At 41.9% G+C, this 51,867-nt stretch overlaps 2 protein-coding genes across 2 annotated transcripts; both read left to right on the forward strand.

Moving 5' to 3' along the window:
• Positions 1-2,166: 2,166 nt before the first annotated feature.
• Positions 2,167-16,002, forward strand: LOC134100436 (myosin heavy chain, fast skeletal muscle-like). Its single transcript, XM_062553629.1, has 40 exons — positions 2,167-2,193; positions 2,367-2,414; positions 2,806-3,021; positions 3,129-3,272; positions 3,360-3,516; positions 3,629-3,656; positions 3,792-3,918; positions 4,004-4,096; positions 4,425-4,488; positions 4,579-4,677; positions 4,759-4,862; positions 4,945-5,083; positions 5,341-5,459; positions 5,649-5,798; positions 5,879-6,049; positions 6,136-6,436; positions 6,533-6,597; positions 6,685-6,772; positions 6,869-6,986; positions 7,077-7,200; positions 7,317-7,453; positions 9,067-9,322; positions 9,441-9,683; positions 9,766-9,942; positions 10,036-10,181; positions 10,274-10,364; positions 10,446-10,835; positions 10,931-11,176; positions 11,266-11,462; positions 11,570-11,753; positions 12,996-13,161; positions 13,264-13,388; positions 13,477-13,785; positions 13,902-14,105; positions 14,193-14,318; positions 14,416-14,586; positions 14,681-14,785; positions 15,218-15,313; positions 15,646-15,777; positions 15,869-16,002. The coding sequence occupies exons 3-40, from the start codon at positions 2,818-2,820 to the stop codon at positions 15,887-15,889; spliced, it is 5,817 nt and encodes a 1,938-aa protein (XP_062409613.1). The 5' UTR covers positions 2,167-2,193; positions 2,367-2,414; positions 2,806-2,817; the 3' UTR covers positions 15,890-16,002.
• Positions 16,003-20,410: 4,408 nt separating this feature from the next.
• LOC134101244 (uncharacterized) lies at positions 20,411-21,747 on the forward strand. The gene is given in 2 exon segments (XM_062554841.1): positions 20,411-20,978; positions 20,981-21,747. Coding segments are annotated over 2 exon segments (1,335 nt in total).
• Positions 21,748-51,867: the final 30,120 nt, after the last annotated feature.

A 51,867-nucleotide genomic window follows, 5' to 3' on the forward strand; every position in this document is an offset into this window, starting at 1 on the left:
TTTGGAGAGGGTCACTTTCCAAATGTAGCTGAAATTGGGTGATTTGACACGGAATGACCCATCATGAACATGAGGCTTGTGCCCTCCTTCATTTGAAAATCTTGAACTTAGAAATAGCCACAAAAAATTGGTGAATAAGAACAAAGCCTGCTTGTGATGCCAGATATCGCAAAGCCATTGAAGTTCACTTGTGGTTGCCAAGGAGGGCACCATTTAGTCAAATAGACCATTTCAATACCCAGCCTAATATATGTTTTTAATTGGGTAAAATTGCAATTGAGTTTTTTTAATCTAAGTTGAGTACAGTATATACTATTTTAACATCAGGAATTCATCCATTCTATGTCCTCTTTAAAGATTGTTTCTGAAGCTCATTTGCTGCGCCGTCTTGGCACTGCAGCCTATGCAGTGCGGTCACAGCCCCTTTTCCACAGTTTCTCAAATATTAATAAAGTAGCACTCACAAAAACTGCTCAGTAATATCAGCAGTGGTCTTTTGACACAGATTTAACGTTACCTAGAGCGGCTGTAATGAAAACAAGAAGGCTTGAATTTGACCTCTCATTTGTCTCTGTGTGAGCGCCTAGGCCTCTATGCTAGGGCAAATTGTAGATCCTATTCTTCAGGGGTTCCATGTTGGTGGAATGAGTTACAATTTGTCCATTGATAGAATGTGACGTTTATTTTTGCTATTGTCCTTAAATTTAGCCTTACCATGCCATAGTTATTGTTATTATATGATTGATTGAATGACTTATTTAATTGCTATTCTCATATGCATTGTTTTATTTCTCATTAGGTTAGTGCTTAAAATGATTGTTTTGCAGTTTTATTGATAATATTGCTATTCTCCCTATTTTGTAATTGTTCACTGTTAATTTAATTTAATTTGTATTGTTATTTATTTGTATGTCGCTTTGGACAAAGGCGTCTGCTAAATAACTATAACCATAACCATAACCATAACCATAACCATATGCGTGCTGTGAGGAGCAGGAAAGAAAACTAGAGAATGAGATGGAGTTTCATTGTAGCACTTGCAATCAAGTGGAATGGATTTTACATGGATGTCTGAGATGTTACGAACAGTTTTAAAAAATAAACGAATAAATTACTAAACCTATTGACCGCCGCTTCGCTGCATGCCAGTCATAATAACACTTGGTTAGATTTTATTTTTGCAATGTAAGCTGAATCAGTTTAGAACACTCTGGGAAGCCGGGCTCAATGTTAACTTTTAAAAGGCATGAGGTTTTGGTTGCCAAAGCCAACCAAATCTTGTTGACGCTTGTAAAATGTGGTGGCCAAGGGAGAACTGAGCAGCAAATGTCGAGCCCTGCTGGGAAGATACAATTATCCTTCAAACTGAATGAAACATAATACACAGTCTCCTAATAAATATGACAACATGGTGTTTAAACAATGGAGATGGAGGCTGGTTTCTTATTCTTTGTGATACCTAATTTTAAGTTTAATTTCAATGTTGTCCATCTTGCACTTTTGGTGGTGCAGTCTGCCCAGGCATCTAGGGAGCTTAGAAGAAATCTGTCATCGAACACCAGTAATAAAATTGCTGTGCTCTTCACTTTTGGAATATTGCCCTAAAAGTTACTATTTCAGTCACTGTCAAAACACAACTAGGGATACATGCCAGTTATATGTGGTGGGTGGTGATGCAGAACATTAATATTTGATGGATATGTAAATCACATGCAATTTATTTCAGCAAACCTACAAATCATCGGGAAATCAAATTTAGCAAACTGATTTCCAATCACCAAAAACTTACGCAAAGCTGTTAAACACATGTAAACACAGAGAAGAGAGTCCTTGGTCATAATATGATAGGATAGACATTACACTATAATTGAGATATATGATAACAATTGCATTTATAGAACATTGGCATCAAAGTTTATGACAACTAAACTATTCTGTTGATAGTGAAAGCATATTCATGGGCACCGTTGCCAAATGTGTCACTTCCACACTTCTTCCATTTTATTCTGCTCAGTTAAAAATAACCAGATTTTTTATCATAATGAGCATCTCCAGATATCAAATGTTTCCAAACACATCAATCAAGCACATCTTGCCTTATTAGAACTCTGCTTCGTTGACAGAAAAAGGCCAATAAAAGGACCTGCTAGGAGGGAGGGGGCTGCAGATGAGGCCAGGGGGTTCCAGTGCACAGTAAGTCTTTCACAGACACTGACACGGAAAGAAGGTGCTCTTATCAGAGAATGTGTCATGGCAAAATGCACTTCTTCATCTCTAACGCAACTAATACGCTTAACATTACATTATATTTATTGATATACTAAAATACTTGTCTTTATTTATTTTATTTTTTTAATCATTTTCAGATACTCATAACAACTGTATCAATATTCATCTTCTTTTGGGAGGAAAAGGTAAGGTAGGCTACATCTGATTTACAATGGACCTGACTTATCTGAACAGCTAAATGATTAAAACAAGCTGTTTGCATTCTAGTCTTTAAGGGGTATTTACTGATTACTGCTATGGCATAGGTGTAGCTCCTTTCAAGGTCTTATCTATATAGACATATTTAATCTTTGCAGACAGTGTCTGATATGCCTACACCATAATGGCAATAATGGCTATTGATAACGTCCATCTGGAGGTCTGGCAAACAACTGTGGTTTTGTCCCCTAATAACTGTCACCTGCTATTTGTCTACTTTATTTGCAGTGTGTCTGTACATGTCTGATTGTGTTCAGTTGTGTGATTGAAGTATTTTATGTTGAAACTGACTGTTCTTCATGTTTATGATTAATGCAGTAACCAGCAACCATGGGGGACGGTGAAATGGCCGCGTTCGGCAAAGCCGCCATCTACCTTCGTAAGCCTGAGAGGGAGAGAATTGAGGCCCAAAATGCGCCCTTTGATGCAAAGAGTGCTTGCTATGTGGTTGACAAAGAGGAGTTGTACCTCAAGGGTACCCTTAAAAAGAAGGAAGGTGGCAAAGCCACTGTTGAAACGCTTGAACCCAAGGAGGTACTTTAGAAAGGATATTAAAATTACTCTAGTGATAAAATGAAATTTGAATAGAAAGTTTCTTGTATACATCTCTTTATTAAAGCTGTTTTCTACATTGGTTTTAGGAAAGGACAGTGAAGGAAGATGAAGTCTTCCCCATGAATCCTCCCAAGTTCGACAAGATTGAGGACATGGCCATGATGACCCACCTCAACGAAGCTGCTGTCCTGTATAACCTCAAAGAGCGTTATGCAGCATGGATGATCTACGTAAGCATTACACTTTTGATACAATTTTAGAAAATAAAACAGAAATGGAAAAGCCAGAAAACCATCTTCTTTATTTTTTCATTCTAGACCTACTCTGGACTTTTCTGTGTCACTGTGAACCCCTACAAGTGGCTCCCAGTATACGATCAAGAGGTGGTGACTGCCTACAGAGGCAAGAAGCGTGTGGAGGCCCCACCCCACATCTTCTCTGTCTCTGACAACGCCTATCAGTTCATGCTCCAAGGTACTGTATATTTCCAGTTTTAAAACCAACAGTGAATCATATGAATACATTATATATTTGAATCATTCATGTAAAATGAACTGTTCATGTAAATCTCTGTTTTGCCCCACAGACAGGGAGAATCAGTCTATCCTGATCACGTAAGTGTCAATGCATCCTGTACACAACATTTTACAGTTTTAATAGAGCAATAAATTAGATCTTTAAATCTAGAGGCAGTCTCTTCTATAATGGTACACTTTTAGAACAATTGCAATATCTTCTGTTTAATACAGTGGAGAATCTGGTGCTGGCAAGACTGTGAACACCAAACGTGTCATCCAGTACTTTGCAACAATTGCAGTGTCTGGTGGTGGGAAGAAGGCAGCAGAAGCTCCAGCAGCCACCGCTGGAAAAATAAAGGCAGGGACCCCTTGCATATTTATTGGCTAGTTGGCATACAACAGCAGTCATGAACTTCAATAACAATATATCTATGGACTTCCAGGGATCTCTTGAAGACCAGATTATTGCAGCCAACCCACTGTTGGAGTCTTATGGTAACGCCAAGACTGTGAGGAATGACAACTCTTCACGTTTTGTAAGTTTAGTCTTTAATTTAAATTTTTACCTCTGTTTTGTCATTTTTAGATAGCACCAACTTTGTTTTCTTTTATTTTGAACTAAAACACGTATTAGTGTGTATATATATATACTGTATTTACATCCTCTAGTTTCTAATTAAACATCTATATTATCATATTTTTTGTTTTTTGTAATAGTAAAAGCAGTATTTATTGTTACACTTAGGTCTATTAATATTTTTATATTTATTGCATACTTGAATATTTTTCTTCACTTGTAACCTGCTTTGTTTAAAAGCTTCAATTACATGAATGAATGTAGTTTCAAAATGTAATCTCAAACAGGGTAAATTCATCAGAATTCACTTTGGCACATCTGGAAAACTGGCTAGTGCTGATATTGAAACTTGTAAGTAAAACTAATGTTTTGTGTTTAAAGAAATGAGCATGAATGCCTTAAATGTATCAAATGAAATTGCATCCTTCCCTGCCTACAAAGACCTGCTGGAGAAGTCTAGAGTGACATTCCAGCTTCCTGATGAGAGAGGCTACCACATCTTCTACCAGATGATGACCAACCACAAGCCTGAGCTGATAGGTATGGTTAATATTTTCAAACAACATTCAAAGATCAGTACATGTAATTATGAATTTCTAAATTCACTTTTCACCCATACAGAGATGTCCCTCATCACAACCAACCCCTATGACTTCCCAATGTGCAGTCAGGGTCAGATTACTGTGGCCAGCATTGATGACAAAGAGGAGCTGGATGCCACAGACGTAAGTCGTTCAATAATGTGTTTTAACCCCTTAGATTTCCTGAAAAGCTTTAAAATAATCAAATAATAATTTATCATTCCAGGATGCGATTGATATCTTGGGTTTCACTGGAGAGGAGAAAATTACCATTTACAAGCTGACTGGTGCTGTGCTCCATCATGGCAACATGAAATTCAAGCAGAAGCAGCGCGAGGAGCAGGCTGAGCCTGATGGCACTGAGGGTAAGTTACACTAATGGACCAGTCACTTCTAGTAATAACTAAAGGGTACTCTACTCTTATTTATTTATCCATTCACTCATTCATTTTTGACTGATTCTCAAGCAGAACCATTGTCACTGCTACTGTACACCATGCCTGAGGGTACAGTACAGTAGGTTACTGTATAACACTCTACTGAATCAGTCAGTGGAGTATGATATAATTGGCCGCTATTCATTCCAAACCACCAACATGCTACACTGTTGCACTGTTTTTAGATGCTGACAAAGTCGCTTACCTCCTGGGTCTGAACTCCGCTGACATGCTGAAGGCTTTGTGCTACCCAAGAGTGAAAGTCGGAAATGAGTTTGTCACCAAGGGTCAGACTGTGCAGCAGGTACAATTTTATTCACTTAAAAGTTTACTACGGTAAACATCACAAACCACTTGACGGTGTCTTGACAGAATTAAGTGAATAATTGCAATTGTAATTAATTGCAATGAAATGGCCTGCTTTTATCGAATAAGCATTACACTTGATTATCTCTGAACATCGCATGATCTTTGCTTTAATATTCTGTTTCAGGTCCATAACTCAGTGTCGGCCTTGTCCAAGTCCATCTATGAGAGAATGTTCTTGTGGATGGTTATACGTATCAACCAGATGTTGGACACTAAAAAGTCAAGGCAGTTCTTCATTGGTGTGCTGGATATCGCTGGCTTTGAGATTTTTGATGTGAGAACAAAACTTTCACCAACATTATTAATTTCTTATAATTTCTTTCACGAATAATATACAAAAATCCCCCAACACAGTTCAACAGCATGGAGCAGCTGTGCATCAACTTCACCAATGAGAAACTGCAACAGTTCTTCAACCACCACATGTTCGTTCTGGAGCAAGAGGAGTACAAGAAAGAGGGCATTGAATGGGAGTTCATTGACTTCGGCATGGACTTAGCTGCTTGCATTGAGCTCATTGAGAAGGTCACTTTCAATCAGTCAAATGAGTCAAGCAAGTTTCTGTTGTTTTATAGTACCCACTTTTAAAACTAAGCTAATTTTTCCAACAGCCTATGGGAATCTTCGCCATCCTTGAAGAGGAGTGCATGTTCCCCAAAGCCTCTGACGTCACTTTTAAAAACAAGCTGTATGACCAGCATCTTGGCAAAACTAAGGCCTTTGAGAAGCCCAAGCCCAAAAAAGGCAAGGCTGAGGCCCACTTCTCTCTGGTTCACTATGCCGGCACTGTGGACTACAATGTTGGTGGGTGGCTGGACAAGAACAAGGATCCACTGAATGATTCTGTTGTGCAGCTGTACCAGAAGTCGGGAGTAAAACTCCTGCCTGTCTTGTACCCACCTGTTGTTGAGGGTAACAAAACACACTACACAAAGCAAATATAAAAATATCCCAAATATACATTTTCATGTAACTCAATTACTGAATTATTCATTTGTATGTCACCAGAGCCTGGTGGTGGTAAGAAGAAGAAGAAGGGTGGCTCAATGCAGACTGTGTCATCGCAGTTCAGGGTAAGTATACTAAACCAATAATAAGAAAAAAACAATCATCCTAAAGAAAGGTGAGGGAATGTTTTGATTGCATTTGTATCTCAACAGGAGAACTTGGGCAAGCTAATGACCAACTTGAGGAGCACCCATCCTCACTTTGTGCGTTGTCTGATTCCAAATGAAATTAAGAAACCAGGTGAGAGTGTTTGGTAATGAATGAAGATACAGTATATGCATTATTCATCTATTACATTGAGAATATGAGATCTCATGACCTCTATCTAACATGCAGGTTATATGCAGAACTTCCTGGTTATCCATCAGCTCAGGTGCAATGGTGTGCTGGAGGGTATCAGAATTTGCAGAAAGGGTTTCCCAAGCAGAATCCTCTACGGTGACTTCAAGCAGAGGTGAACCGAGAAAGCCAATGAAGTATTACACATATTCATTACTGCATTTAGAGCGGGAACATATAATGGACATTTATTTATTTTCTTCAGATACAAAGTGCTGAATGCCAGTGTCATCCCTGAGGGTCAGTTCATTGACAACAAGAAGGCTGCTGAGAAGCTCTTGGGATCCATTGATGTTGATCACACACAGTACAAGTTTGGACACACAAAGGTTTCATGCAATCTATTGTCTGTTTCCCATGAGTACAACCTTGAGCACAGCTTTTTCTGCGTCAATGCTTAAATTCAACTCTTGTATTCATGCTTATATTTTCCTTTTTCCCTCAGGTGTTCTTCAAAGCTGGTCTGCTGGGTACCCTTGAGGAGATGCGAGATGAGAAACTGGCAACCTTGGTCACAATGACTCAGGCTCTCTGCCGTGCATACCTGATGAGGAGGGAGTTTGTGAAGATGATGGAAAGGAGGTAAATTTGTATATCAAAAGAAGTCAGAAGTCTGAAAGACTGTTATAGTATGATTAGTATTAATTATAGTCCATCTCGGTATCTCTCTCAATTGGTAGGGATGTAACAGTATTGTCAAATTCACGATAATGCAATAGCAAAAGTGTCTTGATATTTTCATGGACGTGACGGTATCAAATGATAGGTCTTCTGGGCAGAAAACTGTTTTGTTTCAGCAGGGAACGGAAAATGAGAATTACAGAGACCATCCCCCTATGCGTGCCTATTATCATTTGCTATCTGCCTGCCAGTTGCCTCTACAGATCTAGTACAACAAGAATGGTAGATGCCAGTGTTCGCGAGACAATACAGAGCATTAATAGAAGAGTTTCAAGTGTCAAGTGTCCCATGCTATTTCGACATCTGATGCGCTTATTAGACCTTTTATAAAAGTTAAGCCAATGACGGGATCTGTCCATTTTCATCATGTACAGGCTACACACACACACACACACACACACACACACACACACACACACACACACACACATACACACACACACACATACACACACAAACACGAGTATCAATTCACAGAGGTGTCAGACAAAGGACAATTGGTTCATGGCCTATAGAGAAAATCGTAGTCAGACTGAAACATAGTAGCCAAAAAAAGGAAAAGCTGTGAAGGAGGACACATTTAAAGGTATACTATGTAGGATTGGCGATTTCATCGCCAGTTTCGCTTTCACTTTTCATTTTCGCTCGTTTTATGCTTGCATATTTCTCTGCAGAGCTTCCCCTACAGCTTTAGCGTGTATATTTGACAAAACTCCTCAATCGGTCAGTCTGCCGTGCCTTTTCATGAGACTTTACATGACACTTCCTGGAGTAGAGCATGGGTGCGTGCCCGGTGTCTCCTGAAGTTGCAAGTGTGGTTTTACCGCTACAGACCACTAGAGCGGCCAAAAAAAACACTGTTCAACCGGTAATGACTCATTTAATCATATATAATAGTATGGAACGAATTGATTAACTGAAAAACGTTGCATAGTATACCTTTAAGGTAATATATATTGATTTTGATTTTAATGAACATGACCTGAAATAGGTCTATCAAATGACATCAATAAGCATTTTATTTAGACTGAGGAAAGAAACCAATAGTTTCACTTCATGTTCATGCATATCGGACATGACATGTAATGGTCAATTTTTGCATATTAATATCAACATTATAACTTAGCATTCATGTTATCATCTAATGACCTATTAAGACCTTGCGCCAAATCTGACTTGGCTTTCATATTAATATTGGTCGTCTATTACCCGCCACAGTACCAGACTTCGGTGATATGGTGATAATATTGTTATCTCAGCAGTATTGCAATAAATATCTTAATGTGGACTTGTTATCGGGGTATTATCATATTGTGAGAATTTGATATGGTTACATCCCTACTTTCTATACAATTCATGTAATCATAATTCTACAACCAATATTCAATGATACATTTCACCACTCTTCTTGCATAGGGAGCCTATCTTCACCATTCAATATATGCTCATTCATGAATGTCAAGACTTGGCCTTGATTTAAAGATACAGTACATTTCACCACCTTTCATTTGTAGGGAGGCTATCTACACCATCCAGTACAATATTCGGTCATTCATGAATGTCAAGACTTGGCCTTGGATGAAGGTTTACTACAAGATCAAACCTTTGCTGAAGAGTGCTGAAACTGAGAAGGAGCTGGCCAACTTGAAGGAGAACTATGAAAAAATCAAAGTGGACTTTGCAAAGGCAACAGCGAAGAAGAAGGAGCTAGAGGAGAAAATGGTTTCCCTGGTGCAAGAAAGGAATGACCTGGCACTGCAAGTGGCATCTGTATGTGTCTACTGTACCATTTCACAATCATATATTCACAATCATACCACTACCTAGTATCAGCACTGTGTTTTCAATACAAATTAGATGTCATGTCTTCATCTTATATTTACAATAGGGAAGTGAAGGTCTCAATGATGCTGAGGAGAGGTGTGAGGGTCTTATCAAAAGTAAGATTCAGCTCGAGGCCAAGCTCAAAGAGACAACCGAGAGACTGGAGGATGAGGAGGAAATCAATGCTGAGCTGACTGCCAAGAAGAGGAAACTGGAGGATGAGTGCTCTGAGCTCAAGAAGGACATTGATGATCTGGAGTTGACCTTGGCCAAAGTGGAGAAAGAGAAACATGCCACTGAGAACAAGGTTAGTAATTATAAAGGGCCAACCAATGTAATCTGTAAGAAATAAAGTTTCACTGTTAACTCATGTAAAATCTTCTATGCAGGTCAAGAACCTGACTGAAGAGATGGCCTCTCAGGATGAGTCCATTGCTAAGCTGACAAAGGAGAAGAAAGCCCTTCAAGAGGCCCATCAGCAGACTCTTGATGATCTTCAAGCAGAGGAAGACAAAGTCAACACTCTGACCAAGTCCAAGACTAAGCTTGAACAGCAAGTGGATGATGTAAGTACAAAACACAACATTTGACAGCTCACTTCTCAACTCACTTCAATTTGACCATTTACCATGCACTCACCTCACACTTCTAATTGGCAGCTTGAAGGTTCCCTGGAGCAAGAAAAGAAGCTCCGTATGGACCTTGAGAGAGCCAAGAGAAAGCTTGAAGGTGACCTGAAGCTGGCTCAGGAGTCCATCATGGATCTGGAGAATGACAAGCAGCAGTCTGAAGAGAAGATAAAGAAGTAAATGCATTATCTATTACAACATATCACTGTTCAATTTCCATATATGCAGCCAACTTCAGAAATGATTCCTCCTTTCCTTTTTTAATCAGGAAAGACTTTGAAATAAGTCAACTTCTGAGTAAGGTTGAAGATGAACAATCACTTGGTGCTCAGCTGCAGAAAAAGATCAAGGAGCTTCAGGTTTAATTATTCTCCACCAACTCAAACTCTGAACATTTTTGCCGTTTTCTGTCTTACTAATATAATATTTTTTTGCAAAAGGCCCGCATTGAGGAACTGGAGGAAGAGATTGAGTCTGAGCGTGCAGCTCGCGCCAAGGTTGAGAAGCAGAGAGCGGATCTCTCCAGGGAACTTGAAGAGATTAGTGAAAGGCTTGAGGAAGCTGGTGGAGCCACTGCTGCTCAAATTGAGATGAACAAAAAGCGTGAGGCAGAGTTCCAGAAGTTGCGTCGTGACCTTGAAGAGTCCACCCTGCAGCATGAGGCCACTGCATCAGCTCTCCGCAAGAAGCAGGCTGACAGTGTGGCTGAGCTGGGAGAGCAGATTGACAACCTCCAACGTGTCAAGCAGAAGCTTGAGAAGGAGAAGAGTGAATACAAGATGGAGATTGATGATCTCTCCAGCAACATGGAGGCTGTTGCTAAATCTAAGGTTGGTGAGATGTTTACCTTTATGTTATTTGTAAACAAGTCAACTAACAATAATTTCATTAACTTTTTGCTACAAACGCACATTATCATAAACAGACAAATCTGGAGAAGATGTGCCGCACCCTTGAAGACCAATTCAGTGAAATCAAGGCCAAGAGTGATGAGGGTGTCCGACAGGTCAATGACCTCAGCGCTCAGAGAGCAAGACTTCAGACTGAAAATGGTGAGCTTGCCCGCCAGGTGGAGGAGAAAGATGCTCTTGTGTCTCAGCTGACCAGAAGCAAGCAGGCCTTCACTCAGCAAGTTGAGGAGCTGAAGAGACTGAATGAAGAGGAAGTCAAGGTACTGATATCTATGCATGAAATTAAGAAATTGGATTACATAAATTACATGAAATGCTTTAATGAACACCCTTAATTGTTAACAAAAAGGCCAAGAATGCCCTGGCCCATGCTGTTCAGTCAGCTCGCCACGACTGTGACCTTCTAAGGGAGCAGTTTGAGGAGGAGCAGGAAGCAAAGGCTGAGCTTCAACGTGGCATGTCCAAGGCCAACAGCGAGGTTGCTCAGTGGAGGAGCAAGTATGAAACTGATGCCATCCAGCGCACTGAGGAGCTTGAGGAGTCCAAGTATGTGCTAAAGATGCAAAGACACAGTTTTGGATGTGGATTTTGTCCACTATAACATTCTTAAAAAATGTCATGTTTTCTGTTCAATCTGATGCTTTTTACTTCAGAAAAAAGCTAGCCCAGCGTCTTCAAGAGGCTGAGGAGCAAATCGAGGCTACCAACTCAAAATGTGCCTCTCTAGATAAGACCAAGCAGAGACTCCAGGGTGAGGTTGAGGATCTCATGATCGATGTAGAGAGAGCCAATGCTCTTGCTGCCAACCTTGACAAGAAGCAAAGAAACTTTGACAAGGTAATACTTCCAAAACATCATTGACATGTGGAATGCAGTGATGCGCGGGTACGTGTCTGAACGACCCGCCCCGCCCCGCCGTTTACAACTAACCCGACCGCAACTCGGACCGCAAAAAATAATTATTGAAATACTGGACCTGACCCGCTTCCCAACCCGCTTATTGTAAAATGTAGTCTAACTTAGTCGTAGCGTCATTGAGCTACGCAAAACTGGTATCTCATATGCATGTAAAACAATAATATATATTGCGTAATTATATATAGCCTATAATTGCTCAGAACTTGGGAAACATGCATTTAGTCTACCTTTTTTTTGTTCCGTGTCAGCATTCATCCAAAAATTAGGCTATTTGACTCAACATTGAACAATTAGCCTAAGGATTTTCCTATACAAATTCTGTTTCAGCCGTTCCTCACATGAATGCTTTGAAGCTCTCCCAAGCATGAAATGCAGGCATAGAATATTATTAAGAAACTCTTTATTAACGTCTTCATCAATAGACCAAAACAAAAAACAAAACCCATAGAGCCCGATTGAGTGCGTCATTGCTCCGCGATTAAATTGCAGCGAGATGAAACCTTTATTGCACGAAAGAGCAGACGTGGGGCTTTCCAACGAGCCACTTTTTAAGTTGTGCAAGGATGCTCATATTGTAGGCTATGCCTTGATGACATTAAATTAAGAAGTATTTCCTGATTTGGGAAACGTTTAGTTTATTTTTCTTTCCATTATACCATTCGATCTTGCTGCAAATGATCAGACTTGAGAAGCACGCATTGCATCGGCAACTTTGCTGCTCAGTAGCCGAATATTCTGTCGAGGAGGACAGCAGTTAGAGAAAAAAGCTGCAGATCATAGACAGAGAAAGCATATGCTATGAGAACAGAACACAACTGCATGTCAAGTGTAGCCGAGGGTCTGTCTACGCAGAAACAACAAGTGCATTTCTACATGTTCGTGACAAAATGTGGGGGATAGACTTGCGTTTCAGTGGGAATGCTGCAAATTATGTCTTTCTCTTCTAAAGACAATTATGTACGATATAAATGACAAAAAATTAACGGCATATTTTTTTTTACCGACCCGACCAAACATAACCCGAATATCATTAAAAATATTTTTCTTGACCCATAACCGCGGGTGACCGCGGTCGCCCGCTCGATTTGGATCAGCCCGCGCATCACTGGTGGAATGTATGTAAATTAGTATAAACCTCAAAACAAAAACTGTTTCTAAAAGGTCCTTGCAGAATGGAAGCAGAAGTATGAGGAGGGTCAGGCTGAGCTGGAGGGTGCCCAGAAAGAGGCACGTTCTCTCAGCACTGAGCTGTTTAAGATGAAGAACTCCTATGAAGAGTCTCTAGACCACCTTGAGACCCTGAAGAGGGAGAGCAAGAATTTGCAACGTGAGTCAGAATTACCCAATACATATTCCACACATTATATCCAAAATATATTCTTAAACGTCCATATAATATGTTTAATGTAACATAATTGCATATTTGCAGAGGAGATCTCTGACCTGACTGAGCAGCTTGGTGAGACTGGAAAGAGCATCCACGAGCTGGAGAAGGCCAAGAAGACTGTTGAGACTGAGAAGTCAGAGATCCAAACAGCCCTGGAAGAGGCCGAGGTAGAAATTCAGAAAGGCTTTCTTACACAGTGAGAAATATAAATGATGATGTTATATATATTTTATACTTCTACGATATCTTGTTTAGGGAACTCTTGAGCATGAGGAGTCCAAGATTCTTCGTGTCCAACTTGAACTCAACCAGATTAAGGGTGAGGTTGACAGGAAACTTGCAGAGAAGGATGAGGAGATGGAGCAGATTAAGAGGAACGCCCAGAGGATTACTGAATCCATGCAGAGCACTCTGGACTCTGAGGTCAGGAGTAGAAATGATGCCCTGAGGATCAAAAAGAAGATGGAGGGAGACCTCAATGAAATGGAGATTCAACTAAGCCATGCTAATCGCCAGGCAACTGAGTCCCAGAAACAACTGAGAAATGTGCAGGGTCAACTCAAGGTCAGTTATGCAATAAATTAGAACAAGGATCCTGTATGATCCTACCATACCATAATTACTGCATGTTTAATGGTGTAGCATGATGCATATTTTGTTCTTCCATGTTATTTCATTAGGATGCCCAACTGCATCTTGATGATGCTGTCAGAGGACAGGATGACATGAAGGAGCAGGTTGCCATGGTGGAGCGCAGGAACACCTTGATGATCGCTGAGATTGAGGAGCTCAGAGCTGCCCTGGAGCAGACAGAGAGAAGCCGCAAAGTGGCTGAACAGGAGCTTGTTGATGCCAGTGAGCGTGTTGGCCTCCTACACTCCCAGGTAGAGAGAGGAGTGTTCCAAAATGAATGAATTGAACATGTACACCTTTCAGTTCATAACTAACATGATTTGATTTGTGAATTTTAGAACACAAGTCTGATTAACACCAAGAAGAAGCTTGAGGGTGACTTGGTTCAGGTTCAAGGTGAGGTTGATGATATTGTCCAAGAGGCTAGAAATGCAGAGGACAAGGCCAAGAAATCCATCACTGATGTGAGCAATTATTTGTCTTGAATTTTAATACTGTATATTTTAAGCTAAATACTGTATGTTGCTTGTGTGATCTAAAACACAATTTCCCATTAATCAGGCTGCCATGATGGCAGAGGAGTTGAAGAAGGAGCAGGACACCAGTTCTCATCTGGAGAGGATGAAGAAAAACCTGGAGGTCACTGTGAAGGATCTCCAGCACCGCCTGGATGAGGCTGAGAATCTGGCGATGAAGGGTGGCAAGAAACAACTTCAGAAACTGGAGTCCAGAGTAAGTGAATACATTTGGGAGTGAAGAAAACTTTTCAGAATATAATGAATATGATTAAGATATTGTCTAAAATTAAAGTCTTGCTTATGTAAAGGTTCGTGAGCTGGAAAGTGAGGTTGAGACTGAACAACGACGTGGTGTTGATGCTGTCAAGGGAGTCCGCAAATACGAGAGGAGAGTGAAGGAGCTTACCTATCAGGTACAGTGTTTGTTTAACTACTATTTAACATTAACAAGGGGGACTATGCAAGTTTTTTTAAGCATAATTTACCTCAACTGAACAGCTTTGGAGTCATTGGAATGGTTATATTTGGTCTCTTTTCGGGTTGAATGGTGACCGTTTCACTTCCACCTAGTGTCTGTAAGCAGAAAAAAACACTTGCAACTTTGGGTCAGCGGGCTGGTACACTGACTAACAGAAAGTCTCACAGCCTCGTGATCATGCTTTTTAAAAAGGTAGACTAAATGAATGAGTATTGTTTTAAAATATACACACTAAAGCTGTAGGGGAAGGTCTGCAGAGAAACCTGCAAGCGTAAAACGAGAAAACAGCGAAGAAATCGCCAAACCTGCATGGGTCCTCTTTAAACTCAGGGAGGACAGTGATTGACAGTTTGTTTTTCCTTTTCAGACTGAGGAGGACAAGAAAAATGTCCACAGATTGCAGGACCTAGTTGACAAGCTGCAGCTGAAGGTCAAAGCCTACAAGAGACAGGCTGAGGAAGCTGTAAGTAGTTTCATGTGTTGCTTATGTGGTCATATGTCTTGCCTTTTGAATTAATAAAAATTATGATTTAATTTGAAAGCACTGCATGGACTAAAATCAATATAGGATAAACAACTTTTTGGTTCATCCTACCACCATCAGTTGAAATATATGCAACAGAAGGATGAACACGGAATATTTGTATCTCTTATTCCTTTCAGTCCAGTGTTATCAAAGTGAACTTAAAAAAAAGCTACCACCTAGACCCTAAAATAATCTTCATAGACACAAAACTATATTGGTTTGCTTCAAAACAGAAGCCTCTGCACTCAAACGTGTTTTCTCATTGTTAGGAGGAGCAATCCAACTCCCACCTGTCAAAGTTCAGGAAGGTTCAGCATGAACTGGAGGAGGCTGAGGAACGTGCTGACATTGCTGAATCCCAGGTCAACAAGCTGAGAGCCAAGAGCCGTGATTCTGGAAAGGTAAATTTAATTTACCATATCTCAATTAATTATAAGATTTATCATGTGTTCATATTTCATTTCAATCCATTTCTTAATTTCTCTTCCTTAGGCCAAGGAAGCTGCAGAGTAAATCCTGAGAAATCTTCCATCTAGTCACTCATCTGATTCTGGATTAATATCCTGTTTATTGAGGCTTTTCTGTAACTACAAGTTACAACATAATAAAAGTATTTTCAGAATATATGACTTGACTACATTGTTTTTTAATCAGAATCAGAACTAATTGTGATAGGAATTTGTAAGATGTTTCAACCTCCCTGTTTGCATATAAAATCCCTTTTAAGATGTCCTGGGGCCTCATGTACAAAGCTTGCGTACGCACAAAAATGCTGCGTACGCTAACTCTCACGCTCACGTCCGGATGTACAAACACTGACTTGAACATAAGGATGTGCGGTCCTCCACTCAAGCTTCATGTCTGGCGTACGCACATTTCCCGTGTGTATTAGTGCCCTATATTGTGTATCGTCAGTTGGCGACACATAGAGGCAATGCAGTGCAACAACATTAGTTGATTGCGAATCAAGGCCTTTATTTGCACAGCATATTGTGAAATGTAAGCTATTAAAAATAGCACTTCGAAGTAGGCATATGTTTCTAGATAATTGGCCATGCAACATGCGTTAAAAGTACCAAACTATGCAACAGCCTATATCTGCAATTAAAACTGTAGTCTTATCAGAGGATATCAAGAATTAGGTATCCTAATGTGAAACGTATAGAGATAGTGCCTATATTTAGTTCCATACATGATTATTCACTTGCTTATCAAACATTTCAGATTTCGAAGAGCTTTCCTTCCTCGAAATCTGCGATGAATGGGGTCTGCTTCACGCCTATGTCCATGTCTAAAACATTTTCCGGGTGTTTTCACATATTTCCGACAGTTTTCAGTCAAACAATTAAAATACAAATGGGACAACATGATCCGCGTGAATAGCTTAGTGCGAATTGAAGCAATTTCACTGACTGACTGCATAGGCTACTTTGACTTTCCTCGAGTAGGCCTAAGCATTCACATTATTGTTGTCACACTTGTGCAAAATATAGGAATATGATCCAGAAATCGTCGTGGCAAAGCCTGGATAAACTTCTACTATGGGTGCGCGATGCGTGTTCTTACTCGGACACAAGTGATTTAATGACCTTTTAATTATTGCAGTGATTTTGTAATGCTTGAGATGCCCACCAAACCGCGTTATGTGAATCTTGTCACTTGCAGACTGACCAATGAATCTGCCACGGTCTCTGACCCTTGTAGCCACTGCCACGCTCTGCCTCTACTGTTTTTTTTTGTTATTAATTACAGATGATAAAGACGTAGGCTACTGTGTCTTTACCATGTTGTCTGATAAGAGCACTTCTACCTCGCAATCGCTGGTAATACACTTTTAAAACTTTTTCGATTTGATTATATAAATTATTACATTTTGTAGCAGGTTCAAGAACGGATGGATCCACAAATAATTTTTTACTCTTATTAATATTGTGGGATAAGCCATTTTGCCTCTGGGGCCTCATTTATAAGGGTTTGCGTAGATTCCACCCTAAAACATTGCATACGCACAAACCTTGGAATTTGCGTACGCACAAAAATATTCTGATTTATAAAACCATGCGGCGCACAAGTTTACGCAGGCGGCTGTTTATAAATACCAACTTGAGTTGAATTGTGTATGCGTGCACGAGCACCACACTCCTCCCATTGTCATCCTATAATATCCCATAAAAGGTTCATGCAAAACGATTCATGAATATTCTAACATTTATACCGATCATTTTATTGGCTATCGTTGTAATGATAGAGACGTCACATCAATCTGAAGAAGGAAGTGAAAGTTTGCTGACAGCGATATCACATTAGACAAGAGGAGCTGAATTCTTTCTATGCCAGGTTTGAGACACCCACCAGGTCAGAGGTACTGTTAGAGCAAGACTGCTGCCCTTTTCAGGTATCTGTGACAGATGTGTGTAAATCTGTCAGAAGAGTGAATGCACACAGCTCCAGGACCAGACAACATCCCAGGGCGTGTTCTTAAGGCCTGCGCTTCTGAACTGGCAGAGGTATTCACCGACATCTTCAACCTCTCACTGCTACAGTCTGTAGTCCCCACATGCTTCAAGAGGGCCACCATCATCCCAGTCCCTAAGAAATCATCAGTGAGCTGTTTAAATGACTACCGCCCTGTCGCTCTGACCTCTGTTGTGATGAAGTGCTTTGAGAGGTTAGTCAAAGACCACATCACATCCTGTCTATCTACTGCATTAGATCCACTTCAGTTTGCCTATAGGTCTAACAGGTCTACAGATGATGCGGTAGCTTTGGCCTTGAACACTGCTCTCTCTCACTTGGATCAGAACAACACGTATGTACGGATGCTCTTTATCGACTTCAGCTCCGCCTTCAACACCATAATACCATCTAGGCTCATCATGAAACTGCAAGACCTGAACATCAGTCCCTCCATGTGCAGCTGGATACTAAATTTCCTAACAGGCAGGCCACAGGCAGTACGGCTAGGTAACATCACCTCCTCCAGTCTAACACTCAGCACTGGTGCTCCACAGGGTTGTGTGTTAAGCCCTCTGTTGTATTCACTGTACACATATGACTGTGCAGCCACTGACAGCTCCAACACCATCATTAAGTTTGCCGATGACACCACCATAATCGGCTGCATCAAGAATGGTGATGAGTGTGCCTACAGAGCAGAGGTGGCAGCAATGACATCTTGGTGTCAGGATAACAGTCTGCTGCTCAATGTAACAAAGACCAAGGAGCTGATAGTGGATTACAGGCGGCTGCAGGGAGAAGAACACGCACCCATTCACATCGGGAGTGCAGCAGTGGAGAGAGTCAAAAGCTTCAGATTCCTGGGCATCAGTGAGGATCTGAGCTGGACACACCATATAGGTGTGATCACAAAGACAGCAAGACAGCGGCTCTTCTTTCTGCGACATCTGCGGAAATTTGGCATGGACCACAAAGATACTGACCAACTTTTACCGCTGTACAAAGAGAGCATTCTAATTACATGGTATGGTAACAGCACTGCCCAGGATCGAAAAGCGCTACAAAGAGTCATCAGATCAGCACAGCGTATTACAAGGACTGAGTTACCATCCATCCAGGACCTCTACAGTCAGCGCTGCAGAAGAAAGGCCATGCGTATAGTTTCTGACCCCAGTCATCCCAGCCACCATCTCTTCACCCTCCTACCTTCAGGCCGACGATACAAGAGTCTAAGGACCCGCACCAGCAGATACAAGGACAGTTTCTACCCTCAAGCCATCAGGATGCTGAACCGTCCTGGGAAACCCCCTTAAGATGGCACTTTTCTTCTTATTTATTTTTTTTGTTCTTTTCTAATTTATTTCTGGACACTTGAGCACAATGAATCTCATTACTTATACTGTAAATTCTTTTATGAGTATATGACAATAAACTTGAATTGAAAAATTGAATTGACAAGTGTAGCCTACCTATATGGAAAAAGTATAGCCTTCCGAGTGATATAATTCTGTATTAAAATAACTTAATAACCGTATCCTACGTTTTGCCATGTATTTGGGCTCATCATATAGGCTACTGTGCACCATAGCACCAACGTGCAAAATATTAAAACAAATATGCTTATAATAATGCGTGGACAGTATTTTATGTCAGATGGGTTTCTGGTTGTCTCGAAATACCTTGCAGTCTAACAACCTGTGGCCCAAATGAGAGAAAGGACGTAAGGTTAGTATAGCGATGCTTGCACGGTATGCGTTAATAGAATACAAATTGTAAGAGACTTAGGGGAAATGTTTTATGGCCTCTTATTATTATAGGCGCCATTTGGTTCACGAAAGCAATATCTCTGTACACATCCGTGGGTGTCAATGTCAACCGAAATCAACAGAAAATAATTTGCATTAATTCGAATGAATTTCGCATTCATTCGAATGAATTTCGCATTAAGGTAGCCTACACTATGACCATGAACTCTATTACCTCCTTCAAGGAGGTTATGTTTTTATCGGGGTTTGTTATGTTTGCCTGTTTGTTTGCAAGGTAACTCATAAAGTTATGGATGGAATTTTCAGGAAAGGTCTTAATGACCCTAGGAAGAAACTGTTATATTTTGGGAGTGATCTGAATCACCGTCTGATCCAGGCCGTTATGTTTTCTCTTGGTGAAGATCTGAGTAGACTACTTTTCTAGTTTAGACTAGCAGTGCAAGTAGCAGCGCACTGTTGGGAGAGGCATGATTTAGGCTATATTACTATCATTAAGGGACATCAGTAACAATATTACTAAACGTGATTTAGGCTACTGAAAACGTTTGCAGTTTAGTGTAGATTTACAGTGTAGGCCTATTTGTCGGCAGCCTTGGCTACAAACGTCATAGCCTGTGATGTGAATGAATGATAGTGATCACGAAGGTAGTAACATAATGAAATGTTGAAGTGTCAACCTTTTTATTGACACCAATTGACACCAATTAACTCACCGCGCCTCCCGCTCCAAGAGTATTTAAGCCGGCCTTCTTTTCTCTTATGCCACACGCCCCGGCGTTCGCAAAAGTCATCCCTCCTCCCCCCAGGTTTCATGATCAGTCCATTCAGCAAACCCCCATTCCCAGTTTTCAGGATAAACCCCATAGGCATCGCTACACGCAAATACTCTGGGAAAAAGAGACTCATCATCGACCTGTCAGCTCCACACAACAGCAGCACACCGAGCATTAACAGCTTGATCCCCGTCGAGGAGTACTCGCTACAATATCATTCGGTTGACGACGCCATCACCTTGATCAAAAAGGCAGGTAGACACTGCTGGTTAGCCAAAGCCGACATCACCTCAGCCTTCAAGGTTATGCCCATCCATCCGGAATTCTGGCACCTCTTCGGAGTCAAGTGGCAAAAGAAGTTTTATTTCGCAGTCCGCCTCACATTCGGCTGTCACAGCAGTCCCAAAATATTCGACACGCTTTCAGAAGCGCTATGCTGGATTCTCCAGAATAATTACCAGCTCACATTCCTTGTGCTCCTACTGGATGATTTTCTCGTCATCATCCCCCAATCCTATCCACCGGCCCTAGGCATTTCCACGCTAACCGAGGCATTCCAAAAGCTAGGAGTTCCACTCTCCGAAGAGAAAACATGCAGTCCCGATTCTAGACATTACCAAAAGAAAAAAAAGACTGAATCTCTTCCCTGCTGAACAGCTTTTTAACTTCTCAATCCCACACCAAACAAGAAGTCCTCTCCCTCCTAGGCCACCTCAATTTCGCCATGCGAATCATTCCCCAGGGCCGCCCCTTCATCTCGCATCTTCTCAACATCACCTCATCAGCTCCGTCTCTCTCAGACATCATAGCGCTCAACGCCCAGTCTTTGCCCGATCTCAAACTATGTAAAATGTTTTTAGAGGAATGGAATGGTCTGTGTATGTTTTACGACGAATGCCTTTTATCCCCAGAAGACCTCCAGTTATACATCGACGCAGCCCCTTCAATAGGCTTTGGAGGTTTCTACAAAGGGCGCTGGTTCGCATCCTCGTGGCCACAACAGTTCACAGAGATAACTGCTGAAAAAGAGTCTTCAGCCTTGTTCGAGCTCTACCCCGTGGTCATCGCGTCCCTCCTCTGGGGGAAGGAGTGGACATCCAAAAGCGTGCTAATTCACAGCGACAATGAAGCAGTAGTTAACGCCATCAATAACTCACGCTCAAAATCCCCTGCGCTTTCTCCTCCGATTAGGCGTTTGATCTGGACAGCAGCCAGCTACCAGTTCTTAATAAGAGCAGATCACGTCCGAGGCTGCCACAACCAAATTGCTGACTCACTCTCTCGTCTCGATTTTCAGAGAATCAGAAGTTTGGTTCCAGAGGCGGACCAGTACCCTACTCCACTCCCCAGCTTTTCGGAGACAATCTTCCTGTAAACCACCCCCTCAGCTATCTCCAGCCCATCACGACCGACCTAGCCCTCCGAGCTCTCGCACCCAGGACTATGCAGTCCTACTGGACTGCCTGATCCTGCTTCAAACAGTTCCACGCAATCCACTCATTAACATTTCCCAGTTTTGACAATTGTTATCTTCTCATTTATCACTTACGCACACACATCACTCTAGATCAGAGTCTCCTCTATTAGAGTATACTTAGCTGGCATTCACTTCTTCTATAAACTCATTTACGGCTCCGAATGCCCTTCCTTCTCCGACATCAGGTTAGGCATGCTACTTAAAGGTATCCGTAGGCAGCAGCCAGTCCCTCAAGACTTCCCATTACCTCTAGCATTCTCGCCGCCTGCCTCGCTAAACTTCGCAAAGGGGTCATATCACAACACTCCGACTTCACCCTCTCCGTTATGTTTTTACTGCCTTTTTTTGGGCTGCTGAGATGTAGTGAGTTTACGTGCCCCTCGGCACACTTCATTCCCGATATCCACCCATGCATTGCAGACCTCGAGCAGTTAGACCGAGACACCATTCGGTTTACTATCAAACAGAGTAAAACCGACCAGTTTCGGAAAGGACACCCCATATTAATTTTCAACCATTCCTCGGATCTTTAGCCTTTCCATTACCTATCTAACTACATCTCATATCGATCTCAAGCACCGGCTACTAGCCCGCTTTTCATTTCAGACGAAGGGGTACCCATCACCCGTAAATTAATAAATAATAATAATACAAAAATACATAAAAATAAAACAAAAGGGGGTTCACCTTGATTGTGAGCTTATTACATTAATCTTATATAAATATATATTATAAGTATATGCTTAACCCATATATAGAATAACAGGTGTCCATCTCCTAAGGAATAGGGGTAATTTTAGCTGTAGGATGGCAGTCATGTTCTCCATCATTTGGATTTGATTACACCTCCACCGTAGGAGGCTCAGGCTGCATCCAACACATTGTAATCATTTTCCTTGCGATCATTAGTAGGACATGCAGAATATAACACTGGTCTTTTGTAAAGTTTTGTTCTGTTGTTTTTTCCAGCAAAATGAATACAGGGTCAAATGGTATGTCCATGTGAAGTATCTTCTCCAGTTCTTCCTTAATGTCTCTCCAGTATGGCTGTATCTTGGGACAATCCCAAAATATGTGGGTATGGTCTCCTACCCTCCCACAGTTTCTCCAACATTCATTATTACCCCTATTGTTAAACATACTAATCTGAAGTGGGGTCCTAAAGAATCTCACCTTTACCTTCCAATCAAACTCTTTCCATAATTGACTTCCCACCCCTTTATGACATTCAGTACATATATCCTCCCATATATCATTTTCAATTATTGTATTAAGTTCCATCTCCCATTGTCCTTTTATGTGTAAAGTGTTGTCTGACATATCTGATGTTAGTTTTTTGTATATTTGAGACACTTGGTGCTTTGTTATTATGCGGTGTTCCAGTATATGTGTGAAATGTGTTTCAATACAACTGGGGTCTCTCCTGAGTAGGTCCCAGTCTGCATGTTTTGTTATGTAGTTCCTAATTTGAAGATATCTATAAAAGTCACTTTGGGGCAGATCAAATTTATCCTTAATTTGTGAGAAAGTCTTGACAACCTGTCCATCTAGAAGCTGGTTGATTATTCGTAGGCCTTTCTCAGCCCATCTTCTAAAGACTATGTCCACTAAAGATGGGAGAAATTCTAAATTACCTACAATGGGCATGGCCCTTGACAAAGCTGCCCTTCCTCTTAGGTGTCTTTGGATCGTATTCCAAATCTTGAGGGTGTATTTTGTGTATATGTTCTTAACTTTGATTTTCTTTTGTGATTGTTGGCTGAGGAAGGGCAAAATATCTAGTGCTATTCCTGGTAGACAATTCTGCTCAATGGACACCCAACCCATTTCACCTCTGGCTATCCATGCTACTATTGTTCTGAGCTGGGCTGCCCAATAATACACCTTTAAATTAGGTAGACCCAGACCACCTTTTTCCTTAGATGACATCAATATTTTCAGCCTGACTCTTGGTCTCTTATTTTGCCAGATGAATTTTGATATACGTTTTTCAAGCACTTTAAATGTGGACTGGGGAACTATAATGGGTAACGACTGAAATAAGAACAGGAGCCTAGGCAAAACATTCATTCTCACAGATTCAACCCTACCAAATAGTGACAAAGGTAACATTTCCCATCTACTTATGTCTATATTGATTTCTTTTATCAATTTAGTGTAGTTTGCGTTATATAATTGTGAAGGTTTCGGTGTTAGGAAAATCCCCAGGTATCTAAATCCCCGCTGCGACCTCCTAAAAGAGACTAGGTTATCTAGTTGTGAGGGCCAGTTACCTACTATCATCATGGCTTCAGATTTATCTGTATTAACTTTGTTACCTGACACAATACTATAAGCATTAAGGCTATTCATGAGTGCTGGGATAGAGGTAATAGGATTTTCTATAAATAATATTATATCATCAGCAAACAATGAAATCTTATGCTGAACATTTCCTTCATCCCTTATACCCTGAATATGTGGATTGGTTCTTATTAGCTCCGCCAGTGGTTCAATACTTAGCGCGAAGAGAGAGGGGGACAGAGAGTCTCCCTGTCGCGTTCCCCGTCCCAGTGGGAAAAAATGTGAGCAGTGTCCATTGACTCTCACTCTAGATATGGGTTTTTTTATAAAACATTTTTATCCACTTAATGAATGTTTCATTAAAGCCCATGTTTCTGAGGGTCTGTTGGAGGAAGAAAAGGTCCACTCGGTCAAATGCCTTTTCGGCATCTAGGCTCAGGAGCATTGATGAAACATCTCTACTGGCTGCAACTGCTTGCAAATTAAGTACCCTTCTAACATTGTCCATTCCCTGTCTATTATTAATAAATCCTGTCTGATCTAGTTTCACAAGTTTATGTATATATTTTTGTATTCTCTTTGCAATTATTGAGGTTAGAATTTTTAGATCTACGCATAACAAACTAATTGGGCGGTATGACATACTGTACATTGTGTAGGATCTTTATTTACTTTATGAATTACACTGATTACTGCTTCTGACCATGAGTGCGGTGGGTCTCCCTCTCTCAAGGCATAGTTATAGACTCTGTTCAATAATGGTATTCATTTATCTACAAATGTTTTATAGTATTCCCCTGGGAATCCATCTGTCCCTGGCGATTTGTTATTTTTAAGCTTAAGAATGCTCTCTTTAATTTCCTCATCTGTAATTGGAGATGATATTGCATCAGATTCTGATGGTGTTAATGCATTTAATTTAATCAACTTAAGAACATTTTCAACGTTTTCTTCTTTATGGGGGTCCCTCTCTTCTTCATATAACTTTTTATAGTAGGTAGCAAATGCCTCCGCAATCTCGTTAGGCTGTGTTAAAGTCCTACCTTGGCGTGGGCATGATATCTTATGTACAGTTCTATTAGATTGTTCTTTCCGCAGTTGAAAAGCCAGCAAGCGGCTGGCTCTATTTCCCATTTCGTAATATTTCCTGTTCAGAAATCGTAATGCTCCTTCAGTTTTAAAAGTTAACAGGTCATCTAATTTGTTTCTAGTTTCTTTTAATAATCCTAAAACCTGTGGGTTGTTTGTCTGTTTATGTTCTGACTCCAATATCTTAATTTCTTTCTCCAGTTTGTTTTGTTCTGACTGCCTTTGTTTTTTCAGCCTTGAGGAAATAGCAATGATTTTACCCCTCATCACTGCTTTAGCTCCCTCCCATAAGATAGAGGGGGATACAGATCCATTGTCATTTAATGCCATATAATCTATCAGCTCTTTCTGTATTTCTTCTTTAGTGAGCTCATTACTCAACAAAGAAACATTCAATCTCCAGTACTTAAACTGTTTACAAGGTCCCATGCTTATCTTTAGAGTCACAGGTGCATGATCTGAGATTGTGATGGGTTCTATGTTGCAGTCACTGGTCCTGTAAAGTTCTGTTCCAGATATCAAAAACATGTCTAATCTAGAGTAACTTCCATGTACCTGAGACATGAAAGTGAAATCTTTCTCTCTAGGATGTAGATATCTCCATATGTCAACTAAACCCAACTCATGCATCATTGCTTGTAGAGTAGTAGATTTTTTAGACACTGAACCCACCGTTACTGGGAGCCTATCCATATTTGGTTTCAGGACACAGTTAAAGTCTCCTCCTATTAAAATAATACCCTCTGCTTTATCTGCTACTAATGTTCCAATATTTTTGAAAAAATCTCTGCTGTCTTCATTTGGAGCATATACATTTAATAAAGTTATTTTTGTACCACCAATAGTCCCTTTCACCATCACATATCTCCCTTCCTTGTCTGTAATTGTCTGTATGTGGCTAAAGTAGACTGATTTATTAACCAGAATGGCCACCCCCCTTTTCCTACTACTCTCAAAGGAAGAACTGAATACCTGGTCCACCCATTCTCTTTTTAATTTCAAGTGTTCTTTTGCTGACATATGAGTCTCCTGTATCATTGCTATTGAGCAGTGTAATTTTTTAAGTTGGCTTATTATCTTTTTTCTTTTGATTGGACTGCCTAGACCTTTAATATTGTAACTAACACAAATTAAACCATCCATGTCTTATGTGAAATTCTGAATTTCCACCCCAACACTCTCACCTTCAAAGGTACATACATGGAACAATAATGTAAGCATACTTTTTGCCCAACATTGAACTCAAGGTGAAAGAAGAAACATAAGTATAAAATAGAACAGTTAAAGAAAACATAACAATAATAAACCATAGATTTCCAAATACCCAACTGATTTCCTATAAGCCCATAGAGTTGTTTAGTCCCCAGACTATTAAGAAAACCAGCCCCCGCTGTAACCTGGGCGAAGGATGGTGACCACTCCTTCGTGGGAATCACACAATGTGTGTCGGCGCTGTTGGTGTCCACCTCGTGGATCTGTCGCTGCGCCCGTAAGCAGAGTTCCATCCAATATTGTAGAGAATAGTCATTATCCTAACCGTTTCGCTGTAACATTTCCTCTAATAGAAAACTTGGCATGTGCTTAAAAGTTCATTGATCTTTGGCAAAGAAGGCATGCATATCCGCGCGTGTCAGCATCGTTGAAGTTCCTTCACTTCTCCCCTCTGCGCTTTTCCAAGTAGGCCTACCATACCTGGCCATCTCCCCTTCCATCTTTTCACGCTCGTCTATCTTGGGGTGAATATCCACCTCTCGAAGTGTTGGAAGGGCTTCTGTGATCGTCGCGAAAGTCTTTTCACCAGAATCTAAACATATCTTTAGCTGTGCTGGGTAGATGCATTTGGCTTTGATATCTTTCTGTTTTAAACTCTTGATCACTTTTCTCACCTCCGTTCTTTTCTTTTGCAAGTCTGGGGAGTAGTCATGATCGAGTTAGATCTGCTCTTCGTTGTAGACAATTTTCTGTTGTTTCCATGCTTGTCTGAGAATGGCGTCCTTCACAGAGTAATCCACGAATCTTACTATGATGGACCTGGGAGGGTCGGTGGGGTTTTTTGGCTTGGCTGTGAGCGCTCGGTGTGCTCTCTCAATTTGCAAGTTTGCATCAGGCCTGGGGTCAAGTACTGATTTCAACAGCTCCTTTACAAATTCCTTCGTGTCTGCACCCTCGCTTCCCTCAGGCACTCGATATATCCGTAGGTTATTGCGTCTAAGTCTATTTTGCAAATCTTCGCATCGAGCCATTAGATCTACATCTTTGCGCAACAGGTATCTCAATGCCCTCTCATACCTCATCCCATTGTCCTCCACCTCGCCAACGCGATCCTCCACTTCTGTTGTTCGTGTGTTTAAGTTTTTTACTTCACCCTTTAGCTCTTCCATAGATGATTTTATTTCGGCAAGCGAGGCCTTGATTTGTTCTTGCCCCTCGCGGTTTTCGGCTCGCATCTTTTCCAGCTCAGCCATTACTCGTGACTCGTGGTCCATGTTGGGCCCAACAACTTGACCTTGCGTCGTATTTCTACTCTCTTCCTTCGGGCTTTCGCTTTTTTTCGATCCTTTGCCTCTAGATGATGTTGCCATCCTGTCAATGTAGTTGTTTTTGCCAAGTTTTCATCGATTTGTTAGGATTTTTAATGGTCAGATAGACGGAGCTCCGCTGTTAGCTTATACCCTGCACATGACGTCACCGGAAATCCAGATTTGCATTTTTTGTTTGCAGTTTGTACAAAGTAGAGTGAAACCAAGGCAGATTGCAGTATCTACATAATGTTGTCACTTGCCATTACTGCATTCTGCCTTGGTTTCACTTGCCCTTACTCAAATTATGTTTATGAATGTGACTCCAGTATATGTTTAGACATAAGATTGGAAAAGGGGGTCACACTTGTATAATGCAAATGATTATGTTAACTATGTCATTGAATATGTTGTACAAACAAGAAGAGTGAAATGGTAAACTTTTAAGAAATCATCGTCCACATCATAGTTTGATGCTGTGTGGGGTTATGGACTTGGCAGTTTTGCATGGAATTGCCCATACAGTATACATATAGACAGTATATAAAGATACACGTGAACAACTCATACTTAATTCAACACAAGGTCTACAGACCTTAGAGGTGTACATTTCATTTCCATACATCAAAGCGTTCGCCCGTGGCAATTCGACGGCGAAGCCTCCAAACAGGAAGTGAGGTCAAATCTCGGAAACGCTTTGAGGTATCAAGACCATATTTGGCGAGATGATTTTGGACACCATCCAAAGTAGCCTCAGTAAATTTGTTGTAATTTGGCCTCTAGGGGGCGCCACAATTAGCAAAAATGCATTTTGGCTCATATCTCTTTACGTCTTTGGGATGACATCTACATTTTTACATTTGAGGTGCTCTGGGCCATACCACTGATGAACCTAGGCAACCCGTCAGGTCAGTGTAAGAATTCGGCAATCGCGGGCAACGCCTCCAAACTCGAAGCAGCTTCGCGTCTTGGCCAAACTTTGGCGCACTGGGCATTGTCGCGGCGCGTCGGAGCAAACACACTTTGCACTTTCCCACCGGGAAGTGCATTCTAGTCTTAGTTGTCCTTTAACATTGATGTTGTAATACTAAGGCCGCGTTCAGACTGCAGACGAATCTGATTCAAATCTGATTCCTTCTCATATCCGATTTTTAGGGCTGACTGTTCACACTGCCCTTAGCAAGTGTCCAAATCGGATATGGCTCTGTTCAGACTGGGTCACATTAGTAACAGATCTGACAGGTTGCTGTAGCAACGAAAACAAACATTTCTGCCATCAGGAGGAAATACTTGCTAATTTGGTGTGATTATAGGACAATACAACTAGGTGAGTGTTCATTGAATGCATGCGTACGTGTGCGCATTTGCGCGACAGAAACCGAAACTAATCAGTGGCAAGCTCCGCTTCAAACTGTTGGAAGGCTATTTAATTATTTAACGGCATTTTAATAGAACAATATGTGGATTCTTGCAACTTCCATAGAAACAGAGCAGAGACTGTATAATGCTCTATTTAGCATTGAGTATTGTTAAGTCACGTTTAATATAACATGGTCAAAAGACATAGCCGTAAGGTTGCTCCACAACTCGAAATAGGTGGGCGGTCGCGCACGTAAAGTCACGTCACGGACAGTCAAATCCGATCTGAGTGTTGGGAGCTGTTCAGACTGAGACGCATCTGTCCATGTCCGATACGAATGTGATATGAAACTACCTCCTGGATGTGGTTTGCAACCGTTTCGCAAAAATCGGATTTCATGTGACCGGTCACTGTTCAGACTTCAAAAGTGACATCCGATACAAATCTGAATGGGCTAAAAATCGGATTTTGGCTGGCAGTCTGAACGCAGCCTAAGTACGTCTGAATGTCTACTTTCCATGCCACCTGTATTACACAGTGACGATGAAATTACATGAATACTTCATATACAGTGGGCGTTGGTTGACATTGGCCGCTTTCACGTGAGATTCTCATGAGAATCACAAGTAAATCACGTGTATTTTATTTATTTTTCCCAAGTGAAGCTGCAATGTCCCAAACAACCACCAGGTGGCACTTGTGAGCAGGGTTAGGAATGTCGGCATTTACCACTAGCCAAACAGTCCCAAATTGAATTCAATCCCGAAGCAAGCTGAACATCTTTTCCGCTTTTAATAGCCTAGTCTCACGACAAAACTTGTTATTGTTTATGAAGGTGTCTTCTGTTAGCCTATTTTATGAAGAGGCATCTGGCTGTTTCGTTTAGGTTTGTTTTGCTGTCACTAATGGTTTCATGAGGTAGGCCTAACCACTAAAAGCATAAGCCTATGTCTAAGCACAACTGTGTTCTCGTTTTTGGGTCAATTCATACATTTTATTTCAAATGTGTGGATAGGCCGATGGTACGCTTGTTTTTATGCTGGCAACAAAACAAAATGGTTCACGAATGTTATTCTTGATTCTAAATGCGGGAAACAATTAAAAAATAAAATGTCCCATTTTCCGACGCACAACAAACCTCCTGCCTATAGAGAGCCGAAGTCCCGCCCTTCTATTTCCGGTCTATGGGACCTATTTCACGATTTTTTATGCACGGGAGTCAATGGAGAGATAATTATTTTTTGGTCCCGTTCGAGTTGGACCGTGCATTTCACATATGATGTGTGGGAATTTAAAAGATAATTTTTCACATTAATAAAGTTCTGTTTTTCGTTAGACTTTAAAAGTTATGTAAGTTTTGTGCGAATCCGTTCAGTGGACTACATCTCTCGTCTCAGACGATGCACGTCACCAACTAGCAAACGAGAGGCTGGCTAGTTAGCTAGCTATTATGCTAGTTAACGGTTACATCTTGCTGCCAGCTAAGTCACTTAACAGTAGTGTTTGTACAGTCTATGAATGAAATACAGCTTATCTGATGTGTTTAATCCTCTGACTCATGATATTTTCATCGGCAAGGGGGAAGCTCAAATAAGACCTGTTGCTGGCGCCCGTGGCTGTAAATTGGTCTAACGTCACTAACGCGACTGATGTGTATGTAGTCGTTGGAAACACGATCTTTCACAATGTTGTAATTCACTAGCTACGACATACTTTTCAAATGTCTTTACATGAAAAATTGTCATTAAAATTGACAAACATCATATGGGTAATTCAAGGCACAAGACAATCGGACCAGAAAATAATTTATATTTCTCCATTGACTGCCATTAAAAAAAAATCCAAAGATAGGTCCCATGGAGGCAAACGGAAGGGGCGGGACTTCGGCTCTCTATAGCCTATATGTGACCTTCCACGGCGAAATCAGTCACAATGTCCACATTTTCAAAATCAAAGTTATTACGTTTTCAGGAAGGAGCATAATCAACCTTCAAAACGATACCTATATCTAATTAATTGAACGTCATATTACTGAAATATAAACATTCAAAGGAGTTGAGTTCATCCTGTCATGCCAATAGAAAAACGGAGAAATCTGCCTCTGAAGTTAACCGTCGGCTCAACACTCACGAACGCTTTGTAAAGTCGCCGCTATTACACGTTTTACGGTACTTGTATCAACGACATAGCACGCGGATGGCTTGGTGGTTGTCAATGAGTGCGTTTACCGTAAATATTGGAATAGAGGGGCAAAAAAACGAGACGCCTAACTTCCTGCTTCCTCTAACTTTCTCACCTCAACAAACTCACGTTTTTAGACTACAAAAGGTCAGTTTTTCGGCGAAATGTATTCACGACCGTACAGTGTAGACCTCCCACTGTTTCAAAACACTTACAAAAAAAAATCCACGATTTTAGCACAAGTGACATAAATGGCCATTTTTCTCAGAAACGCCTGTTGCGACAAGCGACTGGTTTTGCCGTGGAACGTCACATATAGGCTATGTTTATTTGAAATGTAAGCTGGCTGTTGTCAAATTTGTAAAATAAGATAGGCCTACTGGAGAAACTATGGTTTATGCTCTCTTATGTTCTTTCCAAACCGAATGCGAAGGAGGGAGAATGAATTACGAACTGAACGGTTTTGATCAGGCGGGAAACAATTAGCCTAAATATAAAAGGTCCCATTTTCCGAAGCACTACAAACATCTTGCCTATTTAAATATTCTATTATTTGGGCCTATTATAAAAGTTGGGACTTTTTCGTTAGAAAACAATTTCATTTGAATTATGGACTGACTTTGAATGAAGTTTGATCGGACTTTCAGTTCACAGAAGAAAGTTTCAAGACGCTAAGAAACACGTTTGCCCCGTGGCATTAACGGTGGCTTAATTTATTTCAAAAGGATATGACATGAATCCGGTTGTTTGCCGTTACTTGTCTTTTTTGACCTATAATGATTATAGGGGATGCATCTCATATATCACTGCATTGCGGTGTAGGCCTAATATTGACAGGTTTGAAAATCGTAACATTAGGCCTATTTTCAATCAATACATGTTTTTTCTTCGTTTTGTCTTCTCCTATATTTTGTTCGGCAAATTTGACAACTGTCAGCTTAAATGTCAAATCATATTTCCTTCCCTTTGTCGCCCTAGTAGGCTAGGCTATTGAGAGAAACGCAGAGAAACGAGAGAAATTGAAAATAAACACAGAGAGTTTGTAAATAGGCTAGGCTACATGTTTGCATGGGTAGGCCTAATGGACAATTTCAAGAATTCTGGTGAGATGCCGTGTTGCTTGGATGCTCATGAGCGATGACGAGTGGATGAGCGATTTTTAAAATCAGCCATACGATCAGTCAGAGGGTCGGATTCGGATATCTGTGTGTGCAGATTTTTCTGTCCGAACCCAATACAGTTAAAATGTCATTCTCTTGATGGTTTCTCATACTTAGGCTATGACAATACGTTTGTTTGTGTGGATCATCTGTCAGACAGTGAGAGGGAGTAGTCAGAGAAAGGAGATGGAGCTATAGCTCTCTATACGAGTATTGTGAAAGCTAATACTGACCCATTTTGAGCATAAGTCACAAATTATTATTGTTATTACATTGCATGTAAATGCAATGTACTGTTATCCCTGTTCTTCTTATCTTTATTATTCTGCTTCCGACCAAAATCAACGATCAAAGGCTCCAAAACCACTGAACCGTTTGACGTCATTCAAGCACTCCTACAAAGATCTTGAAACGGAGATTTGTTCTATTATTTTTCACATTTGTGAACTTTATACTTTTTGAGATATTTACGATAAAAAAGTTTAAAATTCCCATAGAGTTTACATTGAGACCCTTTGGCGGCAAAGATTAATTGTTACGTCAGTGCTCAGCTGTCAGTAATCAAGGATCTCTGATCCAAAGCCACCACCACCTCTGCGCTAAACTAAACCAGGCTAAACGTGAATGTTACGTTACGTCTACTCATTCAGCTGTAACAGCTGTGAAAACAGTCTAGCCTACCATGCCACGGCTGACCTGGACGTTATCGTCTTGTCTCCTGTTAGGCTACTCCTTACTTGATTTGTTTCGTTACAGTAGCCTAACCGGTTTGCTCTCGGTAACGTTATCAACAGCTAAAGACTGTATTTAGCTACGACAACCAAACTTGCTCCAGGCTAACGTTTAACGTCAGGGTAGGCTGCAAGGCGAACACGGCTTACACAATACAAGGGCTTTTAGCCATCTATGTGTAGCCTAGGCCTACATAAAATATCCTACTCTAAGCTAACGTTACATTTGCTGGATGTCCTACCTGTTGCTGCATCATCGTTGATTGGCGTTGTTTGTTTGTTAGCAAGCTAGTCGTTTCAGCTATAGGGACTTGCCAGCCAGGCAATCATTTAAAGCTTTCGGTATCATTCACAAATTAAAAACCTTTGTTAACAGCTTATTGTACATTCCTATTAGGACAATCACACACCTGGACTTCGAAGAACTAGCTCATCCTGTAATATAGCCTACATAAAATATTCTACTGTAAGCTAACGTTACATTTACTAGATATCCTACCTGTTGCTGCATCATCGTTGATTGGCGTTGTTTGAGATTGTATTCCGTATTGCCTGGCCCTATGGTCTACTTTTAACCTGCATTAGTGAAGGCTGTAAGCTATCCTACCAGTCGTTTCACTGTAGGCTACTAAAGTGTCAGCTCTTGCAACTCGTTTGAAGTTGGCAACTTCAATGTCAGTCTTTTAAATTCTAATAAATGAAGAGTTATTTTCCATAATAGCCTATATCCACAATTTTGATGCATTTTCATAAATCACTTTTTAAATGTGACTTTTCAGTGGAATTGTAATTGGGTTATTGTTATTTATCTCTTCTGTGTAGCCTAGTTGTCTTTTTAATTATAGGCCTAATACAATGTTTTACACAGTCAGCAACCTTTTTGCATTTGCATGCAATGGTAATTCCTTCCATGGAATTACATTTTCTAGTTGCATACTGCTCTGTTCTAAATATTTTTTGTTACACACTGCCCTACAAAATACTGTACCAGAGTCGTCACTATGATAGACATCTCATATACCCACAACCAGTCCCCACTCTGATAATCCAATAACCCAACATTACACTAATAAGTCTGCGTTCCATACAGCCCAGTTTTGTAACAAACACAGCATCCACTATTACAGTATTGCACATGTAGTTCAAAAAGAGACCAATAGTTAATTTTGCACACTGCCCTATTTTAAGCACTACATCAATAAGTAAGAAGTAATGCATACACAATAGTCACCAATAATTGTTATTGCACACTGCCCTATTGTAAATAATTTACTGTATATTGCACACTGCCCTATTGTAAATCATTTATATTGCACACTGCCTTACGTTTTGCATTTCAGAATAGCAATACTTTCCCAGTGTGTCATACCACAACAGATTCTGAAGACTGGCACTGAGTGGGAAATACTCTTTGAAATGGATGAGCACACATTCTACAGACATCTCCGCATTACCCACTCCCAGTTTGATTATCTGTCTTACCTCCTGAAGCAACTGGGCCTAAATGATGAGCAGAAAGGAGGCCCTGCTGTGATCCCTCTAAGGCAAAAGCTGACACTGTTCTTATGGTACATGGGCAATCAGAACAGTTTTCGGGAGGTATCCGACAAATGTAACATGTCGCAATCATCTGCACATCGATGCATTGTTGAAATTCTCACAGCATTTTGCAACACAGTGCCCTCTTTTGTTTGCTGGCCAACCTTATGTGAAAAGACAGCCTCCTCTGCCGCTTTCAGCACAAAGTGTGGCATACAGGGCATTATCGGGGCCATCGATGGATGCCACATAAAGATCCAGCGACCAAACGACAGAGGAGGGGACTACCTGAACCGCAAAAATTACTATTCGGTTGTTCTGCAGGGGATCGTGAATGAGACGGGGAGGTTTGTTGACATATTTGTGGGTGCACCTGGCAAGGTGCATGACGCAAGGATTTTGAGGAAGTCAACGTTTTTTGAAAACTGGCAAGAAAAGATGGGGGGGTTCATGTTGCTAGGGGATAGTGCCTACATTGGACAAGCATACCCCTTCATCATGACCCCGAAGAGGGACAATGGAGCACTCACCATACAGGACCAACTGAACAACTCCAGGATAAGCCGAGGCCGAGTGGTGGTAGAGCAGGTGTAGCCGGAACGGCTGTCAATTCCAGCTACGCTGCGTTGTGTTCTGGTGCGGATACTGAAGACACACGAAAGATTCCTTTCTGGCTCTTTATTTCTTGAAGAAATAGAAACAAGGGCACGGATGCAGTTTGCCTTCATATAAAAACAGTAGCCTCCCTCAGTCGAAGGTAAATACAGACTGACTTGAATTGCATTCAAAGATCATAAAACAAAATACAATAAAGAATTACTATGTAAAACAAATGTTTGCATTACATTGCATGTTATTTTTGGGAAATATCTCTTATTTCTAACCTGTTCACATATACAACCTACAGTACATGTAACTACATGTAGATGGGCTACACCACAATTATCATATTATCTAACATAATGCATGTAAATGATCATAACATTTGCTAACACGGTAATGGGAGTACATACCTTGAAGAAATAGAAACAAGGGCACGGATGCAGTTTGCCTTCATATAAAAACAGTAGCCTAACACAAAAAAGAGAGAAACTGAAGCATATAGGCTATCCTGCATGAAGACAACATGGCGAACGCTAACAACACACGCACACACATCATACAACGTGGTTAGCTAGTTAGCTATTCCAAAACGTCTCATCATCACTTCAAAAATACATTTAGGAACACAAAACCACTCATCCCGTATGCCCTTACAATACTACTCATGAATAAATCATATGGTACACTTAAACTGGCATTAAAACATATCAATTAAGTTTTAGTGAACACATCGCGTTTGATACATACCTCCCTCAGTCGAAGGTAAATACAGACTGAAGGCTGAACGCGATTGATGCAATACACTCCCTACACTATTCCCACAGAGGGCGCTATTGCACAAGATAATAATAATCCCAATACCAAAGCTAATTTCGTAGCAGAACAAATTAAGGATTTTGGAGAAATGAAACATATTGACCTCAGCCAAACACAATTGAAAACAAAAAACTTACAGAATATTTTATATCTGTTACATTCACCCCACTTTAATTTCACCAAAATCCTGAACACAGAGGGTACATTAACTAGAAATTAATCATCAATACAAAACATGTTCACATTCACATGGTCCAAAATAACCCCAGGAATCTAATTCCTCACACAGCATATCAAGCTACTTACAAAGTAAGTTCAAAGAAAAACAGTAGTTGATCAGGCTACTATCTCTTTTAGTGAATATGGTGCCTTTTACACCACATCAACTCATGGCACTCTTTCCCCTCCAATATGAACACCTTATCAGAATGTATAAACTAAATAAAAAACACTACACTCAGGTCTCTAATTTATCACTCTGTCTAAAACAGGCTGAGTAAAGACAGTGATCTTCGATTAGCCCCTTCTACAATACCCTTTGGAAAAGGTTTTTGCATCATGTTCTCTATAAGCCGGTTGACTGTTTTCACAACTCTGCCTGTACGTGTCCTAACTGTGTGTGTCCCTGGCCCTAAATCTAGTACTGGTGTCTGACGATCAATCACTACAGTAGGTGAGGTGTCATTAGAGGGCCCTGTCTCGCCTAATGCAGGAACACTTAAAATATCAGCGTCTACATCAGTTATGTGTGACTCCGGGAGAACACCAGAACTGGATGGGCCTCTCACAAGTAAGGCTCCTCTTCCTCCCCCTTGGTTTTCACTGTTACTGACAGGACTGAACTGAGGTTCCATAGGCGTCAGATGATCAGAGCCTCCGGCCGATGAGTATGGCATCTCACTCTCCATTCCTGGGTCTTCAACACCTTCCCCTAGCTCACTGTCAGTATCAGACGTCTTGCTTATCCATGAGCGGGTACGGTCCTCAGAAGCTTCTACTGCCAGGCTACTCAAGCCATCAATGGACGGAGGCTGGAACTCACTGACCAAATCTGAGGCACCTTCATCCAACTCCCTATTGGTCTGTTCTGGGACGGGTAGAAAACTCACATCCAACATCAAATTTCGGTGAACGACTTTGGTTCTTCCGCTCTCCTCCCTGACTTTGTAAATGTGGGTTTGAGGATTCCGGTCTATGACAGTATAGATGGTGGGCTCCCACTTATCCGCTAACTTCCTTTTCCCCCTTTCTGTTTTATTTGCAAGTAAAACCCTATCGCCAACATTCAGGTAAGTGCCACGGACTTTCTTATTGTAGCCAATAGCTTGGTGTCGCTGCTCTTTCCTTGCATGCTGTTGAGCAATGCCTGCTGCTACATGAAGGTTTGCCATCAGTTTTTCTGCATAAGTCCTGTAGTCAACCACAACTGGATCCTTCAGGACTTGTTTGAAGACCATATCTACCGGGAGTCTGGGGACTCGGCCATACATCAAATAGAACGGAGCGTATCCAGTTGTTTCACGGATGGTGGCATTGTAGGCGAAGGTCAAGGTTTGAACCTGTTGAGCCCAGTGTTGTTTGGCTGCCAATGGCAGAGCACGCAACATACTGCCGAGGGTCCTGTTAAACCTTTCAGTTTGCTCATTTCCCATGGGATGGTAAGCAGTTGTGTGTGACTTGGTGATTCCTGTCAGGCTGAGAAGTTCGGAGATGAGTTTACTTTCAAAATTGGCTCCCTGATCCGAATGAATTCGCTCTGGAAAACCGTATATGCAGAAGACATTATCCCATAACTTCTTTGCAACTTGTTTCGCAGTTTGGTTAACACAGGGAAATGCATGAGCCAACTTTGTGAAATGGTCTGTTATAACCAACACATCCACTGATCTTTGTTTGTGGTCCTCAGCACTCCAGAAATCAATACACACCAACTCCATGGGCGCAGATGTGCGAATACTCTCCAAAGGAGCTCGGGCGGCTGGTTCAGGGGTCTTTGCTAGAATACATCGTCGGCAGCATTTCACATACTCCTTGATATCTCTTTCCATCTGGGGCCAGAAAAAACGCTGTCTGGCAAGGTGTACTGTTCTAGCTTGCCCTTGATGTCCTGCAAGATCATGCACACCAGCAAGAGCCTTGTCCTTCAAGCTGGCGGGTAGGACAAACTGGTATCTTTTCTGTCTGGTCATAGGGTCTTTGATAATCCTATACAGGACCCCATCCTGGACTTTAAGCTGATGCCACTGTTTGCATAATGTCTGTGCACTAGCAATTAGCTGATTTCTTTCCTGTCTAAGTGGTGGTTTCCCCCTTAGGACAAACGGCAGGACCTCCCTGATGACTGGATCCCTCTCTTGGCAGTGCCGCAGCTCATCCAGAGAGAAAGCTGGAGGTGTGTCCTGTTCAGAAAGCACTGCCTGAGGAAGAGCCTTCAGAAACTGGATCGCTCTCAACTCTGCACCTTTTTCCCACTCAATGTGAGCTTCGCAAGAGGATCTAACATCCAAGGAATCCTGACTGCCAGCCACCCTGTCTTGAAGGGCGCCCATGATCAAACAGCCAGAATCACTTGCCTGGAGACACTGGACCTTGCACCGGAAAACCTCTTGAATGTTTTCCTCTTTTGTTCCCTCAGCTTCTGCCAAGAGAGTCTCATATGACTCACTGATCACCCTTTGACTCACTGACCTAGCAAAAGGATCTCTACTCAAGGCATCCGCCACAATGTTCTTTGCCCCGGGGATGTGTTTCAGACTGAATGTGTATGGGGAAAGCTTTGCTACCCACCGTTGTTCACAAGCGTCAAGTTTCGGTTTGGTCATTATATAGGTTAGTGGATTATTATCGGTCCACACTGTAAAAGTCTGACCCTTCAACCAATGACTGAATTTCTCACAAACACTCCACTTGAGCGCTAAAAATTCTAGGCGATGGGCAGGGTATCTCTTTTGTGAGCCAGAGAGCGTTTTGCTCGCAAAGGCAATCGGTCGTGCTTTGGTTCCCTCTTCTGGTATCTGGGATAAAACTGCCCCAAGACCGTCAAGAGAAGCATCAATGGACAATATCAGTGGTTTAGAGAAATCTGGATGGGTGAGGACCGCACAATTCAAAAGCTTCTCCTTGAGATTTAGGAAAGCGGAGTCACAATCATCTGTCCAGTCTGAGGGCTTGAGCTTTCTGAAGACTCCTGGATTCTGATTTGACTTTCCAGTCTTCCCTCTCCGCTTCTGACCAGCTGTGAGAGCGAACAGAGGTTTGGCTATTGAAGAGCAATTGGGTATAAAATGTTGGTAATAGAAGACCATGCCCAAAAATGATTTCACTCTCCTAACTGAAGGAGTACAGCCGTCATCCTCCATCAAATCCCTCTTTGACATTTTAACGATGACCTCCACCTTGTCTGGGTCAACAGCCACCCCATCACCATCAATAATGTGTCCAAGGAATTTCACTGACCGCCGCAAAAGATGGCATTTCTTGGGGCTTAACTTCAGATTGTGCTCCCGTAACCTCTGAAAAACAACCTCCAGCCTATTAATGGCCTCTTGTTCGGACGGAGCAAAGATCAAAAGATCATCCAGATAACATAACAAGCTGCTGAAGTTTAGATCACCAAAGATGCTAAGCATCATTCTCATGAAAGATGCGGGACTGTTGCAAAGGCCCTGTGGCATCCTATTATATTCATGCAGGCCAAGTGGTGTAGTAAAGGGAGTATATTTTTTGTCTTCCTCATGCATGGGCAGGTTATAAAAACCCGATGTGAGATCCATGGTGCTAAAGATGGTGTTACCACCAAGGGCTGCCAAACAGTCTGACTGATGAGGTAGAGGATGAGCATCCTTGATGGTCCTCGCATTCAGCCATCGGAAGTCTGTGCATATGCGGAGATCACCATTTTTCTTCCAAACCATCACAAGTGGGGAAGCATATTCACTTAGTGACTTACGTATGATTCCCTGCTCTTCCATTTCAGTGAGAACTTTTCGCAGCTTTTGATAGTGTGCTGGTGGCACCCTACGATATGGAAGGCGGAATGGACGGTCATCTGTAAGTCGGATTCTATGTGCGAAACCCTTGGCTTCTCCACAGTCTAGATGGTGTTTTGAAAATATATCCTGGTATTGTTCCAGCAACGTCACCAGTTGCATCTTGGTGGTGGGGCTCACCTCACAATGGTCAACATCGACATCCACCAGGCCGGATTTCTGTAGTCTCTGTCTCAGGTCAGTATTGTCAATATGTTTAGCAGGAGTAATTTGAACTGCATCACTCTCTCTTTGACAAGAGCCTTGGAGCAGTGCGAGATCCTCAACTGCGACACAAGGCGAAACATCTGCCAGCTTTGAGTTCTTTTTCAGCGTGAGTGGTTTATCTGTGATGTTGGTAACTTTCATGGGAGTCCAGCCATCTCCCCACAGAGGTGTGACCACCCTACCGACCATGATGCCTCGAGGGATACACTTTGAAGAGGTTGACTCCACTACGACCGTGCTCCCTGGTGACATAGGCACATTACTCGGCAGCCTGCCCCATAGTAGGTATTCTTGTCTTGGAAGCAAAGTCACTGCCTGGGTTAGCTTCACTGTACCCACCTTTTCTGGGACTTCTGCACCCCTCCACCTTGTGAGGCTAGCCATCATCTCCAAAAATTGCTCACATTCAGAAGACCCCTGTGCATTTTGTGAGATAAGTGTCCAATAGTTCCCATCGCTTTTCAGCTGATGCAAGACATATTTCAGCATGTTTGTGCCTATAATTATGTCGTCTCTCTGACCGGCGACCACCAATACTGGAACTGTACATTTTACCCCATACAAACTTAATTCCACTTCATACATGCACTTGGGGCTCACCTGTACTCCCCCACAGCCAACAAGGATGATGCGCTGCTCTGGCTCTTGTGGTTGAGATAGAATGTTCTCTGATAGGAGTCTCTGCTCTGCTTCTTCGCTTATTGTACAAGCCATTGATCCTGTATCAAGCAACCCTTGCAACTGGCCAGAACCATTAACCATCACAGGTGCATGGAATAATTCGCCAAATGGCTCAACCGTGTGAACATTCTGAACAAGAACTGTGCAATTCTCTTTCATTGCCTTACAAACATTTACATATGCCTCTCTTAATTCTTCATCTCCCTTGAGGGTTGACGCTTCGACGCCCACACATCCCCTCTCCAAATGTGAGCCACCTAGTTTAAACCTGCTACGCCCTGCTCATCACTAGGTTGTGTCTGGGCTGGTCGTGGCGTGGCATTAATTCTTGGTTTGCGCTGCTGGCAATCTCTCTTCCAATGACCAGGCTTGAAACAGCCCATACAGAGATTCTCCTGTCTGCAATGTCCAGTTGTTGAGTGTTCAATGGACCGACAAACTCTACATCTCTTCTGGGGAATGACTACTGGCCCTTTGCTTGGTGATACAACTGCAGCTGTCTGAGCTTTCTGCTCCAGCACGCGGTCCAGCAAACCGATGAGGGACTGAACGCAAACACTCTCTGCTTGAGAGGAAGGTGACGGCCTCATTGCACTCTGGTAGCTGGTTCTCTAATGCTATCACCACCAACAACTTCCTCTAATGCTGGTATCTGAGCATGCGCACTAATCTGCTTTGGGCGATTTGATCTACCTGGATTCTTTGCTCTGGCCTCTCTCTGATGTTCAATGAGGTGCTCCTGAATCTCGTTTGCTGTCCATCTCTCTGCTATTTTACACTTCAAGACATTTGAAAGAGTGGGGTCAGGGCAGTGCTTCACTAACATCATCGTTACTTCATGAGAGGGATCTTCAATATTCCGTCCCTGCCTCCTCAAACACTCATCTGCGACATCGACAGCTTTATTCAAACGGATCCAGTATTCCATGGGGCTTTCCCCAGTCAATGGAAGGGTGTTGTAAAAATCTGCCAGAGGCATCGAAGAGTATGTTACCTCACTAAAATGTTGCTTAAGTATATCAAAGATCAGCTTGAAGTTTTCAGCTGGCCTCACAGATGGAATACTGCGCAGGGTAACTTTAACAATGTCTCTAGCCTTTCCCATTAGTCTTGACATTATTTCTTGAGAGTGCTCCTGCTGTGGAACACCCCTCTTTCTCAGGTAAACATCCATCATTTCCTCCCACTCATGTACAGTATGCTTGTCAGTTCCATCTCCCCTGAAGTATGGAGGCTCTTTGACATCTAACTTCATCACTAACTTCACTCCAGTTGTATTTAAGTCAGAATGTCCCTGGCCCATGTTCAGAGTAGGTGTATGAATGGTTTGGCTATTTTGGCTACCAACAGATGCTTGTAACTGACTTGCTATGTTCTCCCCAATTTGCTGAGCTAACTGTGTTATGAGGTTCCCTATATCTGAGGAATTTACCCGTGGACTAGGGATAGGCTGTCTGGGAGAATGTTCATCAGTGTGCATGCGAGTGAAAGAGAATGCAGGTTGACCTACTGTACTAGCACCCTTCCCTATGTCTGGAATGTCCTCTAAACTAGGCATGCGTTGTCTGGTGGGGGGAAGTGCATCAGTGTGTATGCGAGTGGAGGAGAATACAGGCTTGCCTACTGAATTAGCACCCCTAATTGGAGTTGATTCCATCTCTCCAAAAAGCTTACCCAGTCCTAAGCTTGCCATACCAACACCCGAATGACCTGATGTCGCGTTTACATCCCTACCGTCTGCCATTTTAGCTACTAACAATGTTATAAACAGTACCAATAAAAGGTGAATAAAAAAATCAAAATGTAGAAAACACAGGATGAAATTAAACTGACTGAGATATAGGCGTTAACCACACATAATATTCACAATGTGTTTCGTAACAGTAGGCTATATGTCAGTGTTGTTAAGATGTTCCTACTCGTTGCAGCAACCACCGGCGATCAGTCTGGCGATGATCTGAAGTGATCCCATCCGGGTCACGGCACCAATGTAGCCGGAACGGCTGTCAATTCCAGCTACGCTGCGTTGTGTTCTGGTGCGGATACTGAAGACACACAAAAGATTCCTTTCTGGCTCTTTATTTCTTGAAGAAATAGAAACAAGGGCACGGATGCAGTTTGCCTTCATATAAAAACAGTAGCCTCCCTCAGTCGAAGGTAAATACAGACTGACTTGAATTGCATTCAAAGATCATAAAACAAAATACAATAAAGAACTAGATGTACCGCAAAGCGATACACAATATGACCGCCGCTCAGTCCTGCACATTCTCTCCGCAAATATCAATCACGCTTGTGTTTCCATCGCCTACTCCATCCCTACTGCAACTTTTATGTATGTAAATGAGTGTGTGCATGTGTGCGCTTGCTTTTGTGTATGAGTGCTTCTCTGTCTAGTGTGAGTGTGTGTCTGCTTGTGTGTGTGTTTAATGTGTCTCTGAGTATATGTTCACTGTGTTCTCTGCCGTCACTGTCACTCCAATATCAGATAACACACACACACACACACTCACATGCGCGCGTGTGCACACACACACACACACACACACACAAACACACATACACAGGCACACACTCACACACACACACTCGCACACACACACACACACACACACACACACACACACAAACACACACACACAGGCACACCCAGAGAGAGAGAGAGAGAAAGAGAGAACACACACAGGATACACACAGATAACACAGACACAGAGAGAGAGAGAGAGAGAGAAAGAAAGAGAACACACACAGAACATGCACATACACACATATACACACATGCAAACACACAGATGGGCACACAGAAACGCACCCACACACTATAGTACATCACACACACACTCACTTCTCAGCTCCGGTGGTCTCAAAAAATGTACTCAAAGATGTGTGTGTGCATGTGTGTGTGTGTGTGTGTGTGTGTGTGTGTGTAAGGGTGTATGTGTGCATGCGTGTGGGCGTGTTTGTGCATGTGTTTGTATAATGTTTTATGTACATGTGTGTATGTAGTGGTGCGTGTGTGTGTAGGTATGTGTGTGTGTGTGTGTATTTATGTGTGTGTGTGTGTGTGTGTGTGTGTGTGTGTGTGTGTGTGTGTGTGTGTGTGTGTTCCTGCATGTTTGTTGCACCCAGAGCAACCATTCTCTTTTAAAACATATTTGGAAACTAGTTGATTAAAGGTTTCTAATGGTGTCACTTATATGTTTCTAGGACAAAAACTAGCAGAGATTGAGATGTTTGGAACAGTTTTTGAAATCCCCAGGGGGGGATTTAGACTCCAGATAATACCACCATCTACTGGCCGATGGGTATACAGTCCTGAATGTACACATAAATCCATTTATTTTATAGCCCCCCATGGATGAAATTCCACAAAACTTGGCTTACTCCCAGAGGGTGTCAGGTTAATCATACACATGAAATTTGGTGCAGTTCATAACATCTCATCTGAAGATATGGGCAATTAAAGCAATATTACATTGCATTTTCAATTTTTACGATGGGGGGGCAAATCACAAATGACTGGTTATAAGCTAAGTTGATGCAAGCTCTAGAGAACAACATACCATAAACATTTTGTCATCCTCGGTGCCACGGTTCAGGTAGTTATGTAGGAAAAACTGTCATTTTTGGGCTTCGGGCGGGGGCAGCGCGGGGGTGGAGTGACCCCCGGGGACGAAACGAAAATTTTCCATAGAACTCTACTGGGGCTACATGCCCACCAAGTTTCATGCGCTCCGGTGTTACGGTGTCCCGGGAATCGTTGACGAAAAATGACGGGAAAAAAGAAAAAAAAAAAAAAAAAACTTTGACAACAACTATATGACCGCTTCGCTAGCTACGCTAGCGGCGGTCATAATTACTATGTAAAACAAATGTTTGCATTACATTGCATGTTATTTTTGGGAAATATCTCTTAAATCTAACCTGTTCACATATACAACCTACAGTACATGTAACTACATGTAGATGGGCTACACCACAATTATCATATTATCTAACATAATGCATGTAAATGATCAAAACATTTGCTAACACGGTAATGGGAGTACATACCTTGAAGAAATAGAAACAAGGGCACGGATGCAGTTTGCCTTCATATAAAAACAGTAGCCTAACACAAAAAAGAGAGAAACTGAAGCATAGGCTATCCTGCATGAAGACAACATGGCGAACGCTAACAACACACGCACACACATCATACAACGTGGTTAGCTAGTTAGCTCCAAAACGTCTCATCATCACTTCAAAAATACATTTAGGAACACAAAACCACTCATCCCGTATGCCCTTACAATACTACTCATGAATAAATCATATGGTACACTTAAACTGGCATTAAAACATATCAATTAAGTTTTAGTGAACACATCGCGTTTGATACATACCTCCCTCAGTCGAAGGTAAATACAGACTGAAGGCTGAACGCGATTGATGCAATACACTTCCTACACTATTCCCACAGAGGGCGCTATTGCACAAGATAATAATAATCCCAATACCAAAGCTAATTTCGTAGCAGAACAAATTAAGGATTTTGGAGAAATGAAACATATTGACCTCAGCCAAACACAATTGAAAACAAAAAACTTACAGAATATTTTATATCTGTTACACAGGCGTTCGGTAGGCTTAAGTGTAAATGGAGGAGACTCAGAGATCTCCAGAACACCAGAATTGATGTTGTGGTCATGCTCATTGTATCAGCGTGTATGCTCCACAACATGTGCACCGGCCCTGCTGAGATCTGTGAAGAGCACCCAGGCGGTTGTCCACGTCAAGAAGATGAGAACTTCTAGGGCCGGACAAGAAAAACTGTTCACTGTGCCTCTTTTAATGTGCTGAGTGTGTTTTTTTATGTGATGAAAACATCAGGGGCTGCACAATAAATCAATCAACTGTTGTTATGGTTTTTCAAACTGGGTGAGAAGTGTCCGCTTAAGTCATGCTTTACATTTATGCATTTAGCAGAGGCTTTTATCCAAAGCGACTTACATGTCAACTATCAATTAGAAAATCACATCACATCAATCATAAATTTCACCCTTGTGTTTAAATCAAAAGGAAATATCACAAACAGTTTGAGATTTAAAACGTTTACTTGTAAAATGTACAATCATACATGTTTTCATCGAAATTGTAGGTGTAACAGAGTAATATGTGATTCCACTTGTTATATACTTTGTTACTATTCTTAGCACGAGACCCTACCCTACTTAGGAACTAATGTTCGTCATATTCGTTCCAGTCTGTTATATACATTTTCGGGGTAGGTTGAAAAGATTTGCACTTCTGTTAATTTATATGATATACTGTAATATGAGTCCTTCTAAAGATATATTACTTCATAATTATACATGTATTGTTGTTTGTGTAGATGTTTACGAATTGTTATCATCTTTTGTACTGGTTTTTAATCTTTTATCGGCTGGCGTTTATCTAACATGATTAGCATGTTCGCCGTCGCCGTTATGATCATTTTAAGGCTTATTTTGTTTCCCTTATATACGGTGGTGTATTGCTGTCACACTAGAAATAAATAAAAGGCTCAGTATCAGGTAATTACGTGAAAGTTTCAAGTAATTACGTGAAAGTTTCTTGTTATAACAAGATCTTTTTCACGTTTTAACAAGATATGTTTCATGTTATTACATGAAACTATCACGTTATTTCGTGATAATGATATTTTCACGTTATAACGTGAAAATATCATGTTATTTCAAGATATGATATTTTCACGTTTTTACAAGATATTTATCACGTTATTACATGATATTATCACGTTATTTCATGATAACGAAACTTAACGAGACCAGGCTGGAGAGCCTATGGCTGGCATAGGCTGAATGAGAACAGGCTTGTCTGGCTGCTATTGCAGTGCTGCTTGATGAGTGTTTGCTTTTGAGCATGTGTGTAGGCTACAGTAGCCTACATAGTCGCCATCTGACCAAGTAGCAGGAGCAGGGCTGTATATCGGCAAAGAGCCGCTGCGTAGGCGGATAGAGGTGAGCAGGAGTAGCCTGCTCACAGTCTGTGGCAGAGAGCCGCTAAGGAGGCGGACAGAGAGGTGCAGGAGTAGCCTGCTCACACAGCCTGATAGTTCTGCGTCTTCTTCCCATCCACTTAACGCAACTTAACGCAAGACGGAGAAAGGGCCTTGATACATTTGTGAATGTTTACGCAATTTGGGCGCTTTGGCTAGCTTGCATGTCCGGTCATCGTGGTAATTTTTAGGGCTGCGGGGAGAGGCCGCTGGGAGTGAAAAGTGAAGCGCTGCAGTCACACAGTGCAGGCTTTTTGAGATCACTTCATCACAGTAATCATCAGCACGGCCCAAAACGCCACACCGGGATTCTTCCCGACTCTCCCGATTGCCACTCCACTGCATACAGGTGCAGAATATTGTAATATTTGTTTCGTGGTCGGAGGAGGAGTCAAATCACACACAGACAGGGAGTCACGTTTTACAATTTATTTAAAGTTGACACACACAACCCAACCTTCCGAATGCACCCACCCTGCATTCATCCGCACACAACCCACCTAAAACAGCCCTCTCTATGACGGAGTTATGCTAGGGGAAGGGACTGGCCATTAACCCCGGCCTGGGGCTAACTATGCCCGCACACACACGCACAATACACACACTCACACAGGCCTGTTAGTTCGTGGAGTCCCAGTTGCCACAGCTAGCCCACAGAGTTCAGGTAATCCACAGTAGCGATAGAGTCCACAAGTAGCCACAGTTAGCTCACAGAGTTCAGGTAATCCACAGTAGCGAGAGTCCACAAGTAGCCAAACGCTCCGGCTGGCCGCGCGACTCACACCAGCCCGAGCTCCCTCTCGCACGCCCCAACTCGCAACTCTTTATCCAGTCGACAAGCTGCAGGTGTACCACTCCTCAATCAATCAGTCAATCATTCAATTTGTTCAGTGGGGGCACAGCCGTCGTAGCCAGTAAACACCGTTCACTACAATATTCTGGACAATGCTCGGGTGTTTGCATTTATAACAATATCATCCACAAGTTTAATAACTGGAAAATCGCCATAAACAGAGCTTAACATAGAATTTGATTGACTCGTGAGCCATAGTAACCAGCCTTTCTTGCCCCTCCTTCTGTTTAGTTTCATTATCATGAAATAACGTGATAATTTCAAGTAATAACGTGATACATATCTTGTAAAAACGTGAAAATATCATATCTTGAAATAACATGATATTTTCACGATATAACGTGAAAATATCATTATCACGAAATAACGTGATAGTTTCATGTAATAACATGAAACATATCTTGTTAAAACGTGAAAAAGATCTTGTTATAACGAGAAACTTTCACGTAATTACTTGAAACTTTCACGTAATTACCTGATACTGAGCCTTTTATTTATTTCTAGTGTGACAGCAATACACCACCGTACTTATATAGTGTAATTTCATCAACTTGTGAACGGCTAGTGGCGAAGGTCCTGACTGTTGTCTGTCTTGTTGTCAGGTACACATTTAATTTCATGTTTGTGATATTCGAGCCAGTCTGTTATATACATTTTCGGGTGTAATTTCATCAACTTGTGAACGGCTAGTGGCGAAGGTCCTGACTGTTGTCTGTCTTGTTGTCAGGGGCAACGAATAAACGGTTGCAGATAGCCAACTATTGTACAACACGACTCGGCATTTATTCCTCAACCAACAACACAACGCAGATCTAAAGAAGAGAGTTTACCATGTTACAACTGGTGCCGTGATCCTCCTTCACTCGTCGCTGGACGGACTACGAGAAGTTTTGTGGCCACCGCCGGCGTAACCTGTCTCCAAGCTCCGACTGAGTGCGAGTGGAGGTAGCCTGAGATACTTGGGTTGCTCTTTAGAATTGGTGTGACGTCACTACGCACCGCAGAGCACAGACCTTGATTTTGTTAAGGAAGTTACGTTACTATTTACATTGGTTGTGATAATATTTATATTTTCCCTGAGACTTGTGATTTTATATTGAATCAGATTTATATATAAATGAGATAGTGAATATACTATATATAGCCTATACATTTCTCCCCCCTTTCTTTCTCCATTGGTTTACATCTATTGTTATTATTATTTCACTATTATTATTAATTTTAGAATGGATGGGTTTGACAGGAATGGGTCTAGATACTCTTACCGTGGTAGAGGGCGGGCAGTGCACATGTTTAACCCCATGCCCTCTGTAGGTGGTATTATTAGGAACGGGCCTACTACTTCTACACCCTTTGCAGACTATGGAGAAGACACACAAACACACACTCCCCCACATATTGGCCATAGTGATTTCATGGGCTCTCCTATTCATAACAATGTTACTATGGAACTGATCAGTGATATTGTGAAACAGTTAGGGAGCAGTATTAGTGACAACATTGTCAACTGCCTTGAATCCAGAGGTTTAGGCTCCCCTAGTCCGAGTGTGCCAACGGTCAATTTAAATAACCCCAAATCTGCTGACCTGCCCAGGGTTAATCTTATAGTTAAATCTGAAGTGAAAGAGCCAGTCATATTCAGAGGAGATGGCAAGGAGGGTGTGTCCATACATGAGTGGGAGGAGTATGTTAGAGGCTACCTAAAAAAAAGAGATGTTAACTTAGAAGACCAGGCTGATGAAGTGCTGAGTAGACTACAAGGGAAGGCCCGCGATGTGGTTAGAATTGGACTGAGAAGCAACCCCTTAGTCATCCTTAGTGAAGGCCCAAGACCAATATTTGACATTCTAAAACAGCATTTTGGCGAGACAGTGTCCTCCTGCATGCCCCTGGCTGACTTCTATGCCACTCTTCCTTTTCGCAATGAGCTGTCTTTTGATTACTGGATCCGGCTCAACAAAGCTGTTGACACAACTGAGGAAGCTTTGAAGAGACAGGGTAAAACTCTTGACAACCCAACCCGAGAGGTAACAGTGATGTTCATCCGTCATTGTCCTGATCCTGAACTCGCCCTGGTGTTCAGGTGCAAGCCCTTAGAAGAGTGGACCGCAGGTGAAGTGCAGGTGAGGATTGACGAATTTCAGAGAGAACACAGACTCAAGCAGCGATCTACTTGTAGTGCACCACCCCCTGTTAGGCCCTCAGAAGTGTTGCACTCATACGCCCAGGCTGCAGAACAACCTCTTGCCGTACAGCCAAAACCAGCTAACACACCGACCACAGAAAGTCAGTCTTTAGAACGTGTTATTTCCTTACTGGAACAAGTCCTGGCGCAGGGTTCCCTTCAACACAATGGCCCGCGTAGATTCCATCGGAGGCCACGAGATGCTGACAGATCACATGGCCCTTGTCGAATCTGTGGAGAGGCAAGCCACAGCACAGTTGACCACTGCCGTACCCATCGTCTGTGCTTTGTATGTTATGCACCTGGCCACACAGCTTCAGCATGTACAGTAGCCCCTCAGTCCCACTCACAATCTGCGCAGCCAAACAGCAGTATTCCTCATCTGCAGGAAAACTAGACGGCCCACATGTGGAGGGGACCAGTGGTGGGCCTAAAAGCAAATCCCCAATGTGTGATGATGTTGATTTGAAATCAGTTTACTCTCAGTTTTGTGATTCAGTCGAAGATATGTCCCAAGTAATATATCAAAATACACAGAGACTAAACACCCATGACAATTTATTTTACACTAATGTTTTAGTTCAGGGCACTGTAAACCTTAAAGCTATGGTTGATAGTGGATCCATGGCATGCACTCTGAGTTCACATGCACTTTCCTTGCTTGAGAAAGCCGACATGTTTACACCTGATGCATTATCTCCTACGTCTATCACCTTAGTTGGTTGCGGTGGACTGAAGACAAACCCTGTTGGAGTGTGTGTCCTTCAGATGGAAGTGTTTGACTGCAGCGTCTCAGTTCCAACCCTCATTGTTGATGGACAAAGTGATGACCTTATATTGGGCAGCAATGTGATCAAACATCTAATACATGTGAAGAAAGCATCAGGAGACTGGGAAAAGATGTTGACCTCAGGTCGAAAGGATACAAACGAGGAAAATCTACTGCAGCTCTTGTCATGCGTGGAGAAGTGGAGAGGAGGAGCTATGCCTGAAAAAGTGGGAACTGTTCAGATCAAACACGCTGTCGTGCTTGAACCAATGCATGAACATTTAGTGTGGGGCAGGCTACCCAAGGGCACATGCCTTTCTGCTGGTAGTACAGTCATTGTAGAATCTAGTATGGCACGCACAATGCCGAGGACTGTGTTGGTGGGGAGAATTGTTACACCATTATGGGGGGATGGCTGGGTCCCTGTGAAGGTAATAAATCCCTCATCAAAGTCAGTTACTCTGAGGCGCAACTGCAAGCTTGCAGATGTCTACCCCTGTGTTGCTTTGGAAGATTTTGACTGTGACAGCTCCTACTTCACAGAGAAACAAATTACTGATGTTCAGTGCTGTATAGCCAAGGCTGCTGATCAGTCTACCTGCAGTAGTGTGAAGAGTCTAACTGTAGGCAGCTCCTGCCCTTCGGATGGATCTGGTAGTCCAGTGTTAGAAAGTTTGGGCCTGCAGGATATTGATGTTGACTCTAGTCATTTATCCCCATACTGGAAGGAGAAATTAGTTGATCTGCTGACCAGATATGAGTCAGTTTTCTCACGTCATAAACTAGACTGTGGTAAAGCCGAAGGATTTGTACACCGTATTCACCTCAGTGACACAAAACCCTTCAGACTCCCATATCGTCGGCTCTCTCCTTCACATTATGAGAAGCTGCGCAAGGCATTGGATGAAATGGAGGAATGTGACATCATCAGGAAGTCAACAAGTGAATACGCA

Source organism: Sardina pilchardus, chromosome 14 (genome assembly GCF_963854185.1).
Source record: "Sardina pilchardus chromosome 14, fSarPil1.1, whole genome shotgun sequence".
Lineage (NCBI taxonomy): Eukaryota > Metazoa > Chordata > Actinopteri > Clupeiformes > Clupeidae > Sardina > Sardina pilchardus.

What these genes read in the sequence shown, in the direction of transcription:
- LOC134100436 (XM_062553629.1), top strand. Translation starts at nt 2,818, where the DNA reads ATGGGGGACGGTGAAATGGCCGCGTTCGGCAAAGCCGCCATCTACCTT. An exon ending in AAACGCTTGAACCCAAGGAG is followed by an intron (nt 3,022 to 3,128) that starts GTACTTTAGAAA and finishes CATTGGTTTTAG; the next exon opens with GAAAGGACAGTGAAGGAAGA. An exon ending in CTGTGTCATCGCAGTTCAGG is followed by an intron (nt 6,598 to 6,684) that starts GTAAGTATACTA and finishes GTATCTCAACAG; the next exon opens with GAGAACTTGGGCAAGCTAAT.